The sequence below is a fragment of the Pipra filicauda genome, unplaced genomic scaffold, assembly GCF_003945595.2.
Source record: "Pipra filicauda isolate LSUMZ 115617 unplaced genomic scaffold, ASM394559v2 scaffold216_size1298047_pilon, whole genome shotgun sequence".
Classification (NCBI taxonomy): domain Eukaryota; kingdom Metazoa; phylum Chordata; class Aves; order Passeriformes; family Pipridae; genus Pipra; species Pipra filicauda.
Genome location: NW_024104328.1, coordinates 643,354 through 715,442, shown reverse-complemented (window position 1 = coordinate 715,442; position 72,089 = coordinate 643,354). Strand labels below are relative to the sequence as shown.

Here is a 72,089-nt window from a genome sequence, read left to right as displayed (position 1 = left end):
GAGCACAGTGGAATGTCAGTATTTGGGTGGTCCTTGTAATCTCTGGGTGGTCAACTCAATGCCAGATTTCTCACCCGTGACAAAAACACCGATTTGCTGCAGGGAAACAGGCAGCACAACAAGTCCTATGAAAGGATGCCACTGGGAATAATTTTGCTCAAAATTGAGGTCCTAAAAAAACACTTTTTCTTAATATATAAATCTCCTAAACTTTCTTCCAAGACATGTTCCCCTGTTTTTGTAAGCACCTTCTTCCCACTCACAAACAAAAATCAAATTTCTGCACTAGAGACAAACCCAGTACCATTGCATTTCACTAATAGGGGAGGACTTGAAAAAAACCCCAAGCTCTAGTACTTGGAACAATGTATTGACCAGGTTCCTCTTGTTCACATCAAGAAGTAACATTCTTTTATCCATTACAAACACTACCCCTTATGATGTCAGGAAAGATAGTCACATGCCCTAACAACCCTCCAAATCACACGACCAATGATGTAGCCAAAATGTAGCCCTCTTGATCATGTGCTGGGTGCACACACACACAGAGCCATGCCAGCCACTTTGTCATTAGCTGTGGAGAAGCAGCACGTTCCTGGAGTCACGGTGAGATACATAGATAGCCCTCATACCATGGCCAGTCTAGTACCCCACACAAAATTTTCCTGGGACTGGAACAAGCTGTTTTACTACATTGTGCCAACCTGTCAGGCTGCAGGTTGCAGGGAGACCAGTGGGAAAGTGCAGAGCAAGAAAACAGCCCTCCTAGAGGAGGACCAGGATAGGGAACATTTCAACAACGCAGACATTCACAGGTCTATGGGTACTGCTAGGATGCACCAAGTGGTGCTGAAGGAACTGGCCAATGTCCCTGTGAGACTCTCCCAATCACCTTTGAAAAATCACAGCAATTAGAGGTGAAAAGGGTGTTCTTAAGCACTGAAAGAAAGCTAACATCCCTCCTATCTACAAGAAAAGGAAGAAGGAGGATCTGGGGAACTACGTGCTGATCATCTTTACCGTTACTCTTGGGAAGATGATGGACAGAACTACCCAAACATATAAAGGACAGGAAGGTTATCTGGAGAAGTCAGCGTGGATTTATGAAGGTGAAATCATCCCTGAACAACCTGATAGCCTTCTGTGATGAGGTGAGTGGCCTGGTGTATGATAGGAGAGCAGGTGGAGTTGTTTTATCTTAATATTAGTGAAGTGTTCCACACTGTCTTCCATCACACCTTTGCAGACAAACCGATGAAGTACAGAATAAGCGAACAAGGTGGATTGAAAACTGACGAAACTGCCAGGCTCAAAGAGCTCTGATTGTGTCACAAAGATCAGCTGAAGGCCAGTTGTCAGTACTGTAGTCCAGGCATAGATACTGGGATTAACACTATTTAAAATCCTCATTAATGATGGGACTGACTGCACTCTCAGCAGGTTTGCAGGTGATAGAAGACTGTGAGAAATAGTTAATGTGCCTGATGTGTGCTGCCATCTAGAGGGACTTTACAAGGTGGAGAAATGGGCAAACAGAAACCTCATGGAGTGCAACAAAGGGAAATTCGAAGTCCTGTCCCTCAGCAGGAATAACTGCAGGCAGCAGTATGTGCTGAAGCCTGACCAGATGGAAGGCAGCTTTGCAGAGAAGGACCTCAGGGTTCTAGTGAACAAGTTAAAAATTAGCCAAGCAATGTACCCTGATGGCAAAAGATAGGTAGCATCTTTCTGGGCTGCACTAGGGAAAGGTTTGCCATCAGGTCAAGCGAATGGTTCCTCCTCTTTTCACAGAACTGGTAAGATACATCTGTAGTGCTGGGTCCAGATCTGGGCTCCCCAACAGATGTGGCAATACTGGAGAGAGTCCACAGCAGGACCACAGAGACACTGAAAGACTGCAGTATCTTTCACAGAAGGTGAGGCTGAAAGATCTGGATCTTCTTCAGCATGGAGAAGAGAAAGCTCAGGAAGATCTCGCGCATTTGTAAAAATGCTTCACAGGAGGGTGTAAGCCTGATAAAGCCAAAATCTTCTCAGCAATGCCCTGTGGCGGGATGAGAAGCAATGAGAACAATCTGAAATCCAGGAAATTCCCCATAAATGTAATAAGCCCCCCTTTTTTATTATAAGGGTGATCAAACACTGTCCCATATTGCCCAGAGAGGATGTGGAATCGCCATCCTTGAAGATAATGAATACTGAGCTGGAGACAGCCAGGGCAACCTGCCTCAGTTGACCTTTTCCTTGTGATGGAGGATTGGCATAGACAATTTCTGGAGGTACTTCCAACCTCAACGAGTCTACATTTTATTCTGTTCCATGCTTCTTACATCTACGAAACATCAAGGTTATAGTGCTCCCAAAGTAGGTGTCAGGAAAAAGGGTTGGGAGCTGAGGAGAAAGAAAGTGGCAGGATTACAGTCTAATAATTACCTGCATTACCCGTCTAATAACCTTCTATATGAAAAAAAGTGTCAGGCTGGAGACAAGGAGCAGCAAGGATTCTGCTAGACCAGAACTTCTCAACATTTCTCTAAGTCTAGCTTTAAGGTAACACAGTAAACAAATATGAAAATACACTCATTTTATCCAGTTGAATAGTTCAAAGTTATTTTCACTATGTAAATTAATATTTTCTTTTACACTTCATAATGGATCCTGATCTTCTGCTTCCTTGATCATTATGAAGTCAATTTAACATTCAAAATATGTATGAAAGTGTATCCAAAAGGCTGCCCAATCCAAGCAGCACTTTTTACACATAGTTCTCTCTAAAAGTTAAGCCCTTTCCCTTTCAAAAGCAAGATCCTCTTACAGAAATAATACAGTAATACAGAGACATTAATTAGTCCCAAGACTTCAACAAAATCAGGGGATGCACTTCTGTGTCTGAATTGTTCTGAAAGCGTGAAATGAGAGCTATGGATCCTCTAGAAGAAATACTATGAAGCTCAGAAAATAACTTCTTTACAGTGATAGGTAAAATACAAAAATGTTCCTGGTGTCACGCAAACTTCAGGAATTAAAAGCAGTTCACTCAGATATGAGATAAGTAAAAAAGAACACAGATTTTTCTAGCAGACAACGGCCAGATCTTATGTTATTTTTTCTCTATTTTTCTGTTTCTGAATGATAGCGTATTTTTGAATGACTTTTCATAAATCATAAGTGACACCCATTTCAAGTTATGCTGTAGGTATATTTTCTTAAGTCATCATGGCTTAAGGGGTTCTTCACTATCTTAAGTTTTTCACACACAGAAGCAATCCTATTTTATAAGTGCATAAAATTACTCGATATGTGAACATCACAGGACAGTGCCTAAGCTGGTAGAAGACTTCCTTTGTTATCTTGACTTGGATATCTCTCTTCAGCTCTAGCACATGTTTTGTTACAGAACAAACTACTAAATTTAGAAGTCATACTTCAAGTATTTTTCTGGAACAATCTACATTTTATAAAACAAAAATGAAGCATGGTTTGGTAGTTGACTCATTATCTGAAACATCAGCACTCAATCTGGTTAGGAAAATACCACAGGATTAAGCTTTTCTGCTGTTAAGATTACCTTGAAAATACATACATATACACAATTATTTACTGAAGAAAGCTTATTGAGATGGATCAGATAAAAGAAACGTATTTTGGAAAAATAAAGTATTCAACATTCAACTAACATTCCAGTAGAGCAGAGCTATTCACAATAAAAGAGATATTCACAAAAACTCAGCTCAAGTGCTAAAAGCAATATCCACCTTTGCTTTACCTCTAAGATGCTTGTGTATCCCATCATGAAGTCATAATTCCCTTTTGGTACGAACTGCATATCTCTGCTTAATACACCAGAAGAATGCTCTGCAAAACCTACCTCCCACACCTGACATTTTGGCTACAGCTTAAATGTAAACCTCTTCCCACTTCCTTAGTCTGTGCATAAGCAAGGAACAATTTAAACTCCTTTCACATTCATTGCTTTCCAAAGTCTATCTCACACCAACTATTATGTTGCACACAAAATCTTTTTATACCATATTCATAATACACCAAATAATAAACAGAATTCAAAATATCTTTTCATGCAACAGCTGATCCATACCACAGACTAATACCCATAAATGTCTAGGAGCTTCCCTAGACTTAGAGATAACAACCACAGACCCCAAAGTGCTATCACAGTTTTTATCTGCAGTCCTGAAGGACTCTGTTGCCTTAGATATTCACTTTGCAGATCATGATTCCTGTCTATAGCAGTGTAGGACGAGGTCATGGGCTGTTGTTTTTTTATTCTCTTTTGTGCCTTTGGGGGCAGCTGCTAATTGTGTTGCCTAACAGAAATTTTCATACAGCTCCCAGTGACAGGGAATTATCCAGGGAGAATGAGGATGAGGACCCCTATAGACACATAGGAGCAGCCTGACATTCACAAGCCCCCGTCCTCATGGAGAACTTCAGCTACCCTGGTATCTGCTGGAGGGACAACACAGAAGGGCATAAGCAAACCAGAGGGCTCCTGGAATGCATTGGTGACAACTTCCTTCTCCAAGTGATAGAGAAGCCAACAGGGAGAGGTGCTGTGCTGGACCTTTTTTCACCAACAAGGAGGGATTTGTGGGGAATGTGAATCCCAAGTGCAGCCTTGGCTGCAGTGACCATGAAGCTGTGGAGTTCAAGATCCTTAGGGCAGTGAAGAAAGCGCACAACAAGCTCCCTGCTCTGGAGTTCAGTAGAGCAGATTTCGGTCTCTTCCGGAATCTGCTTGGTAAAGTACTGCGGGATAAAGCCCTGGAGAGAAGGGCCCAAGAAAGCTGGTTGATATTCAAGGACCTCCTCTTCCAAGCTCAAGAGCAATTCATCCCGACGAGAAGTCAGGCAAAAACTCTGGGAGGCCTGGATAGATGAACAAAGAGATCCTGAACAACTTCAAACACAAAAAGGAAGGACAGAGAGGGTGGAAGAAAAGACAGGTAGCTCGGGAGAAGTACAGATAGTTTGTCTGAGCAGCCAGGGATCAGGTTAGGAAAGTTAAAGCCCTGATAGAATTAAACCTGGCTATGGACACCAAAGGCAACAAGAAAAGAATCTGCAAGTACATCAGTGACAAAAGGAAGACTAGGGAAAATGTGAGCCCTCTCCAGAAGAAAACAGAAGACCTGCTTATCCAGGATATGGAGAATGTTGAGGTACTCAAAGACTTTTTTTCCCTCAGTCTTCGCTGGCAAGTGCTCCAGTGTCTCAGTACATCAGTAGGGGGTGTGATGTTCATTAGAAATTCTCATCAGGCTGATCAAAGACACCAGTCCACCTGTTAGGGAACTCTTGTGCTTTTGTCATATAGTTGCCTTAACTCCAGCAATTAGCACATTATTTAGTCTCAAAAGTGTTGGCTAACAAGCCCTTAACTTCTACAACACACTTCCTCAAGCTCCCAGTTCCCACAACAAACTTCTCAAAAGTGCTGATTAACAAGCCCTTAATATTATAACACACCTCAACAATCCCCCCGTCCTCACAACAAACTTCCATATAGAGTAAGGGGTAGAATATGACCCCATCAGACCCACCTCTGTGCCCAGTAAGATCATGGAGCAGATCCTTCTGGAAACTATGCTACAGAAAATAATAAGGTGGTTGATGACAGCCAAGATGACTTCACTAAGGACACATTGTGCCTTGCTAATTTGGTGGCCTTCTTTGATGGGGTTACACTTTGTGGATAAGGGAGAGCAACTGATGTGATCTGCCTGGACCTTTGCAAAGCATTTAACACTGTCTCACACAAAATTCCTGACTCTAAAATGGAATGACATGGATTCGATGCATGGAACCACTTGGTGGATAAGGAATTGGCCTGAATGGTTGCATGCAGAGAGCTGCAGTCAGCAACTTGATGCCTCAAAATCTGGAGGAAAAAACTCACCAGGCAATATTAGTGCAGACAAGACATAGAGCGGGTCTTCCATGAAGGCTTTCTGGGGCAAGGAGTACAAAGGCGCGCGCCCCCGTCCAGGGATTCCAAAATTTTATAGTACCATCCATCCAGTCCGAGAATTGTCCACCCCCAGCTCCTTCCCAGAATTGCCTCCCTGGCATACCTCCCTGGAATTGAGTCGAGGTCTCAAGACATCTTTCTTCCTCATCTTCCTCCTCCTCCTTCTGGCACACATTATCTCTGGAGCTCCTCCAAGGTTCCGGGCCTTCAAGGCTGCTTTGGGTACAAGATATCTTTTTGTTACAGCCTAGGGTGCATATGTTCTTAAACAGGATGTGTTTGCTAGAGATCTTCCTTGAAAAAGCACCTAAACAAGCTTAAATAATTTAGAAAATTCGATATGGAGTGTGAGAATATGGTTTGATAAGTGTCAACTGCTGTTCTAAAGTGTGAGAAACTACACAGCTATACTAAAAATCCACATTTACTACACAGCTGCATTAAAATCTACAAAAACCTGAAAGTCCTGAAGATTCAAAGGTATCAAACTCAATGTCCAACTGGAGACCAGTGATGAGTGGCATTCCCTGGGGGTCAGTACTGAGAGCAGGGCTGTTTGAAGGGAAATGGACAGTGGGATCGAGTGCACCCTCAGCAAGTTTGCCAGTGACACCAAGCTGTGCACTGCAGTTAAAATGCTGGAGGAAAGGGTTGCCACACAGAGGGACCTGGACAGGCCAAGTGCAAGGTCCTGCACCTAGGTCAGGGCAACAAACACAGTGACAGTCTGGGTGGAGAGTGGACTGAGAGCAACCCTGAGAAGAAGGTCTTGGATGTGTCAGTGAATCAAAAGATGTGACCAGTAGGTTGAGGGAGGTGATTCTCACTCTCCAGTCCTTCCTCAAGAGACCCCATCTGGAGTAATATGTCGAGCAATGGGACCCCCAGCATAAGAAGGGCGTGGACCTGTTGGAGTGAGTCCAGAGGAGGCTACAAAGATGATCAGATGGCTGAAGCATCTCTCCTTTGAGGACAGGCTGAGAGAGTTGGGGTTCTTCAGCCTCTGGGATGACCTTACAGCAGCCTTCCAGCACCTGAAGGGGGCCTACAAGAGAGCTGGAGAGGGACTTTTCACAGGGGTTTATAGTGATGGGACAAGCGGGGATAGCTTTAAGCTGACAGAGGGTAGGTTTTAGATTAGATATTATTGAGAAATTATTTACTATGAGGGTAGTAAGACACTGAAACTGGTTGCTGAGAGTTGTGAGTGCCCCATGCCTGGAAGTGTTTGAAGCCAGGCTGGATGGTTCTTTGAGACCATGGCAGGTGTGTTGGAACCAGATGATCTTTAAAGTCCCTTCCAACCCAAACCATTCTATGATTCTATGATTTTACAATATACAGCCAGATTAGCCCTGTTTGTGAATTCCAAAAACATTACAATTCATATTTTTTCATCTGCTGTCATGTAAATACTCATATTAAGAATAGGGTTTTTATAAGTCATAACACTGATTTTATTTACATTCTTATCTATGCCTCACCTAAGTTGTAATCTGAAAGGAATCCTGAAATTTTGCAGGATGTATTAACTAAAAATTAGCACATTTTAGGTATCATGTGTCCTGCCTAAATGGCAAGAAAATGCAAAAACGGACTGTATAAGCTATGCACCAAATAATTTCATTGCCATTTCCTGTAATAGACACAACATCACCAGCAGATGGAAGGAAATATAAATTGGAACAGAGAATGCCTCTAGCTTGAGAGCTCTCAATGTCCTATGCAAGCCTTTAAATCAAAATGACTGAAAGCCTTAGAGGTTCAGGTCCATGCACTTTGCTGTTTCACTTAATGTACAGGGAAAATATCCTGTTCCTTAAATGAAGAGCACTTCACAAAGAATAAGCATTAAGTATTGGAGCATTCTGGTTAAAACTTCTGTGATTTTTTCAAATGGTATTTTCAGTACTTTTCCTGGACTCAGCATAATTTCCTTCTTCTGCCTCCTGCAACTTTATGGGTATATTTCAGCTGAAAAAATGGTGCTGTTAATGCAGTTAAATCATCTTTTCACTGCACAGCAGAATTTGAGCTGGAAAGAAAGTCTTTGTTTCACCTCTTATAGCAAATTACCTATTCAGAAAGCAGGTGAGGTATTGTCTCGTTTCACATTACTTCAAAAGGATGTTAGGACCTAAAGCAATCATGCTGTAAGAGTGTAACTTGTGCCTCAGCATCTTAATGTAGATAAGAATCACAGGAGGAAGCCAAGGGCAAGGTATGAGAAACATCCTTAGAAAATGTTGATGTCTATACCTGGTGTTCCCAAAGGTGCTGATCATACATGCTATTAAGAGCAAAATGAGAAAACAATACGGCACTGTTCTCCATCCATTTTAGATATCCAGACGGGAAATCTGTGCGGGATGGGGGCTCATGTGAACAAGGAGAATGTGAAGCACATGATGTAAGAGCTCTGGATGCACGTTGGGTGGGTGTGCCAGGTCAGCAGCAGCAGCTGGCAGCTCTACCTGCAGGTATTGCCCAAGAGCTCACACCTCAGCCTCTGAGCTTCACAGCCCAGCCCTCCACAGAGCCACAGCAACTGGATCAAAGCCTGTAACATGCTGCACTCCGAGTGCAGCACTTCCAGAGCTGACTCATGGATCATTCATCTGTCTCTCTGCTGGAGGGGGTCAGAGGAGGGTGGGCAGATCTGATGCCGGTAGCCAACCCGCTCCTGGCTGCACTCCTTTATGCAGTGCAACCAAAGGAGTTTATCTGAAACCCTAGCAATTGCTCAGATTGCTGACTCTGGATAGTGCCAAGAGCCACACACACACTCACAAATACATGTAAAGACATTCAGCATCATCAGCATATGCACATTAACATCTTAAAAGGACACATTAACGTTGTTCTGCAAAACAGTGCCTCCATATGAACAAACCTGACTCAAGCACATTATTTAGGAAAGGTCAGAGGATGATCAGAAAATATTCTAAATAATAGCAAATAGCCAGAAAACACTCCATTTAGGTAGAATAGAACCAGTCATATCTAAAAATGCTGAAAGTTAGCAGGACTTGAAATGCATACAGGTGAAAGCATAGCAGGATGCCATGCCTACAGAAGGCCAAAATGGAAAGAAGACTAAACCTAAAACGACAGACCTGTGCCTTTTGCTCTCATTTATGTACTTATACATAGTAAATCAATCACAGTTATACTGACTTTGGTGTTTAAGTAATACAATGTGGCCTTAATGCAACTGTGACTCTCAAACCTTTACATGATCATGTTTAATAGCTCAAGAACTGAATACAAATTTTCTCACTCAGGAAAATGATTTTGAAGGTAGTCTGGATTTCCTAGTTTGGCCACACATGTGCAGCAGGCAATGGTGTGAGTTATAAATCCTTGACAGATTTTCACTGCAAGAATGGTCCCGGTGATGTCTCCTGCTGTTTTCTATCAAATGTTAATTTTTCAATGGGATCTAGAGAGATATGAGGAAGTATTCACACCCTCATATGAACACATATTTTGTCTTTTCCCAGCACCTAATACACCCAGTCTATGAATTAAAAAGAACATTCTGCTATTTTTGGCTGGAGGAGTGGATGTTTTTAAGTCCTTGCTCATTATCCACTAAGTGAATCCACCTTCCATAAGACAGATTACTGAACACTGTCATTTAATATTTATGATACTTCAATCAACATATGCTCAAAACAAGGAATTTGCATGCCCACACCAAAACCTGCTTTTTGCAGTTCTATGCCAACTCTGCCTACATACAGGTGTCTGCTGGAGCTTCTGGCATAACATACAATCCAGCCAATACACCTGCATTATCATCTTACTATGCAGAACATCAACAATTCTACATTAACTTTCAAAAGTCCTAAATGAGCTACTTGACACTGGAGTCAGAAAAAAAACATTACCTTAGTCATTACTAAGAGTGGGCACACTTCAGGGATCTGTAAAAGAGGATGCCAAAAACTTGAAAGAGATTGATTCTGTATTTGCTAAACTGCAGCAGAGCTCCAAAATACCCTTAGGCACAGGGAAATTAAAACTTACTTAAACTACTTCTTTACCTACCTTAGCCAGTTGTATTTTTGTCTTTTCAGGCATAAAAAGACGAGTGCACTGCACTTAACCTCCTTCTCAGCCTGCTGCCTGCACAGCTAAATACAGAGGGCTCGGTTAGAGCTGCTGCTGCTGCCTCTACATTCATGAGAAGGATCAAGGTGGATGAGATCATAGTCTCTCTCAGAAGCAAGAGCTGCCTTTCACATCCTCCCCAGCAGCACCAGAAGCAGTAAGCCCAGTTTCTGAGCTCTCACACGGCCATTTGTCCCAGATACTTGTTTTGAGGCAGCTTTTCTGTTGTTAGGTCTTGGTTCTTGGTTTGCCCAGAATCAGACTTACATTGCTGAGAAGCCCATGATCAGCGGAGAAAGATCAAAGTGGAATGGGAGAGAGAACAGAACAACTATATGGCTGCAGCCCATCAAATGAGCAAGGAAGGGCATATCGATTGCCCTGAGTGCTGCTTGTAGAGGAGATAAAGACAAAAGCAGACAAAAGGCCTTTCCAACCCTCCTCTGCCACTCAAGGCCATTTTAGTTTTTCTAACCAGCTGCTCTTTGGAGCAGGTATTTATGCTGTCCACATTCAGCAAGTAAGTGTTCAGCAGAGAAAACTAAGTACATGGTTACTTGTTTGAGCAGTATTTACAGCCCCAGCAGAACACATTAAGGTATTCAGGCATTTACTGTATTGATGTGACCAGTTGTCATATGAAACCTAAACTGAGACTGGTTTTGATGCAGCAGTGCCTCAGTATGTGTCTGTTATATTCAGAGAAAAATTAAAACAGCAGGAGTCAGTTAAAAACTGCTAAAACCTTCACATTTCCAGAGAGCTTTTAAGTACCTCTTTGCTCACAGCACATGTGCTTAAAATGTACATAGATTCACAGTATCTTTGCAAAGCCTTAAAAGATATTTTCTCTTTATGAAAAACCCTCAATTCTTAAAACAGCAGTTTGTGCTGTTAGTATGAAGTAATCCCATAGCAGAAAAATACCTTGCCAAGGCTAACATGATCACGATCATCTTATTCATAAACCTGAAAGCCTAAGATCAAGATTCAGACCAGTGCCAGGCTACTCCCTCTGCACAGATAATTACAGGCTGTGCAAAATTTGCACACGGTAGCTGTCAGAGGTATTACACCAGCAGGAATGCTCGTGGGCAGGCATTTCTGTCAGGGCTTTCATTCCTTGTGCATTCTTACTACAGGTAAGTTCTTACTGCAATACTTCAGAAATAGCAAAAGAAAAACTGCTAGTTCTTATCCTAATTAATTCTTCTACAACATGATATTATCATTACATTATTCTTTTATGTTCCTGTGATGCCCTTTTCAATTCCAAAATGCTTTAGAAGATTAGCACAAACTCTGCCCAAGGAAAAATCACATATCCCAAAAACATTTCAGGACAAACTCAGAAATAAATACTGCCAAAAGATGGCAAAAATCAAGAAGGAAGAGTACAATTCTCCAATCAAATGACTTGCTGATTTACAACTGTGTAGAGATTAATACAAGTTTTGCAAAAAAAAAAAAAAAAAAAAAATACGGGGATGTTCTGGCCACAGAAAGGTCTGTGAACTCCACCGGGATCAAAAATTTACCCAACAGTGGTAAACTGGCTGTTTTCTTCGTTGGATCACACTAACTGCTGCACTAGTTAAGTGCTGATAGAAACTCATTGCCCTCATCTCCTTTTGCAGCACTAAGCTACTTAAAGTTTGCAAGCTCTGTCATGCATCTGTTTCAACACCCCAGCACCTGAGCTTAGTTTAGTAGATCTGAGTTGATCTCATCATTATCGATCAGGCAGCGGTTCTCAGGCTCCCAACAGCAAATTGCTTGCTCCAACCTGCTCCAAGAGCCACCTGGAGGGGTGTTTAGAAATTGCATGCCTGTTCGTGTGGCAGCACGAACAGTGAATACACGTCTTCGTTCCTTGCCGGATTTCTTTCAAATTGTTCGAAGTGCGCTTATTCGTGTCTTAAATAATAAAACCAGAAGTAAAGTCTCAGTACCTAACAACAGTTTGTGAATATTTTAAGCGACTAGTCCTTCTAACTCTGTTCATGAGACTTTTCATAGGTGCATCAGAGATTTTGCTCTCTGGGACAGAAGGCAGGCTTTCCATTACGGTATCTGAGTTTTGAAGTCATTATTTGTTTAGAGGCTCAGTAAAATTGCATTTTGTAGCTGCAATCTTTTTATATTCTTCAATACAGATCATACAGACTACAACTGCAGTTTACTCATAATTATTGCTGTGTGCAAGGGGAAGGACTGAAATCAGGATGCTCTCTATAGCTCCTCTATTAGAAATCTGGAAGAGGGGGGGAAAGAGTGGTTTTAAAACTTTCTAAATACCAAGTATTGGACTAAAACAAGATCTGCCATAACACCCTGTGTTAGTGAAGAGAAGCAGTTCTTAATGGAGAAATTCCCTGGTGACTGCTTCCCTTCTTTTTCAGAGCTGGACAACCCCTGTACACAGACACCACCCAAACAATTGCAGGTCTTGTATGTAGGAAAGTGGTGCTAGAAGAGTATTTAAGCAGTGTTAACTCCTGTGGGCATTTGGCAGCCAGAAAGTAAAAAAAGAGAATGATCAAATTAGTCCTCCACCGACGACCGACAGAAAATGTCCTACTGGAGACAGCAATGTTGATATCCCCCTTCTAGTTAATAGGGTAGCAGGCTGAAGTTCCATTCATCAAAAACAGGAAACTCTGGGCAGCACGCAAGTGTTTCTCCAGCAACAGCAGTGGGAAGAAGAAACTTTAACTCCTTAAAGGTGCTGCAGAAATATGATCCTATTTCAGTTCTGTAGCAATTCAAAAGGCAGAGTTGTCTTTCTGTAAGTTTAGCTCCATGCTGTACAGGATCTTCTTGAAAGGTGATGTTCCTTCATCCATCATCCAAAAAAGGCAACATCCCTTTTGCAAGAGTATTCTCACAGCTGCCATGTACAGGACCATATTCTCCCTCTGATGTTTGGGACCACTGCTACAACAGCCACTTACTTTCTTTGCCCTTTCTTGAGGTCTTTCCTTCCTGTAGTTGCCTGAGTTTGTTCAATACATAAAATCTGACACTTTCTGGACTTTTGCTAAAATCTCTTTCGAAAAAAAAAAAAAATCTGTTATGGTCAGTTTGAAGCAAGCAGATGCTGATTGAAGCTATTTTCAACAGTAAAGTATTTTATTCTTCCAACATCTTGCATTGAAGAGAGGTCTCTGAGAGAGTTTGTCATTCTAAAACAGTCAAAACCAACACACATTGGCCTGATCAGCTTCAAAACTTCACTACAAAACCATAAAGGCAACTTATTCTCACTTATGTATCATCATGATCACAGCTCACTCTTGTGTCATTACCAGCATAAGCTCAAGAAGCATCAGTTCCAAAGTACCAGCAGCAGTTCTATCCCAGTGGCTACCAAGAGAGTCCTAGAGATGTTTTTCACAACAAATCCTACAAGAAACCTCAGGATTCTACAGTCGTTTTTTAGAAAGTCTCGAGCGCTATTTCCAGAACATTACTGAATTTTCAATCAGTAATGAAAATTTTCAATTTTCATCATTGCTGTATAAATATACAAAGCACGTAACCTTTCCCATTTCAGCATCTCCCCACTGAAAATACAGTTATTTAAAAAGCAAGTCTCTCTGATTGTTTTGGTCGGCTTTTTTAAGAGGAAACTGTACAAACTGAAAAAATAGAACAGATAATAATATTCCTGTGAGTTTTTTAAACTACAGTATTAGATCAACTGTAATATGCAAGTTGGACATGACCATTCATTCTGACCAGGAATTCCATACATATGGGGACTCTCTCAATGTCTTTCACTGCATAAAGTTTATTCTTGGGCACACAGATGAAGGATGGATTGATAAGGCTTCTTTATTTTAAAATAAACTGTCAAAACACTTGAAAACATAGCCTGCCAAAAACAAAGGAAAAAAAATAATACAAGGATAAGATATATTTCTTTTTTCTATCCAATATACTGTGTTGGGTCTGGCAGAGATGGAGTTAATTTTCCCCACAGCAGCCCTCACAGTGCTACACTTTGCACTGGTAGCTGGAAATGCATTAATAACACACAGGTGTTTTGGCTGCTTAATCTCCTAAGAAGGTGAAATGGCAAAAGCTTACTCATGCATTCACAGCTGGATCTTTGTGTTTGCAGTGGAAAAACTGATTGGGCAAAATTTAGCCCCTGCATTTTCTAAGTCACTGCAGTAATCATAAGTACTAAATTCCAAAAATATCACCAATTGGACTGTGAAGGTGAGACACTCCATATAATGTGCCTATTGTCACAGCATGACAAGGAAACCACTGTGAATCGTAATTATCCTTATGTTGCAAATCAGAAGTAATCATAAAAATGCATTATCCACACCAATATGGGGCTTTCCAAGGGGAAAGAATATATTTGTCTCCTTCCCCTCCATTCAGAAATGAGTATTCTTCTGAATAATTTTAATTTTAAAGTTTAGCTTTATAACTGCATATGGAACAGTTGTGTTTGTCAAAATTATGCTTTATGGCTGATATTATCATAGAACACAAAGGGTTAAATTATTTTACAGTGTTCAAGCACCATGCTTTTTTAAGGTTCCAATTAAAGCTATTTAAAAAAAAACAAAAAAGTTTTATTTCGTAGCTATAACTTTAGGAAAGGAAAACATTCAATGCCTTTCAAAGACTGGATTACACATACATTTTTATTGGAAGAAAGTGCTCAACCAGGTACCTCATCAGCAAAGGGAGAAGAGCTGTCAATACTGTCAGTGATGCAATGGAACTTTTCCACTTCAATTGAAAGGGAGGTCAACTAAGCAGTTTTTGGCTGCAGCGGAGAGGTAATATACAATAAATTTGGATTAAACGTGACTTTTTTATGCCACCAATCTCTCTTCAAGACTGTTTTCTTTTTCTAATCAGACCCACATCAGATCATGAGCCTCAGAGTTGACCAAGACAACTCAGATACCACATTTATCTGCTTTCTAGCAATCTCTTTCATTTATTCCCTTTCCAATAATATAACTCTAAATTTTATTTGGATTGCAGGGTTCTTAAACAACCAGTAACAGTCAACAGGCCACTTTTAATGGGATTTATTATCAAGGCTAAAGGAAAAAAGGCAAGTAAGAGTAATGGAACTCCAATCTTTTCCCTTTCTCGGAGACATTTGAGTTTAGGGATTTTCAGGTTTTTTTGTTTCAGAGGAACAAGTATTTTGGGGCAAGTCAGTCCTACTCTGTAGACCACACTAAGTGTTAGCCAAGCATTTATTACTAATCTATAAAGTGTTGGCTGATCACATGATTGTACCTCTTTTCGTTGTTAATAGGTGTAAAACCCAACAGAGGGGCAAGGGGATTTGGTGGAAAAGAAGCAGACAGTAAGATTTATAATTTTCAGAAGAGACTAAAGTAATACATGACTTCAGCATGCCAGTACTAGTCTAACACTGCTGTTTCTGAACAGCTGTCACAGTTACAGAGGCCTGTTGTACAACTGAAAAAAGAAAGATAAATGGTGAACAAAATAATATGATCCACAATTACTAAGGTTTGCTGAGAAGCACCTTGCAGTCCATATGAAGAGATAACTAAAATTAGAAAGAAAAAATTCAAAGTGCCACACTTCTGTCTTCCCATAAGTTTTCATAATTACTTCATGAATGTGATTCTTGTCTTCAGCACATTCCAGTGTAACATGAAAAGAGGCCAAATTTACAAAGGAGATATTTCAACTTTAATTATGAAACAAGACCATATATGGTAAATTAATTCCAACCATGTGAATTCTTCTGTCTCATATAAAGGCTTTGTAAGAAATATAATAAATCATATTTAAATGTTTGTGGGTGAAATTTCAATTTAGGCTTGATACTTGTTAAAACTTTGACGTAAAACCAATGAGGAAGTGCATTCTTTCTTATTCTCATATGCTTTTAAAGATATTGGGAATTTCAAAAACTTGCTTAATGCTTGCAAATTTGCCCTCGAGCTAGTTCTCCCACAATGACACATCTGTATCAAAACTAGCTGTGGTTTGATATTTGCTTATATGATCAATCAATTTTATCCACCCAATTATCCTGCTAAACTTTGTTCTAGAAAATGCAATCTTAGCAAAAACAGCATGTATGCACTTGTTTTACCAACATATATAGAAAAACTATCACGAACAGTAACAAGAGAAAGTCATCTTTCATAATGAAGATTACATTAGAAATCTATTTCATGGAATTAATTTAGTGCAAAGGAACATTTAGAGTATTAAAACAACAAAGTAAGAGTGTGGTATTCATTCTAAAATGTATTTTAAATGCCTTAAGTTATCATTACGCTTTGTATGTCTTGGCTTGCATTCATCTAACCTTTAGAAACAAGCACCTAAAGGCAAAGGTCACGTCTATGCCTCTTGTGGCAGACCTTAAAGAAATTGCTAAAATTAATACTTAAATATAGCCAAATATTAAATACCCCTTGAAGAGTCTGCATGGCCTATTGTTTCACTGCCCAACATTGCATTGATCCAGTAACCTCAGCATTGAAGTAGCATTAAAATGTTAGCCAGTAATAAGATTGCTCCAGGTAAACTTCAGCAAGATTTGTTTCCTATCTGCCAAGACAACATAACAATAAAAAGAGGCCCTAACCTTAAGGCAAAACCACATCATTAGCTACCAGATAGATGTTGATTTACAGTCATTATTGCACTTATCTTTATAAAATTAGCTAAAAAAATGTTTACAAGCATAAGCACAGTTTCACTGATTAAAAAAAATCACACAGGTTTTCTTTGTTGTTGAACCCATTCACAGCTCCTGGGTTTATCACTTTAGCGCCTAGAAAACAAAGCAATCCCTTAACAAACAGGAATTCAAACAACTCTTGGAAGACAGGTGGGTTTTGACCAAAACCCCATACGAAAGCAACCACAAGATCTGCGGGAGTTCTGATGCAGATAAAACACGTTGCTGAGCTCCTGCTGAAGCAGGAGAAATCAGAACTATAAGTAAAATCAGCAGGAAAGGTGATTCTATAACACAGGATGCATACAAATTTCTGACTCTTACTAAGTAAAAGAACTACCAATTATTCTTACATTTACACTTCAATGGCTGAGGTTAATGTACTGGTCCACAGACACCTCTGAACTTCATCCTAGGTTTCATAGACAACAGTAGGTAAGTCACTGCCACTTGAAAGCAAGAAGAGTAAATACAAAATAAAAGTTGAAAATAATTTCATGTTTTACCCAATGTTACTGTTAAAGACATTTTATTATCTCAGTTGGTATTCACCATTGATAACTGGGTTTTGATCCCAACTCAACATAAAAACACTCCGCTAATGAGGTCTTCACAGAGGGACTCCGCTCACTAACATCAAAATCAATGAAAGTTTTGCCATCAAAGCTTTTGGATGTATATGTAATTATATGCTAGTAATACTGTGTTCACCACTACATAAGGGATTCTTTCAGCAGGGAGAACTTCCTGCTTTGCAAATTGTAAGCCTAAAAGTTCAGTACACATAGGCCAGAGGAAAGACAACGCTTAGAGACTAAATGCAACCAAAAGATATATTAGAAGATATTTTGTCTTTGGCTATGAAAAAAACCCAACACCTATGAGATCAAAGACAGCCTAAATAAATGTCCTCCCTCATATGACATTAGGTCTACAGAGTGGTGTCAAAATGTAGAGCCTTCCAACCAAGTACTTTTTTGCCTACCATACGTAGTTCTGTGGCACTCGATCTACGAAAAGACGAGAAGTTTATTTTACAGAGATATTTCAGCACGCTCAAAAGAGTATTGTTCTTTAGCATTTTACCACAGCTCTAGTCCCCACAAATTTACACTCAATCCCAGAGGCAGCCAAGTGTCTCCAAAGCACATGCATGCCGTCAGCTTTCTCCTTCTACCAGCCCAAACAAAGGATAATTAATTTTTGCGTAGAGAGAAAGCCAGATTGCACAGCATTTCCTAAAGGCCTTTAAAGGACTTCTGATCTATGGGAAGGTGTAATCAACACAACAGAGGCTCCACAGTTCATGTCTCAATCACACTTCGTATCTAGCTGAAGCAGCAGACGTTGTCACTGTTTTTTCCAGTAGATGCAGCTTTTCTTGGAAGACAAGGAGAGGGGAAGGACAGCCCTCCTCGGACTAGACAAACATGTGCCTTTTGAGCACAGTAAAGCTTTGGCTAATTGCAGGTTTCCAAAGCATACAGCTGTTTGTTTACCATTATAATATGTTTTAAGATCATCAAAATTCAAGCTCCTTTGTAGCAGAGCAGCATCTTCTCTGTAGTTGCAGAAAGTAAGAAACACATAAAACACAGAAAATGAAACTGATCCATACCCATCTAAAATCAGATTTATTTCTGTGTGTAAAATTGTTTTTTGAGATATTTAGATCTCTCCTTGGAAACAAAAAAATGTTGTTTTTAATACTCAAAGGATGTTGATTTTGGAATGCAAGCACTGGAAAATATCAGCTGAAACCCATGTTGAGTAAGAACATCAACTCTAGATATTAGAAATGTTAATGCTCTTGGGAGCTTTCAGGAATTTTTGCACTAGATTTAGTGCTTTCAGGTGCATAAATCTCCTGGCCCTTTTTTACAGTTTCTTCTTCCAGTAAGAATAAGTATTTCTACATCACTGTGAACGTACATGGGGATTTACAAAACACAGGTGAACACAGGCCCTACTCCAAAGCCCTAACATTTAACAAAACAAAACTGATCACAGGATAATAGCATCTACCTTCTGTATTACAGGTGTTGGATCCTAGCAAATAAATGCATTCACATAGTCTTAAAAAAAAAAAAAAATTAAAAAATTGGAAAAACCAGCGGCTTATCATACCGATTTTGTTTGTTTCCACACCACCCACACAACAACAGGAAGACTGTCCAACACATAGAGCTGACCTAAGGCCAAACTCAGCAGCAACCACAGGACTGGACCACCAAACCTGCAGGAGGGAAGTGCAGTTTAGCAGTTTGCATACACGCTATCCTTTCTTTCTGTGATAGCAGTCTCTAGGTGTAAGGATTTTTAGCAATCTGCAGCAGTAGTTTGCAGCACACTGGATTGTGTTAAACCTTGCAGTGGTTGCATGTAAGCTGGCCTAGCTTCTGCCTGAAGATGATGCATTACAGAGACTCCAGGATCTTGGGTCTCTGGGACACGTTTTACATTTTCTAGCCAGTTCTGGTTATCTTTCAGCTGCAGATTGAGACTCTATAAATTCACAGTTGCAAGGTCTGAAAGCAAATGAGCCAATGGCAAAACTGTGACTCAGCGAAAGCAGTGACGTGAATGGACAAAGCATATAAAGGCCAAACCCAGAAGAAAACTTTGAAGTATAGTTTAGATACTAGTGGCAATGTCTCCAGGGACAAGATCTGAGAATTTTACAAAATCAATCAGCTGAGTATTTAACCTTCTTCATTTACGGGAGGACAAGCTACTCTCAAACAAATGTAAGAGGTTTCGGGACCTTTCCTAGAGCTGCTTCAACAGTTTGGCTACTGCACTTAAATGCTTACAAAGACTTACTTAATTGTTGCTTCAGTCTTTTGCAATTCTTGAATGCAAAAGTCTATGTGATCACAAGTGGTTCCATGGCAATTTATAGCCTATAATTTGTTTCTTAACCTCTCCCAAGTCAAAATACAAAGATACAAGTCTGTCAGGTAGGTGGAAACATACCTCTAACAAACAATTAAAAAACTGTGTTCATCACAGGTTTAAAAACCTTTTAAAACCTGACAGTTTATAGTTTAATTTGATGCCCTTAGGGTTCCTTATTATGAGGAATAGGGAATACTCAACTTTTTTTTTATAGTAACACATGACATTTCCAATAAAGATAGATATATAAGTTCAGGAAAAAATCATCTGTTAGAAAATAGAGGAAAAGAGTACTGGGGAGATAAAAGTGTTGCTTGATACAAGAATAATTATGAAGGTCTACAATATCTCTGAAGAGACCTTAAAACCAGTAAGACAAAATGTCCTAATTCAAATTTATAGGCTAGATTTGCAAGTGGAATTTAGACATTTTAATATCCAGCTCATAGATGGCTGCTGCTCAGTTTCTCTTATGTTCCTTTTATGTCATATATAGGGAGAATTTATAGCCTAAAAAATTTATCTTAATTGAAAACAATACATTGATTCAATCTGCTGCTTAAATGTGCTGGGAGGAAGTGCCAGGAAAGGAATGAGACTCTAATCCCACTTGGAAAGAAACATTAAAGGTTTAAACATAGACTAGAGAGAGGTCTTGTCTCCTGTTTGGGATTCATGGCTGCAAATCCATGTGTCTGTGACAAGTTGCATGGTCTCTTTCCTCTCTCAGGAATTTGCTGCCGCAAAATGTTGTGGATAAGTGAGGTGTATTAAAACCCAAAAAGAAATTGGACAAAGCCACTGGAAAAAAAAAAGAAAAAAAAAAAAGAAAAAAAAAAAGTTTAAATAGAGTCAAAAAGCCCAAATTCATACTTCTACTAGACCAGATGCATATTGAGGAAGTATCACCCCATTCCTCCCTGCCTTTCTTCTTTTCTTGTAAGCACGGGCCATTTTCAGGGACAGAGTACATAAGCAGCTGAATAACAGCCTATTACACAACACCTGAAACTATAAATGTATCTTGAAAAGTTTTAGTGTCTTCTTGGCTGAAGAAAAGGCACTAGAAGAGAAAAATCAAGGAGGATGGAAGAAAGATGACCTTACATGCTGGGTTCTTGGACTTGTTCAGGATATCCAGGCAAACTGTTTAGAAAAGGTTAACTAATGCACTTTCCAACAAAAGTGGGCAAGATTGTTGTATAGAAGACACTGTGCTGGTTTTGGCTGGGGTAGAGTTAATTTTCTTCACAGTAGCAAGTATAGGATTATATTTTGGCTTTGTGAAGAACACAGGGTTGATGACGTAGAGATTTTTTTTTTGCCGTTGTTGGGCAGTGCTTACAGAGAGCTTTTCATACTGCCACCCTGGTAAGGAAGTTGGGGGTACATGGGAGGCTGGGAGGGGACACAGTCAGGAGAGGTGACCCAAACTGGCCAAAGGGATATTCCAGACCATGTGACATCATGTTCAGTGTATAAACTGGGGGGAAGAAGGAGGAATGGAGGGATGTTCAGAGTGATGATGTTTGTCTTCCCCAGTGACCGCCACACATGATGGGGCCCTGCTCTCCTGGCTGTCTTTAATAAACTCTCTTTTATTAAACTGTATTTATCTCAACTCACAGTTTCCTACCTTTTACCCTCCTGATTCTCTCCCCCATCCTGCTCGTGAGGGAGTGAGCAAGTGGTTCGTGGTACTTGGCTGCTGGCTGGGGTTAAACCATGACACACTCTGAAGAGCTGCTGATATATTTAAAGAAAACATTTATGGGAATGAGGAGCAGAAAACTATCAGTGAGATCACAGATTGTCTATTCGAAAATAAAGCAAGGCACATGCAGCCTGGTTTGTATTTAAGTCAGAGGTTTCAGAGCACTTGAGGTCGACTTGGTTTTATTCACATTTTTTTCATAAGAATAATGAGTTTGTACATAAGCAAATCTGTATTTGTGAAGTGTCCTTTCAGAAAAACAGGCACAACACACAGATCAGAACAGTTATTTTTTTTCTGTTACTGTTCTTTTCTGTTTGATGTCTGACAGACATCTGGAATCCACACTTATTTGTTGCAACACCCACAGAAGTTGTCTTATTAGCTGGCCAGGAGCCCTGAACTATTGAGGTTCTTACTTGAAGTGCCCTCCAGTGCAACTTGATGGCTGCAGACTAATTAGTACGCATGCCAGCACATCAGCATCATGGATGAGGAGGGCACACCAACCTAAGCTGCAAGCCAGCATCACCACAAAGACATAGCCAGAAAAACAAAGGTCAGATCACCCACCTCTTGTAAAATCAATACCCTTTGTCTCTGCCCACAAATAGTCCTGCCTGTTCTGTGAGGACAGAGAGAACAGGTAGCAAACATCTTATTCTCCCTCATTATGCATTTCTGTCAGCACACAGGAGTCAGTAACCACACGATTCATCAGTGAGCCAGAACTATCTCAACAAAAAGCAGGTAGATCCACTGCAGTTTTCTTTCCCTGCCAAAACCCCTCTGTGGGAAAGTCAAACCTCTAATATATCCCCCATTATCCTATTGATCTGGTCCCAAAAGAAGTTGCAGAGCATTGGCTTGAATTTATATCTTCCTAGATAAATTATAAGGAATATTATGCAGTGCTAGGAACTGCAGAGCTGCACAAATTACCGTGACTTTTACAGCCTTGTTTTTTATAGTTGGATGTCAAGAATATTAACAACATAGTACATCACTATAAATAAAAAATTATAATTAAAATTTGTAGGTGATTGTTTGTCTATGAATGCAGCTGTGGTGCACATGAAAGCACTATTAGCTCCATCACAAGGCGTATTGCTCCACCTGCATGTAACACAAATACTGTGTTTCCCTCACTGTACAAATTCAGGTAAGATGTGTCCATCACCAGTTCTGAAAATAAAATCCTAAAAAAGGACCTTTGTCTTGTGCCTTTATTGTCATGTTTGAAAGACAACATGAGGTTGTCACTTCAAGTGGCCACGCATTAGTTCTCAATCAGAAAACAGAGAATCACTCACTGTCTCCAATCTTTGCTTTGTTAACCTTGTCCACACAAAAATACTTCTCCAAAGGTCAAGTTTTTCCACAGGTGTGGAGACATCAGTGCAGATCAGACTATCTCTGCACTCTGTACCATGAAATAGGGATGTCCAGAAGAAGAATTAGGGCTTCCTTACACCTGTCCAGTAACTCTCACCTTCAGTGAGAAAGTACAGCAAGCACAGGTATGTCTCCAGCATTGTTCTCTTTGAGAAATATCGTAATTTCATTTCCCTCCTTCCCAGCCCCTAAAATTTTTGGTTTCTGTATTCCTCTCCCTTGTTAACCAACATGGACAACTATGAAAGATGCCCTGATCATTTCGAACACAAAAGCTAAGATTCTTCTGTGTGCCAAATGAAAATTAGAATTATTCTTTTATGTAATACACCTTCAAAAGCTTTGTCCCTGCCCAGAAATTAGCCCCAAGGAGCTACAAAAATATTTAGAATACAGCTTGATTTAACACCTTTCTTTCCTATTGAATATTAACTTTATTACTACAACTGGCAGTTGAGACAATTTTCATTTATTTGTGGTTTCATCCCACCTTAATCAGGCAAACTAGTGATTTAAAACAAATTCTGACAGGCAAGACATAACCCTCAAGATGTATGATATATCACATTATTGTTCTGTGAGGCAAAAAAAGGAAAAAAGGCTAAGTGACACATTCTCTCACACTGCCAAAATGCAAACAAGAAATGTTCACAAGGACAGAGCTAAGTAAAGAAGTCTGCACTACAGATTTACTCATAAATTCCTAGTGACCTTCTTTGGAAAATAAAATTATCTTTTTCATTTAAGCTTAAGGATTTATGAGGTAAAATTACTCTGGTACTTTTTGAAAACTTCAATCCAGAAAAGCATGAGGGTTTTTTTTAAGTGCAGTTCACCTAAAGCCTACCCTTGACTTAGGAAGTGCACACTTGGTTGGATCAGGACCCACCACAGATGACAGTCAGTTGTCTTCAATGGACAGCAGGGTTCACCAGTTTATTCACATCTCTGAAAGACAAAGGTCTGTGAAAGAACTTTCATCTTAAATAAGGGAAGTAAAAGCAGATGGGGCTTGAGAAAAGTTGGATAACCAAAGCTATGTTACTGAAAAAGTCAATTAAATAAGGTAGAGAATTACCCAGATGCACTCCCTATGACTGACCCAAGCGTGGAAATATTTTACAAGGGATTAAGGCTTCAGTCTAACCAGAACACTAGCACTACTTTACCAGTCATCTCCTAGTCAAATAGTGACTGAGTTTCCAGGAAACAATCAGGTATTAATCATGGAAATGTGTACAGACAGATAGACACCATTGCCTTCCTGTGCTGCACACTGTAAAAGTGTATGAGAGACAGGCCCTGCTAACATGGAGCTAAGAACCTCAATGTGGTCTACAAAAGAGATGGTGCAAATAATTCAAAATCCCACAGAAAACCAAAGGAGAATATCAGATTAATTCTAGTTTACCCAGCCATGTGCCCTGATCCATCACACAACAGTGCCTCTGTCCCGACTATTTTCAGATTAAAATTTTCAGTTTCTTGAGAAAAAAGTAAGGAGCCAGGAAGTTGATGTAATTTTCCCCCTTCCTTTCTGCCATCACCCAAAAGATAACTCATTCAGTGACAGACAAAGTGACAATGAGTATACAAAATAAAAAACAAGCCTGCAAGGAATCCAAAGTTTATGATTAGCCTGACTATCCACAGTGAATCTGGCATTATGAAAACATTATAGGCTCAAAACAGCCTTACAAAGGGGCAATAGTTCGGAGCCAACAAAACAACAGTCGGGGCAGCAAATCTACTTAGCACAATAAACACAATTCTTATGATTCTACATCGCAAGCCAGATGGACTGCTTCAACAGCTTAACCAACAGAAGGAAACAATAATAAAAAAAAAAAATTTGGAGAATTCCAATATATATTGCTCAATCGGAAAAAGAAGGCAGCTCATTACGGTGGGCTGAGTACAAATAGACACCATGGTCCACGGAGCACTTACACTAGGAACTATCCAAGGCCCACTGCACACCCCAGTCAAAATACCATGTCAGAGGGATGAGACCAGCTTTTTTTAACAGTGAATTTCAGTCACAGGATGAAATATAGCTGAAAAACCAGTAACATATGTTAGTCTCATTCCCATAACACTGAAGCTTGCCTAATTATTTTATTTCCACCTTGCTGATTGCACTATGTATGAGCAACCAGGAATCAGCTGTTCTTCCTGTGTATTCATTAATTTTCAGGAAATACTACGAACAAATTTTCATACCAGAACCATACAATAAGCCTTAGCTCTAATGTTTTATTCATCACCCTTGTCTAGCACTTTCACTTGTGTCTGTAGAAAAGCACCAGTCGTGCTCTATCATACAGATTGCAAGAAGGAATGTTTTCTTTCAATTAAGGAATTCTTTAATTTCTGCCAGCATAACAAGGGAATAAATTCATACCCAAATTAGAAAATGCAGTTGTCATTAGTCTTACTTGAATATCTCAGTCACACTTTCTTTCCTCACTATCACTGGACTTCATTTACAGTAATGTGCTATCAGAAAGTTGTCAAAACAAGTTGTGATAACACAGGAAGATACAGTGTGGCCTTAGAAAGAGAGCAAGATGCAGTACAGCTCCTCTATTAAGCATGATGCAGAATCTGGCCAAAAGTAACAAAACACACTGGGAGAGGATGTTAAAATTACTTGAGAGCACTTTGCAACCTTCTGATTCTCTGCCGTTCACCGAGGACTAATAAGGACTTTACATACATTACACAGCCCTTGTTCTCAAATTCAGAGCAGTACCACCAAGCTGCTCTAACAGGAGCAGAGCCTGCCTGAGGCATGCCTTCCCAAATCCCAGCCCTACCTCTGGTTCATCTCAAATATTGCTAGGTGGGGTGCTGCATAAACTACCTTACAAGGACATTTGACAGTCTGACACAGGCTTCTTTATGCCGCCCTGAGCCTTCCAATCAGGACATTCAAGGTCAGAGGAATTTACTCTTTCTCTCCATACTTTTTTAGCCACTACATCCCTCAACAGATGGACAAAAGTAATTCAGTCAAAGCGAGGTGACAGGTCAAGAACTGAAGCATTCATTAACTAATCACTCTAATGCTCAGGTAAATCGAGAAATAGTGTAGGGAAGCCTATACTAATATACTTTTCTCATGTAGCTAACCAAAGCCTTCCTGTTAAGTTCAGCATTCTGGCTAGCATCTTTGAAATACACTCAAATAATTCCAATTACATAAACCGAAAATGAGCAGATACTAGAAATTATGCACCTAGTATTAGGTCACCCACCTAGCTTTCCTAGTAATACCTGATACTTTGGTGGATTGGATACATTAATGCTCACCATAAAAGCAGCGTGTATGTGTCAGAGTCCTATTTACAAGAGCTATCTGCTGTGTTCTGGAAAAAGCAGCAACAGCTGTAATAGGCAAAGTACTCTTAACCCTGCTAAAAATCTTGTTATTGCAAGTCTGTAACTTCCACCTAGAAGCAAGACAAAGCTATTATTAAGGTAATTCTGTCTCCTTTCTGATTGTATTTTCGTGTCAGGAAAATGGTGCTATTAAGGTGTTGGTTATTTTTTATTAGCAGAGCTACATTCTGAATATCTTACAAAGAATTTTTCTTAGCTCAAATCGCTTCTTATCCATAAGTGCCCATTTCTTGTAACACTCCTGCAAATGCAACCTCATGAAAGCTGGCAACAGGATATGAAGGAAGAATGAATCCTGTTTCCCCACAGAGGCACTCTGCTGTATCCAAATAGAAAATTTATGAATCATCCAACAGCTTGGTGTCAAAATTACCTCAAACGAGGATAGGAAAAAGTATTTTATATTTTCAAAGACATATCGAGTCCAAAGACTATCCAAAGGCTGCCTAATGAAAAACTGATTCTGGAAATTCTCAGCCAGTGATAAAAGTTTACCAAAAACACTTCCATTTGAAAATAATTCTAATCAGCTGGGCTACTCCGAAAACAGTTTCCTTTAAGAGAGTAAGGCTTAGTACAGTCCAAGCTCCTGTTTGATCCAGAGCCTACCTAAAAGAACAGCAAGCAGTGGCAGCAGCCTGGCTCAGGTCCACATCAGTGGGGGAAGAAAAGGAAGTCCAGTGTCCTTAAGTTTTAGCGATGAACACTCAAAACCACTATAGCACAGACGAGGTCAGTGCTTTTGAGAAGTGGGACAGAAATGAGCAACAATGTGGAAACTCACACATTCCAGAAAGATAGAAAATAGATCTGTGGCTTTCTGACTGATTTTTTTTTTAATGGGAGAGAAACCAGACCCTTGAGCAATCCTTCTTCAGGTCAGCATAAGAGGCACTGCTTCTCATGGTTCTTCTCTTTCCTGGATTGTCAGGCATCTAAAGGCTGCATTGTATTTCCTGAGGGATTCAGTGCCTTCATAATGCTTTTAGAGATTCTAGACAAATAAAAAGTGACTGTTATCAAATTAATTTTCCACTTTCCATCTCTCATCCCTATCTGTTCTCTGTGAAAACATAAAAATAGCCTGAGCTACAGATAAACAACCATGTCTCTATTACACTGGTCAGAAGTGTCAAAGCTAAACCAGTGGATCACTTTAGGGGTTTTTTTCCTGAAGCTTGCATTTAACCAATCTAAAGCAGAAATTTAAAGAAGAAAATACCAACATTTTATATTTCCAGTTCATCAAGCAGCTTATTACAAAATATGTTCCCTAGTCACAGTCAGAGACAGAACTTAAAACACATTGACTTTCTGTTAGTGCTATTACAAAGCTGAGAAAACCTAAGAGTTTACACTGTTCCAGCTAAGGCAATCACAGCCCAGATGTACTGAGCAAAATGGTGGGAATGTGACTGTTAACATTTCTGCTAATTCTGACTCATAGTCTATTCTGTCATGTTGACTTTCCACATACATTATTAATTCAAGGATTAAACTCTGCTCCTGTAAATACTCATAGAAAGCCAATCTTTGGTGTATGGGTGACATAAAATCAGTCAGGCATCTAACTTAACCTGTGAAAAAAGACTCAATTATCTACTGAAGCCCAGTCACCAGCTTGCATGTTGGTATCAGAAAAAGCAAGTGAAATACTGTATCTTTTCAGATACAGTGATTACAAAGTACGGGTAGAAAACTGGAGTTGCTCCCAGCAAATACTACAGAATTCTAGTCTGGGTATTATTAGAAGGGACATTAATATATAGTTTAGTCCAAACCCCCTGCCCTAGGCAAGGACTTCTTTCACCAGATTGGGTTGCTTGAAGTCCCATCCAACCTGATCTTAAAGACTTCTAGGGATGGGGCATCTACTTCTCTGGGCAACCTGTTTCAGTGTCTTACCACCCTCATAGTAATAACTGTGTTCCTTATATCCAATCTAAATTTACCCCCTTGCAATTTCAGAAAGCCTTTGTCTCCTTTATATATTGAGAAACCGCTGTAAGGTCTCCCTGGAGCCTCCTCTTTTGCAGGCTTGAATAATCCCAATTCTGTCAGCCTTTCCTCACTGGAGAGGTGTTCCAGCCCCTCTGATCATTTCTGTGGCCCTCAACTGGACCCACTCCAACAGGTCCATGTCCTCCTTGTATGGGGACCCCATAGCTGGACACAGTATTCCAGGTGGAGTCACATGAGAGCAGAGGGCAAGAATCACCTCCCTGGACCCGCTGGCCATGCTCATTTTGATGCAGGCCAGGATATGATTAACTTTCTATGATACAGGTGCAAACTGCTAGTTCATATCTAATTTTTCATCTACCAGTATCCCCAGGTCTTTCTCTTCAGGGCTGCTGTCAATCCATTCACCTCACAGGTGACTGCCCTGACCCAGGTACAGGACCTTGCAGTTGTCTCATTTATAAGGGGTGTGCAGAGGTGCCAAGTACACAGTTTATTTTGTCTTTCTTTTCTGACTACGTACCCTTGGATGTCCCCACTGTTTCTCACATCCCTTGCAAAATTTAGCTCCAGCAGTGCCTTAGCTGTCCTGATCCCATCCGTCCTTACGCTCTCTGCAATATCCCTCTATCCTTCCCAAGGTGTGAGTCCCTGCTTCCACTGCCTCTGCATTTCCCTCCTTTCAGTCTAACCAGAAGGTCTTTCCTCAGACATGCTGGTCTTCCACTTTCCTTGCCTGATTTCTTGCATGTGAGAATCAAGAGTTCCTGGGCTCTACGGAAAATGGTAATAATTGGTGCCGGTTCTCTTTTGCTCCTTTATCCATGATGGCAGTTTCTCAGGGTGTCCCAGACAATAGTTTCTTAAATAACCAAAAGTTCACTTTCCTAAGGTTTAGGTTTAGTCCTTTTCCTAAGGGTCTTGACTATACTTTTCACCAGGCACATATACCTTGAGATCACAGATTCCACCACAGCATGATCACTGCAGCTCAGGCTACCGCCAGCCTAGACCCCTCCAATAAGTTCCTCTGCACTGGTGAACAACAGGTTCAGTAATGTATCTCCTCTGGTTGAGCTTCCTATCATCTGGATTAAGCTGTTAATGCAAGAAATCATACAGTAGAACACACTTGCACAAACACTTCTACAGCTTTTACGCCAAATATGAAGAGAGCTTCTGAGAACAAAAGCTGGTCTGTTTTCCCTCATATCAGCTGCTCTAATTATATACTAAAATCTCCCTACAACTCTTCTCATTTTATTAACTACACTACTTTGTAAAGAGACACAGGCTATTTTTCGAGGAGCTGGTTAAAATTAAAAATATAAGATCTTACTTTGAGGTCCATATATAAAATTTCACCTTTACTTTCTACTGCACCAATCATGTACAAGTAGGAAATACAAGTATTTTCAGATGTAAGCTTCACCAGCTGCAACCTGTAATGGTTTACAAGGATTACAAAAGCTAAGTGGAAAATATTTTTCCCAAGTAGTTTTCACTTTCACCTATTTCCTAAGTCTTCCCTGCCTGTCACCTACCATTTGTGACATTCTGAAAGCACCGGCACTACAGAGAATGGGAGATCTTGTTCAGTGAATTAATTAGAGTGTTTAAAGGCAATGCATTTTCTTTCAAACTGTTAAGAGCTTTGTTGAGTGCAGGACACAAATACAAAGCAAACAGCAAGCCCTGCAAAACAGGTATCTGAAAAAATTGCAATGAGTCAATAGGTCCAAACAGTGAGGGAAAGAGAAGTCATCCCTGATTTTATGGGGCCAAACTATACCTATCAGTTTTCACTACTTTTTTTTCCCCTTTTTTTTAATAACAAACCCCTTAAAACATTGTACTACTAGAAAGAAGTATTCCTGAAAGATTTGGAATTGTGTGTTAAAATAATCTACATCTTGAAAGTAGCATTCCCAAGGTATTTTGAATTGGATATTAAGATTTAGAAAATATATCCTTCTCTACTTCATCTTTACCTTTTCAAATCATTGGCAGCCTAAAGCCAGACATGAGATACATATTGTGTTAAAAGTCTCAACTGGTTAATGATTCCATGAATAAGTCCTTGTTGTTGGTTTTGCTGTTTTAACAACAGCAATGTACAGACACACACACATATGCAGCAACTAGAAAAATAAGAAAATGCACAAAGGAAACTGAGTATGTTTTTCTCATAGGCTGAGAAGAATATTTATAGGTGGTGAAGCAGTGTACCTTGAAATAAAAACCTCTCATTAGTTTTCATTACTTATTGTTACTACTTTCTATTTCAGAATTAGAACACACTTTTTACTGTACTTTCTAATCCAACACAGGTCTGCAGCTAATCTAAAGATAGCACCCCTGTATTTTTTTTTCCCCCTAATGTGGAATAATTTATTCAGCACCACATATACTTATCATGCTCTTGCTAACAAACAGGCCCCTCTGACTAGAAGAATACTCAAGGACTTCATCTTGTGACCTGTCCCATGAGCTTCAAATCTCAGTGCAAATATAAAACTGAGGGAGAAGAGCAGACTGACAGTTCCAAAACTTCACTGTCCAGCGACAGGCAGGGAAGTAGCAAGTAATAATCACTTACAGTCACAAAAAAGCTCCTATGCCACTGGGTCAGATACAACCTGACAGTGTTTAGGCAGATGTTTTTCTCATTCATAGAAGTTAAGGTCCAGGCCACACCCCACAGAGTTCAGCAAACAATTTATTTTATTGTTTACATCCTAGATAGTTAGTTGTAGTGTAACTTTAGAAGCCATAGTCCCTGAAGACAGTGGGACTTCTTAGGGGATAAAACAGTCACTGCCTATTTGAGCATTACTAAACTCTAATAATATGGCAAAATAACAGAAATTCCAGTCAAACCTGGCTCTCATCCCATTTTACATTCATATTGCTAATCCCGCTTTAGACTACAATATTTGTTTTCACTTTCTCAGTCAAAATTAAAACTACTTTCATAAAGTAGCTTTCTAAAGATTGCTTTTTTTCTTTTTCAGTCCTTGAAGCCCAAGATCTTTGCATACAATCACCAATGCTTAGGAGATATCAGAAGTAAAACTATTTTTTCTCTGGGTCAGTTGCAGTGTTTGTCCATGAAATACGCAGGATTTGTTCCTGTTTCAGTAAGTTTCTCAGGCATGCATGGCACCACCTGTAGTATAAATCAAAACATATGGAAGGAGCTACTGAATCAGACATAAGAAGCCCACTTACAGAGGAAAAATATCGCAAAAAGAACCCAAAAAACCAACACCAAAATAAAAGAGCCAGTGAGATTCAGAATACCCTCGACAACACGTGGCATTCCGTAGCTCATTTTGTACCTTAATGCTCTTAACTGAAATGCAACTCTCCACCTGAAGAGTGATTTGAAAACACTGTTTTTTTCAGTCAGTGTTGACTGCCAGCATTATTCAGTGGAGGCTTTTATATTATCGTGCATAAAACCAAAGCATTTTTGAAAGAAAGATCGCATTGTTATATAATTAGAGTTAAGTGGTTGTTAAGCTATTTCTGGCTGTTACTCAGAGATTTTTGAGGACCCTTTCCCGCTAAAGGTTCTGAAACAGCTCTAGAAATGTAATGATACACTGCAACAATCCAGTGCTTGTCTGAATAATGAGACATCAAAAGGAGGTCTGCTATTGCAAAGAGTTATGTAACCACCTACGTCTTGTGCGTCTGCAGTGACAATATGTTAGATGGGCAGGTAAGGTTTTACACATGCCACCTTCAAAACATGGAAATAAGTGTCATCTTCGTAGCACTTGCACTGATAATTCTTGGAAAGGACCCTCCAGAAGACACCAAGTTCATACAAATGTGAGTGTATGCGACAGATTCTCAAGGGCAATCAATGCATGACGCACGAGAGCACCAGCAAGACTTTGTTTCCCTAAACCAACACACTGCAGCTCTTAAGGCTGCAACAAGCTAATTAAAAGCTAAAACTCTGAAAAAAGGCTACCTAGCCGTACTAACCACGCTGAACCAATGAATGCTGTTCTCCAAACGAGAAATCCTGCACATCAGAGAAGAAGCCATTTAAAAAAACCTGTGTCGCTTTTTTTTTTATTTTTTTTTTTTTTTTTTTTACAACTTTTCATATTAACATTCACACACTGTCACACCCGAGACCGCCGCCGAACCACCAGAGGCTGAATTTAACAAGTCTCACGCTGCTCCCACGTGGCCGTGCCTGGGAAGTACATGTAGGGAAATTCGCCGGGAAATTTTATCCGCCGTTTTTAAGGGGTGAAAAGACGACACGCCGACTCGCAAGAAAGAGGCAAGAACACTTCACTCGGATACCTGGGTGTGGCATTTTTCATTGTACCCGCTTACGAAGTACATACTATTTCAATTACAGAATACACACCAGAATTAGGATGTCTTTAATTGGACAACGTTTTTCACTGCCACAATAATAGCATATTTTAGTATTTTAATGTGCCCTGGTGTAGCCAGACAGGACATAAAGAATTTTTAGAAGAAGCTCCAGGAGAGCTGAATGTGGTTCCCACTGAAACCAGGGTAAATTACAAAGGCAAAAGTTTGTTAAGAGCATTTGAAAAAGACTGCAGTAGAATATACATAAAAATTATACTTACTGCACTACTTGGTATCTGGAATGGAAGTCAAGTTCAGTAAGCCATATTTTATTCTCTTATCTCTCAGTATCCCATTATCCTGTTATCTGTCTTGAGATTCACCTTCTTCCTTTCTCTACCACTACATAATTATTAAATTTGTGATTGCCCTAGTGTTTCTTACTTTATTTTGTTATCCATTGTTCCATTTACAGCGTACTGAATTTTTTAAAATGTATTCAGTTTTTTAACCTCGTTTAACCTGACTTTGAAACACATCAGATGTGGAGCATTTCATATGCTTTAACAGTCTAAGATAATTAATCAATAAAATATTTCCTTGTGGAAGACTAATTTAGAGTTATTTTGTTTAAATCTGTCCCAGTGTTTTTCAAATGGGAACTGCAAGAAAGTTCAGACTGACCACAATGAGTCAGAAAAATGTAGTGCTAGCCATCAATAACTTATTTAATAAAAGAGGAAGAATTTTAATGGCTTGCCATAAGTGCCTAGATTAGCCAGGGCACTGCTGCAGGACAGTTCTTTCAGAGCAGTGAAGAAGGTTTTAAACATTTGTGCCCACCAAATACTCTCATTTTTTAATTCCTTAATACTCCTGAATTATAATTTCAAAAGACAGAAAAATCTAGTTGACAGATATACTACTTTTTCCTGTTTGATTATATCACACTACTAACTAACTAAATTAACTTCATAAATCTTTGCAGCACGATTCGCAATATTGGCAAGTATGTCACATGCACACCTTTGTTTTCACTTTTTACAAAACTGGAGGTAGCTTTTCTAAATATTTTACACGTAAGAAGACACGAGAGGACTATGATGCAACCAGAAGTTTGGTAATTGGAGTTTCAGACTCCAATACCTATAGAACAGGTTTTTGTTTGGCTGTAACCACTCTCAGACAGCTTACTAATACAACATCAAATTAATCTGCTTTTTTTTTTTTACAGTCAAGTTAGGCATTTGCACTGACACTTATTCATGCATGTTTTGTAGAAATTTATTATGAAAGTATTGTGAAACAAAAGTACATAAGAATCTACCCCTTTAACCACACGTAGCCATTCACTCATAATTTTTTCCAGCAAAAAATTTATGATTTTGGTAAGTCATAATATTGAAATCTATGCAGCTATATAAAACAACACAGGTTGAAAAAAAAAAAAAAAACAAAAACCACAGACAAACAACAACAGCAGGCAAAACACAATAAAACTCAAACACATAAATCTGACCAAAAGCTTTTCTTCCAATATCTGCTTCTCTTGTCAGCCAGAAAATATAACCTGACTTGGCAGCAGAAAGGCTGAGGTTCTCTTCAACATGGGCAATCTGTCAGGCAGTGCAGATCTGTGCTCTTCCTATCTGACCAGCAGCCAGCTGGGATTGCTATGCAGAAGTCAAAAGTCCAGACGCGATCTTATAAAGGCAAAGATGAAGTCAAATACGTTACATTCTCCTCACCTTTTTCATGCCAAGTAACTTGCATTACATACACATACATTTTTAACCAAGCAAGCATCCGAGATGGGCACCAGCTCACACAGCTGTAGATGACATGTTGCGCCATTTTGGTCTGTTTTTTGGGTTTTTTTCCAGTCATCATCACTAATTACCTGAGCCCAACAACATTTCAGTGTCAGCATAGTTTCACATATCGAGGTCTATCAGCTAAGAAAATGAGAGAGAGATAATTTCCACATAACAAGGCTGAAAACTGCACTATTGTCTGGGTTCGCATGGGAATTAACAGTGGCTGACTCGCATCCCAAGACAGTTGCAATCCATCAGGGAATGCAAAGGGGGTAGGGGACATTATCTACACTTCTCTTACAATTTTTATGTCCTGTAAAACAAGAAACAGTCACACATTTTTCAGTACAAAAAAAATCAGTCTGTTCATAACAGCATAACAGCTCTAATTCTCCTTTGTTTCATGTCTTGGGGTTTTTTCTTTTTTTTGTGTTTGAAAGAAATGTGTTCTGCATTCTGATAAGTTTCCAGACATTGATTTCTGATTAACTGTGGCTAACAATGAGCAGCTTAATATGGTATTTCTCCCAGTCTCAAGACAGAAGGAGTAAGAAAGATACATCATAAATTGTGTACAAACATATACAGTCTCACAGATGCAAATTTATATTTGCATTTAAATTTTAAAATTACAGGATTTCAGATACATCCCTTCTCCCTCACATGCTTTTTATTTCAATTCTGCAACTTTGACTTTTTGAGGGCTTTGCCTTGTGGCTTTCCTGTTGTTTCACTAGTTTCCTCAGCACCACTGGATGCATCCCACTCAGTCCCATGAACTTCTTGCAAGTCTAGATTGTTTATGAAGTCTTCACCGTCCTTTACCATGGCCCAAACTTGGCCTTTGGGTACACAGAATTAGGAGACATGACAGTAGAGTTTGCCAGTAAAGAAAAAGAAAAAAAACTGTTGCCTTTTCTATTTCCTGTGTGACTAGGCCCACCACCTCATTTTTTCAGCAGGTCTGCATATTCTTTAGACCGCTCTTGCTGCTTAGGCAACTATAGCAGCCCTTCTTGCTGCCCTTCTCATACACAAATTTCACTTCCATCTGAGTTTGACTCTTCTACTCCATTTGAGAAATGTTTCTTTCTTTCATGTAGCCCATGCCCACTTCCACTGATGCACAAGTTCAGAGTTCAGTCAGAGCTGCCCATTCAGCCACGTGAACCTCCTGCCACATCTCCTCAGCCTGTGAACTTCAAAACATGCTGTTCCTCTTCCTGCAGGAGGCTATTCTTGATAATCAAAAAAGCTGTTTTAGACCTCTACGCAGCTGCCTCCCGTGAGATCTAATCCACAAGTGCACTCAAGAACTCCATAGTTCTGAAGACAAAAGATCATTGTTCTGCTACACTTTCTCTTTTCCCAAGTAACATATGAAATAAACTCAGGAAAGCACTTTCTTAACATACTGATCAAGAAGTGCTACCACTAATCATAAATAAAATCTAAACTAAAAACTATTACAAAGGCAAATGTTAAGGTCTGAAAGAATTTCATAAACATTTTTTATTTCTCTGCAACAGAAAGGACATTCTGCTACTTATGCTGGTTTCTGTAATGCACATGGCCTCTCATTCAAGTCTGAAGATAATGCTGCTAAAGATGACAGAGATGTGTAGCTCACCCATGTTCAAAAACCCCAGAGAAAACACCACCCTTGCCCCACAAGGGTTTAAATGTGCGAGGAACCCATTTGTTTTACCTGGTTATCTTCAGAAATCTCTGTGTTTACCCATTTTTTTTCAAAGAGGGCAAGTGTGGCAAGCCCGATTACAGCACAGCGTACGCAAATACAGTCGGACATCACACACTGCTGCCCCAGCAAGATCGGGACACACATCACAAAGCCAGAACTTTTTTTTCTTCTTTTAATTGAGAAGCTGTCTGAAGAAAAATACTAGTTATTGCAAAATGTCTACCCCAGCATCCTATGTGTTGAATCTAAAGGAATCAGCATATTCTATCCCATATGCCTTTACTACGGGACAGAGGACTTTAGTTTAAAATACGGGAGTATAATTCTACCCTCGTGTTGTTCCCAATTGCCTCTGCAAAACAGTCACATTATTCTGGTCTTCACATTAGTGTTCAACACATCTTCTGGGACCAGAGTGATAGTGTTTTCCACATTTCTCTAAGCTAAGCTTCACTGAATATAAATAAGCATTCTAAGCACTGGACTACAGTCATGATGCATCTTGTTTGGCCGTGAAGCTGACATTCCATTCTGTTTGTGCAGAAATAACAGAGGAAGGCCCTAGGCTAGCTTATGATTTGATGATAACTGGAGTCTCCAGGGAGATCGAGATGAAATCCAGAGAGGTGCCTCAGAGTGGAAAGTGAACTGTACCATGACTACCACTTATTTCACATCTTCTGATTCAAAACCCAAACGCTTTCATGTCACAGCTGGAAAAGCAAATGCATGTTTGCTCCACTATGAATAAAAATAGAAGCAATTTTGTGGATGCTGCTGTGCTGCTAAATGGTAAAACCCCCACAATATTAAGAATTAAATTAGATTTTTCTAACTGCAAAAAAGGCAGTGACGAGTGATTAATTCCGTCAAGCATCAACCCAAGTGTTCTAATTAAACTAAGATCCAAACACAATTTGTGGGACAAAGCCTTTGGACTAAAAATTAAATCAAGTTAAATCCCTTTCCAGAAATTATCATCATGAAGAATTAATATTATTAATAAGCAGCAGCGCAACTTGCAACCTAACCACTGAATGCATTCCAAACAACCGACTACAGAAAGGAAGACCTATGTAAGTACTGTGATGTTATCTTTGTCACCACAGATCATTGGAACCTCATTTCTGTGCAAGAGTACAGAAATTTTATGGACAGGTAGATAAGCTCTGATGCAAATCAAGGCACTGAGCCTCCCTTGGCTCGCAATGGGTTACTTCACAGAGGCAGAGTCCTAACAGAGAGCTGAACTGTAGAGGAGCAACCACTCTTGGGAGCTAAACAACTTCACCTCCAGAGTTCTACACCCAAGCACTCAGAAAAAGACCCAGATAGAACAACACTGGAAATATACAATTGTAAGAAAGCAATTTTACTCACCTCTCCTTTTCCTTTTCCACATAGACATTTCCTTCCTCAAATTAAGCCTCTGGAATTGTTACTCCACTCATGCCACACACTGGAGTTTAGATCTTACTACGGTGATAAAACTTTAGTCTCTTACAAGGTCATTTACCATTGCTAAGTGGGAAAACTGTTTTTTATCCCTGTGCAGCACTGCAGAAAGAGCCCTGGGAGTCCTGGTCGATGGCAAGTTGAATCTGAGCCAGCAGTGCCCTGGCAGCCAGGAGGGTCAACCCTGTCCTGGGGGCATCAGGCAAAGCATCATGAGGGAGGGGATTGTCCTGCTCTGCTCTGACCTGGGGCAGCCTCACCTCCAATATTGTGTGCAGTTTGGGGCACTGCAATATAGGAAAGATATTAAGCTGTTAGAAAGTGCCCAAAGGAGGACAACTAAGAGGGTGAAGAGTCTGGAGGGGAAGCTGTGTGAGGAGCAGCTTGTTCAGCCTGGAGGAGACTGAGGGGAGACCTCACTGCAGTTACAACTTCCTTGGGAGGGGAAGTAGAGGGGCAGGCACTGATCTCTTCACTCTTGTGACCAGTGACAGGACTTGAGGAAACAGAATGAAGTTGAGTCAGGGAAGGTTTAGGTTTTTCACCCAGAGGATGGTTGGGCACTGAACAGGCTCCCGAGGGCAGTGGTCACAGCACCAAGCCTGACAGAGTTCAAGTGTCTGAACAACACTGTCAAGGACATGGTGTGATTCTTGGAGTATTCTGTGCAGGGCCAGGAGTTGGACTCAATGATCTTGATGGGATCCTTCCAGCTCAGCATATTCTACGATTCTGCAATTACATTCCATGAAAACTTGACTGAAGCACAGCTACCACAACAAAATAAAACTACCTGATCAGAGTATAGTTAGTTATTCTCAACTGTGAGTCTTCTCTGCTACTAAAGTCTCAGTTATAAAAGGTTGACTGGTCCTTGACCTTCAGCCAAGCCAACATTACAAATCCTTCCTGAAAAAGGGGTCAGAAACTACAGTTCCAGCCTCAGTTTTTGTCCCCTTACCCTTCACATCCTCAAAGTGCTGTCTCCAGTAAGGCTGTGTTTTGAGCAAGTTTAGCAACACCAAGTTAACCACACTCACATCTACTCAGTCACATCTCAGAATCATAATCATTAAGGTTGGAAAAGACCTCCAAGACCATTCAGTCCAACTGTCTTTATAGGTATTTCTGGCTTTCCAACATCCTATCAGCTAATACTTACATTTTTTACCATTTGCATGCAGGATTGCTGGTTCTCTTTTACCATGAGTTGAGAAGAGGTCGTATCTTTCTTCTGGAATCTCTAGATGCTGTTTCTCTCAAGACCCTTACGTTTCTCAGAAAATGTTGCTCTCTTGAAGCTCAAGGGGCTGGATCCCCAGACATTTCCCAAGTTTCCCATTGCCAAAGAGTCATGATCCTAACCCAAAGCAGTGGCCCCTCCTTAAATCACCTCTCTCTCTTCAACTTCTACACAAAAGACTCCACATTTTACACTTTTTTCCCTCACCTGGCAGCCTTGTAACTACTCCAGGTATGGTGTGTAAGCACATCATAGTCCAATAAAACCCACATTTCCTTTTCAAATCCTTTATGATAGGCACAGGGCACACATACCTAGTGGCCAAAACCAGCAAACAGCTCTGCCCAACAGCAAAAGCCCAGGTTTTGACTTTCCACTAGTTCTTTCAAGCTCAGCTATGAATTGGTTAGAGTATACTATTACAGTTTGTCAAAAGAAAAGAAATTTGTAACTGGGAATAACAATAAAAAAAGATTAAATTCTGCCTAGCTCATCACAGAAGTTTCCTGTCTGTTAAGGAGTAAAAGGAATTGTTGCAATGGTTGTTTTTCCCCCCAATAACAGGAGAAGAAAAAGGATGAAAACAGAACTTTTTATTTAAATCCACAGCAAATACAGGTATAGTCAGATAAAACATTAACACAGTGATCTTGAGAGAAATCCAATGTGGTCCACAAAAATGAGTTCTAACACACAAGAAAACACCAAACAAAAAGGATAAAATAAGACAACTGTAGCCTCAGTCAGGATGATTTGTCCAAACCTGCAACAGTTACCATCATGGGATTTTCAAGAATGGTATTGGGTACACGTGGTCAGCTTGGCTCAACAAGACTGGGCAGCTCAATAACTAAAGTAATGCAAAATTTCACACCTAGGAAGTGTTCAAACTCAGTATCTGACATTTTAGAAACTGACTTAAATGTCACAGTGCAGTTTAGCTCTCTCTCTCGGACACTCATGCTGTCTCTAATCTGGAGCAATGTAACAGTGCATTACACCTCAGCAATTCAATTTCAGATTATACATTAGCTTGTATTCAGGTCATGTAAATTGTTTCCACCTTCTGCGCATGACAATTAAATAGAGGTGAAGTCCTTGGGTTGCTCACAGGCTTTTGTCATCTAAGTACATTTGATTACCTGCAGAACAGCAGAGATCAAGACATCTTCCAGTGGGTGTTTCAGATCCATCAGTAATGCAGAGTCAAAGGATGTGTAGGATAAACCTGCTTTCCCATATCCACCTCCTCAGTGCTTACTATGATGAAGTTTGCTGCCTCCCTGTGATGCAGTTAACGCATCTTCCTTAGTTAAGTGGCCTTAGAAATCACAGGACAGAGCAGCTGTACTGGAGTAGTCACCCAGCCACGGAATCAACACTCGTTCTCGGGATGCACACTCAGCTATTTGCCCAGGGATGTTGTACCTCTGGGGATTGGGTGGTTTTCTTCTTCTCTTCTGTGCAGGTGACACAGGAGTTAACGTCATCAGGCTACCAGTACAGAACCACCTTTTTATTCTTAATTCGAGTATAGACCAGCCACCTTCAGAAGCATTACCTGATTTTCCAGTTTAAGTCACATCTTGGGGCAAAAATTCTCAAAGGCCAGGACATCCAGAGGTACTTACAGAATACTTACAAGTTGAATGAATTCAAATGGCTTTGCAGAACTTGCAAGTTAGTTATCTGAGCAGAAAACGCAAGTCACACCCCTTACCTGTCCACCCTCTACACTACACTCCCACATTTCTTTAACACCTCTGGTGCTCACAAATAACCCAGTTTTTCTCAAGGCATCTGCCTAGAGGCTTTCAAGTATCTTTTGTCATAAAAACTGGTTACTGGTGACTCAATTTTATCAGAAAGAACAGCTGTTTTATAGTTACACTGGCAGACACAGCTGTAACCCTAACTTCAAGAAAATTTATTGCCTTGGAGATCTGATTACATTGTTGCATGAAAAACTAACTGTATGCAGCAACACAGAAAGTACTGTTCACTGAAGGAAAAAATCTGCTAAAATCTAGAATTCAAAATGTATATAAATACATCACGCTGCTTACATGCCAAGATGAAATGCCTTGAGCATCTTAGAAGAGTTCAGTATTTTCAATCCCTCGATTTGATCCAAATCATGATGTTAGGTACCCAGGCACTATGGATCTATGACAGCTGCCATTAAGACTACTGGTTTGCCCCTTCTCACTGGAAAAATGGAGCCTTATAATGCCACTGAGAGCGAGCTCCAACAGGAGTTGTATGTTCCCAACACACTGCACTGTACTGACACAAGCCTTGCACGGGATGTTCAAATTTCACTTTTTAAAAAAATTTCAGGGGCAGCCTACACCGGCTTTATGAATATTTATATACCACACTCAAAAAGCTTTCAAGTTTTCTTCCCAAGAGACATGAAAGCCTGCTAAGCAGTTCAGCTGCACCTCCAGGTTTCAAATGCCATAGCAAATCACTGTCTACAGAAGGTTTGTTAGCAGATCAAAACCTTAAATGCCAGAGAACATCCTTTCACCTTGCAGAACTCTTCCCATAAGTAAGGCACACCAGACAGAGACGATTCCCACATGCTTAAATTTTATTGTGCGAATGTTGTTCAGAGCATTTAATACCCTCTGTAGACACACATTAAAAAAAAAAACAATACACTAACAGTGGCTAGACTGATGGATAACACATTAAATCTGTTTGGTGGTAACTTGTATGCATGCACAGTTAGCTCTTGTGGTGTAAAAATCTTAGCCAGGAGGCCAGCCCAACTGACGGCCGCCCAGAACATGGAGGTGTACGTGATAGACAGACTGCCCACCCTCAGGCCCTTCATTCACAACCATCCGGAATCCATTGGTCAGGCCCAGGTTAGCAGCACACTTCTTGCCAACAATCATTAAATGCCCAAGAAGCTGGAAGAGAAAGAAAGAGGAAAAAAAAAAAAAAAAAAAAAAAAAAAAAAAAAAAAACAACAACCAGAAAACACATAAAAAGGGGAAAAGGGCAGGGAGGGAAGGAAGAAGAGCAGAGAATCAATAATTCTCAGAAATTCAGCCACTGCTCTTCAAACTGTTGTCTGACTGCAACTGACATTTTCCAAGAAAAACTATAAAGACTTACTATGCAAAATATAGGGGGGAAATAAAGCTACAAATTTTTTTTCAAGCCAGGCTGTAACAGACTACAAAAGTGTCACAGAAGCCAAATTATGGCTAAAGCCCCCATTACTGTTTCAGACAACATATATAATTCTGGTGGAAAAGAAACTTTATCTTACCATGTAAAGCTTTGCAAAATCTTTAAGCTTGATGTTTATAGTTACAAATGAAATATTCAGCACCTCTCAGCTAACTTTCCTTTTCTTCACCTCTGACCTGCTAAAAACCCCAAAGTACTACTGCCTGTAAACCATGAAAACAGACATCAAGAGTATAACATAATAAATACCAATTCATTTTGCATGGCAAATACACACAGAGAAATCTTTTTTCTTTCTATGACTAATTTTACTGGAAAACTTTAACTCCATTATCATTCTAAGTTAGAGAACAAGGATTATTGTATCAGAAAACTACTCTGTTTGATATGTCAAGAGGAAAAGGGGGAGAGCCTACTACATTGTGAAGTAATTAGAGGCACGGCTTGGTGTAGAGAAAGCTTCTAGAGTACTTACAGATTCATCAGAGTCTTCTGCTTCAGACAATCTGACAATTGGCTTCTTAGGAATCACTAGGAAATGTGTTGGAGCTTGAGGTGAAATATCATGGAATGCGAGGCACTGGAGGAACAGCAAACAATTAAAATATGATTTGTCTCAGAGAAAGGTTAAGAGTTTCAGTAAACCAATATGCCCTCCTAAATACACACATATGCACATTATCAGATAACCCAAACATAAACAGAGATGTTGATTTTTCTTGAGTGTTTTATTATTCTACATAGTCTAATTTCTAAACACAAAACACTACTTACTAAGACATGCTGGCACAAAAAAAAAATTGCTATTCCATTTAAAAGCTACAGTCTTCTCAGCAAGGTGAAATGCAATCAGGTACCTGATTTATTATATCAACATATGCATGACATCTAATAGAGCTATTGGCATGCCTACAGAAAGTACATTTACGCTTATTTCAAATTTTTATTAACACCATATTTAATAAAATGAATGGCAAACAGTTGTTAATCATCTTCCAGTTATGTCTGAATATTGCCTTGGTCAAAAGATAGCAAGGCAATTCCAAAGAACCTGAAGTTACGTGATTTGAGGCCATATTACACTTCTGTTCTCAACAGCACCAAATATTTCAGAAAAAGATTTCGGAGTAATGCATTAAGAATGGCTCTATTTCAGACATTCCCACACTGAGGGACAGGCATCACTTTCGAAATATTAACAACGATCAGCAGTGAATAGCTGACTCTCAACTAAAGTTATGCAAATACCAAAATTACTACCAATCAGAAACTGAAAGCAGCACCTAACAATATCAAACAAATCCCAAATTAGGAATTTGCCAATAGGTAATAGAAATAAAAGAGAAAGCAAAGAAAGATAAAAGGAAGCTATGTCTCTGCACAAATGGCCAACCACAGAACTGGGTCTTGCTACTGCAACCAGGACAATCTGCAGAGGCGTGGCATGTGCTCTGCCATCATCTGTCCAATGACACCTCTTACTTACCCTGGACATGTAACATTGGTTATGTCACAATAACCAACACACAGACTCTTCAAAATATTTATTTCCTGGATACTTTCATTTCTATTTAAGAAGATACTACCCAGTTTTGAATCTCTGAGGAACCACTCGTGTCTCCCAAACAGAGAAGGACAGGAAGCAAATAATCGATCAACAAAACTAATTTGCACACAATTAAGCAAATCTTACTTCGAGTTGATCACTTTGTAAGCAGTTTTTCTATTATACGTGGCACATGCACAGGCAGAATGCAAATGGTCAAACTGTGTCAAAGAATTTAAAGAGCAGAAGATCAGTAGTAAACACTTTTCTTTGGGACAAAAAGCAGAAGTAGTATTGAGCAAAAAGCACAATCACAGGAAGTCCAGGAGGTCATGGTAAACCAATCTTCAGTTCAGCAAGTTTAGATTCGACTGGAACAACAGTGATAAAGCATAATTTCACAGAGACTTTGTACTTTTTGGTATGCCCTTTTCTCTGCATGTCGATTAATGATTAAAAGACTTCTTTACCCTTCTCCTTTTAACATTTCCAACCATTGATGGAGTCAAGACAATTAATTAAAAGATCCCCCATTAGCCAACTGAACTCTAAAAGAAATTCTACATTTCTGTTCAGGTTAAGGTAAAAATCAACCAAGGCGATGAAGGTAAAATATCTCTTCCAGAAAATATTGTGGACTAATGGCTGTCAAGAGTGGGTTATATGCTCTAAGTTACTCAAAGAGTGCTCTGGTTACTCTGCGGTAGCCACTGCAGCTGAAGAAAAACCTCTTTGACCCAGGTAAAGAAAGAATGCACACCCTCACACAAACACAGAGCAGTAACATAAGCGTGATTTTCAGAAGGCAGTGAAGATTTCCAATATTCTTGAGAGAAGAGGGCAACTGCAACGTTTCTGTATCGACTCTCCCAAGCATATGGATCTGACATCCTTAGCGAGCCTGCATTCCACACTGACAACAACCCTTCACTTCAAAAGCAAAAGCAAAAGCCCCTGTTAATGATGCCTCCTGCATTTCAATGCGAAGGGGGAGGAAAGGGGGCAGGGGTGCTTATACTGAATACTAGTTAGCTTACAGCTTGGAGACAGCCGCTGCATTGATTGTTTCATTTAGTCTCTAACACGCTGTGATGCACCAGCATCGCTGAATGCTACCAGTCCCACCTCACCGCCGGAACCGACTTTTGCTGCCTGCAGGATGACCAGCGCTATTTAATAAGAGCTTGAAAAGCTCCAATTCTCTTTAAATTTTCCCTTTAACAACCCCTCCCGGAGGTTCGCAGCCAAGGCCTGGCGGGCGGAGCTGCATAACCTCTGTGAGGCTACGAGGGACAAGTAAAAGCACCCAGTTACGGCGCACTGCTCGGAGCGCGCACGGAGACTGCCTGCGGGTGGTTCAGGTTTCGCGGCTACTGTCCCACGCCAGCCGTGAGAACCCTGGTCCCTTGGCCGGGAGCCCGACGCAGCTGCAGGGACGGTGCGGGAGCGCCCCGCCCGCCCCGCCGCGCTCCCGAGCGCCTCCAGGGCACCCCCGGGCCCCCGCGAGAAGGGGAGGGGGCCGGGAGGGGTGGCGGCCGCGCACCTGCTCGTCCTCGTAGATGATGTTGGCGGGGATCTCCTTGCGGATGATCTTCCCGAAGATGGTGTCCCCGCCGGGCCGCGCCGCCTGCGCTTTGCTGATCTCGTCCGCCATGGCGGCCGCTCGCGCGCGGCTCCCGCCGGCCCTCACCGCGCCCGCCTCCGCGGCCACGCCCCCGCCGCGCTTATTGGGCCGGCGGAGCACCGCCGGCCGCGCCCACCCCGCCGATTGGTCGCTTTGCCTGTCTTTCTTCCCGCCCGTCACCGCCCACCGCGCTGGCGCGCCCCCCCACCCCCGCTGACCCGTGGGGGGCGGAGGGATCCGCGGGTGCGGTTGTCGGCGGCTGCCGCGGAGGGATCAGAGCTGTGAAGCTCTGAGGCGCGTATGCCGAGTTAGTGCGCTGGCAGGAGAGGCTGGTGTAGTGAGAAATACTGCTTGTCAAATCCAACCCGAGTGTCTGTGCCACTCCTTGGGACTTCCCCTTGCAGACTGCCTCGGGCAGGGCTGCCGCTAGGCTTTTCCGTACAAGTTGGCGGGTTTCGGGTGCTGCTGGGATGGCTCCCGCAGAGGAGCAGTTTAATGTGCCAGCTCTTCTGTATATGAGTAATTTCCTAACCATGAAACAGGCTAATCAATATGACTAGTAAGTTACAGAGGACGACGCAATGTTGCACAGCTATACATCTAGTCGTAAATGCTTTTTTTTATAGACATGACAGCAGTCATGAAATAGGAGAAATGAAAGAGCAGTAGGTAAAAAAAAAGAGTAAAAACAAAGTTTCCTTTTCATGTGGTTTAACGAGACCAAGTTCACGGTGCTGCTTCATGGCCTCAAACTGCAAGATTACAGGTTTAAACTGGATATTAGGAAGAAATTCTTTACTGTGAGAGTGGTGAGGCATCAGAACAGGTTACCCAGAGAAGCTGTGGTTGCCCCATGCCTCTAAGTGTTCAAGGCCAGGTTGGAGAGGGCTCTGAGCAAACTGTTTTAGTGAAAAGTGTCTCTCCTCATGGCAGGGGGGTTGGAACTAGATGATCTTTAAGATCCCTTCCAATCCAGACCATTCCATGGTTCTGTGATATTCTGAACTTCACAGATAAAATAGATTGATTTCCCTCAACCTTTGTCTGGGAAGGTTTTAATATAGACATTTACATATAGTTGCCTCTTGACACAAATCTCCCAGGAAAGCATTCTGAAGGGAGGCAGGGGATAAATACTGCTAAGTGGATTAAACATAATATGGTTCCACATTTGATTACCTGACCTTGTTACAAAAAGAGCAGAATTTGTTGAATATTTCTGGTAATAACTCTGAAATAGTCTGAGATACCCTAAACAAAGCTCTAGTTAAGCACATTAAACACTGGGATGATACTCTGTTCCTCAGAGTTTTGGATTAGGATATTTTGACATGCGTCCATCCTACAGATGGTATTGGAGCTTTATGACAACTAAGACAAGGATGGAATTGGTGCTTCCAGGACAAATTGCTTTGATTTATATTGTTGCCTAACCGTGGTTATTCAGTAAATATATGATTAATTTTTTTCCTTTATTTTCTCGGGAATTAAACGCATTCTGTGAAAGAACAGAAGATCTGATAGTACTAGCTAGACAGTTTAAAGAGTTTAACATATAAATACTTGTTCAGGATCCACTTGCACATGCTAGTGTACTTTAAGTAGTTCCAAGGGCTGTGGTGGAATCAGTCTAGAAAGCATATTTCTGTGCTATGAGAAAACAAAGAGACAATTTTAGAAGTTTGAAAAAGCAAAAAGCATTTATTTCATATAGTTGACTTCAACATATATTTTTGTCTCACCGTGTAAGTGGCAAATTTTATACCATTTGGAATAAAACAAGGTCTTTTCAAAGAGTTTCATTCATTCATTCACAATAATTATTCCTGAAAATAAATCTATGAATAAACATTCTCCTGCTAACAGAATGAGTTTCTTTATGGGGCACATAGTCCAAGATAAGTATTTAATAAATGCTTATGATTAATAATTCATAAATAACTAATAAATATATGAAAATTATTGAGTAATAGTTTAGTGTTCCGCTTTTTCAATTATCTGCCAATGTAATTGCAATTAAACAATTAAATAGACTAGGTATTGAAGCCAGAGATCTAGTGAGCAGTAAAGCTGATTACACAGAAAATCTCTATGCTGCCTTTAGCTAATGCTGGGTGATGTGTTATTGAAGTATAAGCTTGTTTGTTTTTCTAAAGAATGGCAATTGAGTTTTACACAAGTACTGGACCTGGCCATGGTATGACTGGGCCAAGCCTGGGTTGGTCCCTGAGGCAGGGCAAGGCTGTGGGGAGCTTGATGTGAGCAGCAGAGAAACTGACCTGACAAGAAAGGGAAAAAGACTGAACAAAAGAAAATGCCTGTTGGAAAACACCAGCAGAGGAAAAAGCCTGCCAGCTGTGATCCTGGGAACCAAAAGTGTCCTTGGAAAGTGTGGCTGGCCCCTTCTAAGTACAGCTGGGTACCTAGGAACCAGAAACATCCTGAGATACCACTGATAAGCGCAGCAACACGGAGCTGCAGCCACAATTTTCCTTCTGTAAAAGGTGAAAAAAATAGTCTGGGAAAGGAGAAGGCATCCCACAAGGATGATTGATTTGATTGATTCCAACCCTTAGCCCTGCACAGGAGCTTCCCCGAGAGTCACATAAGGTGGTGTCCCGGGGTGCATCAGGAAGGGCTTTGCCAGCAGGCCACGGGAGGTGACCCTGCCCTTCTACTCAGCCCCGGTGGGGCCACATCTGGAGTGCTGTGTCCAATTCTGGGCTCCTCAGGACAAGAGGGACATGGAGCTCCTGGGGCAGGTCCAGCGGAGGGCAACGAGGGAGGCTGGGGGGACTGGAGCATCCCTCTTAGGAGGAAAGGCTGAGGGAGTTGGGCCTGTTCAGCCTTGAGAAGAGACAACTGAGAGGGGACCTCCTCAATGTGCATAAACACCTAAACCAGGGGTGCCAAGAGGATGGAGCCAGGCTCTTCTTGGTGGTGCCACGGAACAGGACAAGTGGCAACGGGCAAAAACTGATGCGCGGCGAGCTCGACCTGAAGATGAGGAAGAACATCTTCACTGCGCGTGTGACCGAGCACTGGAACAGACGGCCCACAGAGGGCTGCGGAGTCTCCCTCACCGGAGAGATCCAACAACCGCACGGGCGGCGGCACCGGCGGCACCAGGAGCCGGCACGGCACGTCCGGGATCGCCCTTCCCGGATCGTCCCTCCCGGATCGTCTCTCCTGGATCGTCCCTCCCGGATCGTCACTTCCCAGCTCGTCACTTCCCAGCTCGTCACTTCCCGGTCCCTGCCCGGGCCGGGTCCGGCCCGTCCCCCCGGACGGCGGCCGCCATGGGGAGCCGCGGGCAGGCGAGTCACACACACGTTCTGTACTCACGGGAGTTCTCCGGGCGGGTTGGAGCTCTGTGGCGTTTGTAGGAGTCGAAAGACATGAGGCTGTCAGGACGAGGAGGACTAGGGGAAAGGAAGGGAGGGGTTTTCACGCAAAGGCCGCTGTGGGAAATGGAATCGAGGCAGAATAAGCGGAGGTTAAAATGCGTGGAAAGCACGACTCGCGAGGGTAAGGTGAAGAAAAGCGAAGAGTGAAGAAATATTTAAACTTTCCGTATGTGCGGTGCAGAGCAGTGTCAGGCTCGAGAGCACCTTTTTCAGCAGCGTTCCGAAGCCTGGTTTGGGAGCGCTGATGCACTGAGGTGTTGGGGAGTTCTGTGTTTCGGTGGGGGGCCGGTGGGGTCGGAGGAGTCTGCATTAATGTGTCTCGATCACGGTCATCCAGTGCAACTGCTCTGTGCCTGGGGTGGTGAAAACTGCCCAGGAGGGATGTGCAGAAACAGAGTAAGAATATGCCCAGTTGGAAGGGATCCACAGGGATCATCGAGTCCAACCCTTAGCCCTGCACGGGAGCCTCCCCGAGTCCCATAATGTGCCTGAGAGCATCATCCAAACGCTTCTTGAACTCTGTCAGGCTTGGTGCTGTGCCCACTGCCCTGGGGAGCCTGTTCAGTGCCCAACCACCCTATGGGGGAAGGACCTTTTTCTAATATCCAACCTAAACCTCCCCTGACACAGTTTCAGGCCATTCTCTGGGTACCTGTCACTGGTCACCACAGAGAAGAGATCAGTGCCTGCCCCTCCTCTTCCCCTTGTGAGGAAGCTGTAAACTGCTAAGAGGGTGGGAAGGTGCCTGAAAATTGCTCATCAGAGAGTTTGAAATAACCATAAAAGACTTCCAAGTTTCACCGTACCTGTCTTCGACACAAAACGACTGGTAATATTTATTCAGCATTTACAAAGATGGTGAAAAGATTAGGGGGTAGAAATATTTCAGAATGTCCTGAAGGAATTTAGTTGAATCTGTTAAAATACATCTACAAAGCAAAAAAAAATTATTTGCTGCATTCTAATTCTGTGAGTTTACTTTCCACAGATTAACCCATCTAGGGAACGTTGCTATTAAAGGCAACATGGTTCTGTTCAGCTGCTAATTATTAAGCACCCAGAAGCTGAAAAGGAGTTAGCAGGCTCCCTGTTCTTTTTTATGTGTTTCTGCTGAGATTGATTTAACTGATTGTGAAGTTTCATACTAATTCTTGTGAAAGTGACAGAAGGTTTTTTTACTTGAACATTCATGAGACTCTTGTGCAATTGACAATGCACTAATTTGCCCTCTTTCCAGAGAGATCTGTTATGCAGTTGCATGTACTTCTCAGCATGCTGAATCACCTTACAGTAAAAGTTATGATGTGGTCTAATCCACGTGGTGAGGTGAGATTTGAAGGTGTCCCTTGATAGCGCTAAAGTTGAGTAGGTTGAAGAAGCAGCACTAAACTGGAAAGTTGTGTGTACTTACCGGTTTATGTCTTTTTCCTCTTCCTAAAACCTGTGCACACTTCTGAATGAATTCTCTCAAGGTGTGGCCAAGTGACAAGCTGAGTGAAGGCGGAGAATTTAGCTTGAAAATCTAAAAATGCATTGACATCAGTTGAAAACAGTAGCTTTCAGAGAAGATCACCATTTCTGTCATTGGCAGACTTAAAGCAGAGACAACACTTTTGTCAGGGCCCTGCCAGCATGTTTTTATTTGCTTTTTACTTTTAGGGGACAGTCTTGTTTGCATCTCCAGCTCAGATACAGAACATGCCAATAAAGAAGGTGGTCGTTTCACAGTTACAGCCCTGTGTTTCCTCCATATCCTTCTGAGAAATGTTTTGAATACTAATTGTGAGAAAACAATTTAATATTATTATGAAGTACCTGGATTGTGCCTTCTAGAGATGCCAAAACATGCTAGGAAGTACTAGAAAGAGCCTCAAAAGGTATCTTGTTATCAAGATTAGTGGGTTTTTTTGGTGCTTGTCAGAGATTCTTTCCAGTCTCTGACAAACACCAAAAAAGTCTCAAAAGGACTTGAGGATTTCTGTAATTCCTTGTAGCCTGTATGAGTGAACAGCCAAAACCACGTGCCTGTGAGCTGTGATTCTCAGGGGTTTTGCTTTTCATACATATTGAGGTGTGTCTTCTCTACGTTTAAGTCCTAATTTTTGAGTGTTTGCTTTTAGTGAAGTTTCTGTTTGCTGACCTGGCAGTTGTATTTAAGGGAAGGACTTTGCTTTGTGTTGGTTCTGCCACACCACCTGTAGAAAATTATGCCCAGGTATCGCACAGAGTCATGGAAAATAATTGTTGAATTAGTTAATACACAGTTTCAGATCCTTTTGAAAGTCACTTTTCTCAAAAATTGGTTTGTAAGTGTAAGAATACTATAGTTATCTCTGTTTCTGCCTTTTTCAATAATTGGAGAATATCCACTGAGGTACCCTTGATAGTACCTTCAAGTAACTTGACATTTAGCGTTATTCCAATTCTGTTGGCTTTATTTGACATCAGCACAATAAATATGTTTGTGTCCGTGTATATTCAGGATTATATACCCATCGTGCCAAATAATTACTTAGGAATGTAATTATCTTAGATTAATTTGAAATGTCCAGAACTTGAAATGTCTGGGACTTTGATTTTGTCACATCTGGTTTGGCTGCAAGTTTTTTTTTTTTATGAGGAATTGAAGTAAAATATCTTAGATATTGATTTGATTCTGTTGAATTGTCTATTAAATGGAAATAACATTAATTTTCAACCGAAACATTTTTAGTTGTAACATGTTAATTTTACCTGAGAATCCTGCTCAGCCAATAAGTTAATTCTATTGTTGTTGTATTGGCAGGTTTTGAAGCTTTTTAAGTTGTTACACCGAACACGGCAAGAAGTTTTTAAAAATGATACCAGAGCCCTTGAAGGTGAGATGCTTGCTTGGTGTGTGCTTACCCATACTTCTGTGGACCTTTCTTCTCCAAATACACAGAGAATTCCTAACATAATTTTTCCTTACATCATTCCCTTCCATATTTTTTAAGTAATCGTTGGGAGAACTTGTAATAAGTAACCAGAGATCCTTTAATTTGCAACAAAAAAATGGTTATTAGATTCAAGCGCTCAAGCCATATTTTGTAAGGGAAATATCTCTTTTTTTGAACTGTGCTAATCTTCCTGGGAGATTTTTTTTTTCTTTTATTTTTAATCTTCCTCTCTTCGGTCCAGCCAAAGCATGTTTAACTGTACTAAACATTTGAATTAGTCGTCTGTGTATGGTTTCTCCTCAAGGGATAAGTCCTGTTTTTTTTTAGTAAACAAGCTTCTGTACATAGTTCAGAATGCTAGATAGGGAATCTTATTTTATTCCTATACCAATCGACTTAAAATATGACGTCACATGAATTGCAAGGAGATCGTACATTGAAATACTTCAAGCAGAGTGTCACAGGAAGGCGGAATAAATGAATTAAAATTGTGAACTTTGAGGCAACGAAAAGCACAGGATACGATTTTTGTTCACTCTTTGGGTTTTTTTGTTTACTTTATTTAGCTGCAAGACAAAAGATAAATGAAGAATTCAGAAATAACAAAGACGAGACATCTGAGGAGAAGATAAATGAGGTGCTTGTTTTCTTTTTTTTTTTTTTTTCCAATTTGTGGAAGAATACTTATAAATGACCTTTTTATTTAAAGAATCTTTAAGTCAGTGGAGGTACACTGAGACATCATGAGAGCCAGCTTAGTTCGAAAAAGCTGCTACATGGATCTCTGAATCGAATGATATACAGGACTTGGGAGAGTTTGGGCCCTTGCTTGCATAAACGTGGTGCTGTTAGCATTCTGCTTTGGGCAGCAGCTAAAAAATTCAATATTGAAGATCCAAATGTGCATTACTCTGCTGGAATAGGAAGCTGCAGTGTATTATGACATCAAGTGCCTACTTATACATACCAAGTGTGCAGTGATCTTAAGGAGATCAAAGTAACTGTGTGCAGTATGAGAATGTGAGACGTGGTAGCTGAATCCAGTGCAGTGGTTTTAGTTCAGATCTGGACTGCACTTCTGAAGTTACCTTGGTTATCTCCACTTCCTGTGATGTGTCTTGCTTTGTAAAGCAATGCCAGAGCAAATGGCAAAAATTCCTTTGAGATCAATCTGAAGGGGAAGGTGTGCTTCAGGAGCATGCAGCCTGGCTGCTACTGGCCTTTCAGTAGGGAGAACTGAAGGATACCTGCTCCAAACCCTTAAAAGGGAAAGGCACGAGGAGAAGTGCAGTGTACATGTCAAGTCTTGAGCTCTAACCTTTGCAGGGATCCTCTTCTGTTGGTTCACACTACTTTCTAGTATAAGCATGTCTCCTAAAGTGTCTCACTTGTGCAATTTCATTTGTTTCTGACACAAGTATCATACAAACAAGCGTTGGGTTCTCTTAATGGTGCAGCAAAACAACTAGCAAGGGTGCTTCAGCTTATCGTCCTAATGAGGGAAGGAATTCCAGGCCTTTTGCCAAATACTAATGCCTCTGCTAATCTTAGGTAGTGCCTTGTTCTTGTACTGCTTTTCTGTGAAACCTCAGTATTCTTAATTCTTGTCATGTTTTGCCCTTGTTTTTTTCTCCTTATTTGAAGAGCAGTAGTGTTAAAAGAATGAGATTGCTCTTTCACTAGGGCAAATGTTATTCAGGCATTCAGGCAAAATGTCTTTGATCACTGGAAGCTAGTTAATTGTTTCTGTGGTTGCATTTTACCTTATTTGTTTGCAGTTTTATTATATATTCTGCTGCATGTTACTGAGCTGAAGTTTCCTTCTCTTATCTGTATATCAGAGTAGTTTATATATCAATCTGTAAATTATTCCAGGATCCCCAAGGCAAAAGCTGCATATAGATAGCTAACTGAATAATAGAACTGACTGGCTTTATTACTTGAATAGTTGTCTGGTATGGAAAATATCTTCAGGAATAATCACATATAATTTAAATTGCTCTGTTCTGTTTTCTGTGCCTTTTTTGTTCCTTTTGCTAGCTTCTGAAAATAGCTTCAGATGTTGAAGTGATTCTCAGAACTTCCGTTATTCAGGCAGTTCATACAGATTCTGACAAAATAGGTAAGTCAGTCTGCACGCTAAAAAGATGTTTAAAAATGTTGTAGTTGTGTAAGTAAGTACAGAATGTGAAAATAAGTAAAGGGATAGTGAGACAAATTGTCTGTTATTCTTTGCCCAAAAGCTTAATGTAAGCTGATGATTAATGTCACCACCTAGGACAGGTGGAGGCTTCAAAGGTACAAAGTTTCTTACACAAATAGTTTGACATATGGAGGCTGGTGGAAAAGAGGCGGTGACTACTTTTAATGCCCCTAATGAGAGGAAGAAGTTATGACTATTTAACTAGCTATAACTCTTAGGAGGGACAGCAATTGGGTAGCAGGTCAGCATGCAAGTATAGGGTAGTCAGTGTGTGTGTAAATGTAGTAGCCACAGTATCTGTGTGTGGGTGCTTGCTCTGCCAAGTGGGTGGAAGCTGCCTGAGGAGAATTAGCAAGTGCAGTATGTACACTGTTCATAGAATAGCTTTTTGAGGATTTGAGTGTTTGAATGTTTTTGAGGATTGAGTGTTCTTTCCCAAAACCTTTTTCCAGCAATTTCAGGTTCAGATTGTGCTGTGGAAGACCTGTGACACAACGATGGCCTTGATGCAAAGTCTATCCAATTCTGAAATTTTGATTCCTAGTTTAGAAGTTCTTTTATTTTACAGTCGAACACTAGAGAAAGAACACAACTGTGTGGTAGAGAACAGGGAAAATCTTCACCTGAGTACATTGTTTCCTTTCACTTCTGTTTAGTTTTGTCTGTAAAGTTTTGATAGAGTTGTGAGATCTAGGTTTGGTAGAGCATTTAACGTTAAAATGACAATCACGATGAAGCCCGAAGATATGACTAGACCAGTGTCAAGTCTTCCACAGAAGAAAAAAAGCTGAAGACTTGTCTTCGTGAGAACAAAAAAAACCAAGGGGGAACATCTTCCCTAGTGCAATTAAATTATTGTGCTGTCACAGAATCAGTTCACAGGGCACTGTTATTGTCTAAAAAGAATTTGAGGCACAGTGGTGTACAGTCGTGTTGAGATTCATTAGTAAATCTTGGAGAAAACAATAGGCGGAGGTTTTCTTACTAAAGGGAAAGCAATTTCAATTAAGAGCTTGTTAGTTATATTAGACAATTTTTCTGTTTTTTTTTAATGTTTAGTTACGTTACTCGATAGTATACAAATGTCTCAGTCTTTTCATTTTGCTTTAATTTCTGATTAAGCTGAGACAAGCGGAGCTTACTTTTTTAGTGTTATATCAGGCATGCAATATGTGCTGATTTTGATTTGGTATGTTGGCAATGTGTGTTCAAAACTTAGCTCTGAAAAGGAAGGTTAAAAATTCTGCTTTCAATTTTTATTTGTTTGTACTTTTGCTTTTCAATACTTTATATCCAGTTCTGGGTTTTTTTAGTATTTGTTCTAGGCATGTAGATCAACATGTTTTCTCGTACCTGTACTCCCATTGATTTTATCTAAGAGAAATGCAATGGGAATTTTACTTAAAGATCTTAGAAACTTATTAAATGCATCAGTATCAGTACATAGATGCAAAAAGAGCATACCCTCAAGAAAATCAGGTTTTTTTCTCGTAAGGTAAGGGATATCAGTGCACTTTGGACAGCATGTTACTCATTGCACACACAAACACACAGTTTTGCAGGTTTACTGCATCTCTTGCAGCCGCCTGGCATAGTCAAAGTACAGTGTTATGATTTCAGGTGTTTGTGATTTAGTTTTTGCTGCTGGAGCAAATCTGACATGACACAGCACCTTCACTTCATGAAAAAAAGACAAGCTGATTCTGACAAGTTAGACAGCAAGAACTAAGGTGTCAGGAAGGGGTTAAAATGGTGTATATTTAGGCAAACCCTAACACAGTGCACTTCTGTGACAGTATAGTCAGTTCTGTGACAATACAGTGGCAATAACTTTCCTTTCCTCTTGACCTTTAAAACAGGTGTGACAGGATAAATAGTACAGATCAAATTCCAGGACTTGGGGGAGCAGGCTAAGTCAAATTCAGTATTAATTTTTGAAACTATTGAAGTAAACATGGCTCAGGCTTGATAAAATTGCCATTCACTTTCCTGCTAAGAGTTACTGCAAGGCTTTGACATTTTTTTTTTATGGCTTCTTAGTGCTATTAAAGTTTTCAATGCTCTTAAAAGGAAAAATGGGAAGGCATTATTGTGACCAAGGGAAGGTAAAAAGCATAATTTTTCTTAGGTAGAAGTCATGATGATGCTTGTACACTTACTAGAAGTTCAAATCCTCATTCAGATCCTCACCATAAACCCAAAGTTCAGATCCTCGTGATCCTTATGAGATCCTAATTTTTTGTTTGTTAGTGTAAAAACAACTTCAGAATAATATTTTCCGTAAGATTATAGTCTTACTGGGTTTTTTTTCTATTACAGTGCTCATACCCAGGAAAGATCTTCTACAAGACAACACTCCTTACTTAGATAAACCAACAAAAAAGCAAGAATCCTGAGGAAAATATGTCCCTCTCCCCAGAAAGTTAATATCCTGTAATGACATCTCTGAAAACCATCCAACAGTGTATCCTTGTTTTAAAGCTAAATTTTGGAAACAGTTAAGTATTGTTACCAGGAAAACAGAGACTGAAGTCAACTCATCGTTTTTATTGAGTGCTGTGATATCATCATTCACTTCTTCTGTGGGATATACTAATATTTCTACAGGACTTAAAAGTACACTGCTGAATTGTGTTACTTCAGCCAGGAAGGTTTCTGATTATGACAGCTGTCAGACAGAGATTGTTTCCCAGCAATCCAGAGTTTGTCAAAGCTAAATAAAAATTAAATACTGTTCTTAGTCCTGATAGTATTTATTTGTAAGTTTCTTGTTAATCATAGGCTGCTATGAAGTAATGAAAAAACATCTTGTGGCACTTGCCGTAAAATTTATGCTTTGCACCAAAAGCATGATTTCTGAAGTGGTCATTAATTGTACACTAATATACTGAGATTCTTGAGAGAGTTCTTAAGGGTTATCTGAATAAATTATTTTTATTTTACAGATGGGAGAGCATGCGTAGTGTTTTTCTTCTCCCATGCACCTTGGCATGAGCAGGAATGTTAGGGTTTGAGTTCTCAGATGACAGCACAACAAGAGAAGCGAGCCACAGCCTGGTTGTTGGCTTAGATCATATGGTTTATGTATTTATGGTTTGTATTTTAACTTGTGATTACTGAGTGACTTACTGAGGCATTTTCTAAAAAAGGAGCCTTGCTGGTTACTTGCAAGTGATCTAACTTACCTAGAGTGAATGTATGAGGAGTTTAATTAGTAAGCCCTAATCAATTCCATTTTTCCTAGAGACTTACTTGCTTCTTTTGGAATTCATCACAATGAGCTGTTTACTTCCATTTTAATCGGCACCAGGTAAAACTGCATAGAATCTTGTCTGTGTGAAGCCAGTAACAGGCACCATACTAGGATCTAAATACCTCACACAGGAGAGAGTAATCAGGCATTGGAATGGGCTGCCCAGAGAGGTGGTGGATTCACCATCCCTGGAGATTTTTAAACGCAGATTGGACGTGGCACTGAGTGCCATGATCTAGTAAATGGACTGGATTTGGACCAAGGGTTGGACTTGATGATCTCGGAGGTCTTTTCCAACCCAATCGATTCTATGATTCTATGATTCTACCTCCCAACTCTCTTCCGAGTCCCAGTGATCCTGTTTATTTTTAATAAGCCTCAAAGATGTCAAAATCGTATATCTGTGTGGGTTCTGACATGACTTCACTGACTGAGTAAACCAGGAAACTGGTGCCTTCATCCGGTCCCTTTTCCTCACACAGCATGCCAGTGTTGTAAGTACTCCTTTCTTTGAAACTGTTGCCTCTGGCTGCCGTGGGCAGGGCAGCCAGCAGCGAACACAGCCGCCAGTAACCCTCTTGCAATTGCACTGATGCTCACTGCGCTGTAGCTAGGAGGCAGTAGGCAAATGATGGGGGATAGAGTGAAATGACTGCAGTTCCTGCTACTTCTTGTGTTCTAGCGGCTCCACTACAGTGTCTCAGCCTGTAGGGCATGTCCTGTTCAAGGCCCCTGGTGTTTTTTACTTCCCTAAGGACAAGGCATTTTCGGTGTCAGGTCTCCCATCCCTCTGCAGCCTGACTGCCTTGACTCTCTTTGTCCCCACAGGGAGCATAAGAGAGGGGCATGCAAGAGAGAGAAAACAGAAGGTAGTTGCAACTGTAAAGAGAAAACAGAGCATTGCCTCAAGCAAGAGTGACTAACTTTTAAGCAGAAATAATTAAACAGGAGTCTGGCAAGACTGGCAAATTATATAACCATTGAGGTGTACATCCCATGGCATGTTGGAATTGGGAGGAATTCACCTCCTGTAAGACCCGCTGCTTTAGGCTGTGGGCATAGCCTCAGTGATTTTCTCCTTCAGATAGGTTTCATAGAACTGAGGCCTGGTAAGTCTTCGCTCTTTCAGTGCTGATGAAAAACAATGTTGCCCATTACCATTAAAAATACCCACTAAAAGACTTCAGTGATGTTACCCTAGGTGGTGGTCTTTTATATGCTGTTTGAGGAAACCACAAGTGGAGAAACTTTTCACATGTGGTATTGTGCTGTCGTGTGTTTCAGGGTTTTATTTTTACTCAGAACACATTAGTAGAAGTGTTGCACGGTGCAGCAAAAATCCCTCACTCAGCACCCTTTGCAGTGAGTGAATCCACGGGAGACAGACTTTGTCCAGGCAGAACTCTGCTGCAGCTTTATTAATCCATTTATATACACAATAAAAGTCTGAGCCATCAAGCCAGGCCAGGTGTTGCTTATCTGCAGACATACCACACAGACACTCCCGTGGCCGCCTTCAGCCACGGAGAACAATCATACTTCAAGCAGCTTTCCAGCTTGACCTCGTGATTCTTTTTACACACACACTAATCTTAGCTCTTGCTAGCTCAGGACCACAATATTTTTGCTTTAATATTTTCTTCTTCTTCTATCATCCAGATGGCTGGTATTGTCTTGTTTAGCTGCTCCTACAGTGCAGAAGTGTCAACTTACAGGATCAGGCTTGGGATTCAACAGGCTCTTGTGTGCTTCATCTCACCATAAAAACACAGAATAAGTCACCTAAACAGTATACACAACTGGTGAAAATATAGTACATGGTAACAAAAATAGTTGGTAGAATTTAATGGCCTTCAGAACAATTCTTGCACTCTGTGCAGTATGTTTGGGGTCTGTACGTTAACATTCCATGTTCCTACTGTCTTTGTGCATTCCTGGGCAGCAAAGACAAACTGAATGTTGCAGTTTTGAGATGAAGAAAACCAACGTGATAAGAAAAAGGCTACTGATGTAAGAGGCTGATAGGCCTGTTCATTGCTCTTATTCGATATGGTCTTAAATAGGAACCCAAGGGATATCTAGACCAGGATAGATAGGAATCCAAATATGTAACTGAGCCTAAAAGTATTTCAGAGTTGGCTGCTGTCTGGGCCCAGCAGGTGTTTGCTTTCTACAAATTTAACTTCGCAGTCTTGAAAGACTCACAGGCCTGCTTAATGAGCAGCTGCTAATTAAAGGCTTCTTTGTGCTAGTTAGTTGGTGGTAGTGACTATTCCTCTTCCCCTTATTTCATGCTTACCTGTTGGTTCATATTCCAGAACCCAGCCATTTTCCCAGTTTCCATTTCCGTTTCCATTTTCATTTCACTCTGGGTGTGAATCTGTTCTTGATACCACTGGCTTTGTGCTTATACACATCTATTTTCTTTCATTAATATCAATAATAAATAAGACAGGAGCTATTGTTGCAATCCCTCTGGAAAGTTTGAAGTTTTAACGGGGAAAACATTTTAACTAAATGGCTTGGGAGGGAAAAGGCTGATTCTTTACAACAGACAGTGTAATTTAGTAGGCTTACAATCACATAATTCAGTCTTATTAAACTTTTTTCGGGTTTACTGGAACTGCAGAATTTTTAAAGCAAATATATGTACCTTTCCTTCTATAGTATGCATTATTAGTCTTGAAAGATAAGCCTTGCAGGTAATTATTCTTTGAACTGTACAAGGTTTCTTCAGTTGTTTTGGTTTTTTTCTGCAAGCGGTAGATCAGGGTAGGGACCAAGCATGATATTAGTACATTTGCTATAGACTGATACTCATAAAACACAGGTCATAGATTTAATCTATGAATTGATTTTATTTGCGCGGGTAGGATTTGAGTTGAACTTTTTATAGTCTTCAGGTGAAACATGGTGGCTTTTCTGATTTAACAAGGCCAAATTATTCCCCTTCTCTGTTCCTGTGCAACTTGGTAAAGGAGACATTTAGTTGCTATTTTTAAAGGGAGTGCCTTTGAACCACAGAGTGACTCCACAAAAAGTTGATCTGGAAGTAGCATTAAAAATGTAATTTGTAATTCTTGGCTTGTACATTCCCTAAGGATCCAAGTTCTCAAGCAGTTTTTCAGGTAATATGAGATCAGCAAACCTGTGACAACTTCAGTGACTAAATTAGCATTAGCATTTTTTCTTTTTCTTAGAAGTCCTGCTGGCTGAAGGAGCTGAAGTAGTCTGAATGCTGCATAACATTATGAGTCCTGTTTGTATCACAATTGACCTGTAAATACAGCTTCAAGTACTGGCAGTTTGTTAAACTTCTTTTACAGAAGGGGAAAAAAATATTGACAATTGAAAACTAAAAATAAAGGCTGACCAACTTATAGGAAGAACTGAGTCCTTGTACTTCCCAGCCTTAAATAACTCTTTCCAAACTACTTGCAAAATTTAATGCTAAACTCTGAAGTTTGGTGGTCTATCAAATCTTTGATCTTTAGCTTTAAGGGAAAGATGGTGAGGGTCAGCCTGTTCTGCCACACCTGCAGTGTGAGGACTGAAACTGAGACAGAGGAGATTCATATTAGATATTAGAAAAAAAAAAATCACTGTTAGGGTGGCATTGGAATAGGTTTCCCAGTGAGGTGATGGACTCACCATCTCTGGAGGTGCTTAAGCGACGTCTGGATCTGGCGCTGGGTGATATGTTTTACTGGCTAAGGGGTTACAGTGGTAGTTCTGGGTTGATGGTTGGACTGGGTGATCTTAGAGGTCTCTTCCAACTTTGATGACTCTATGATTCTGCAGTTACAAAGGTTTGATGTTTTGATAACTCTAGTAGAAATCTAGTCATCTTTGAGGGTAAAATGTATGTAGCTTTTATAGGGTAATTTAGTGTTTTAGATATCCAAACATCTGATTCTGTTGAGAGACTTCACCAGTGAAGCTTTTGTGATAGATTTATTACCCATTTTAGAATTCTGCTTTTCTATGTCTTTTGTTTTTCCTACCAGCAGGAGTAAATCTGGGGAGAGAACAAGAGAGGAAGGTCGCACCTTTATACTTTGAAAAACAGCAATAGGTATAAATAATTTGCTCTTTTTATAAGCAAATATTTCCCTTTAGTTGGAACTTCAGTAATCTGGTTTGCATCAGGCAGAGGAGGAGGAGTGAAAGCATCTACTTTTCAAATCATGCTTTCATTTTTCTTGCAGTATGTGCTTCAGCTTTCCATCTCATCCAAAAGGCTGTAGATTGAATCCAGGACTGGTCGGGATTAAATAAGCAACTGGTGGAACTTCAGCCTCTAGAAGCAGGGTGAGAGTTGGGCCACGAAAGTGGGAACAGTTCCGCTGTTACACCTGCTGCTGCAGCAGTAGCAGCCCTGTTCTCTGAGGTTGGTGAGTGAAGGGTTGACTCAGCTGCCCCCAACCACCCCTTCCAGCTGAAAGACATCTCCATAGCTGGCGTGGGGCTTCTGTCACTCCTCTCACTGTGCACTGGAACTGTAGAAATGAAAACAAGCAGGCAGCGACCCACACAGCACTCTGCACTTTTTCCAGTCAGTTTGTAAAGCAAAAGGCCCAAAAAAGGCTCATTGCCATGTTTTTCCTTCCCTTCCTGAGTGTGTGTTTATTATGCCTGCAGAGGAGGCAGCGCTGATGTTGCTGTGCGGATCTTTTTTTCAGTCTATTCATGCATTTTCTGTTTGGGAGGGTTGCTGTCCTTTGCTTCAGGTTTTCTCCTGATGCCGAGAGGTACAGTCTGAAGTCAGTTTCTTGGAAGAGTTTTGGAGAGTCAGCACAAACTGCCCATAAAAAACCAAGCGCTTTTAAGGGGAAGGGACAAGGCAAGATATGTGCTTTTTTCACGTCTTGCTGTGTCATAATTCATAGAATGTGGCTTCCGGGCTTGTAATGCTTTTGGATGTGATTCCAAAGGCTACGTAATATATAGTAAATTCTTGTAGCAGTTTGGCCTGTTATACTATAGTGTTATACTGTATCAGCATGGAAGAGATCGCTACGACACCACAGTACTGAGAAAGGGCAAAGAAGGAATCCCTACCTAACTAGAAATAGTCCCTAAAGGAATCTCCCTTTAATGTTAAGAATATCACAGATTTTAACTTTTTTTTTTTCACTGTTACGTATTTATGCATGTGGTTTCCTCAGCAATTTTCATCTGAAAATGCTTTGTGGAAATACAAGCAGACAAGTGGTCTCACTGGGCCCTGCAGTGTTGCCCAATAGTAGCTGAGGTGAGTCTGGCTCCTGTCAAACCAATAAATGAAATCCAAAATGAATGAGCATGTGAATGAGGGTGAGAGCATTAAAATGCGTAGAAGGGAGAATAAATGGAATAAAGGGGTATTAAGTACCACTTTTGCACTAGTGAAACAAAAATTTCCATGTACTAACTGGTTCTTTAAACAATTTTCCTCTATAGATAAATGTCGGATTGTCATTGTTTAATTATAGTCTGTAGTGCAGACTGGAGGTGAAAGGAAGACTGATTGTATTTGGACTGAAGAGGAACAGAGGATTGAACAGAGAAATAATAAAGGCAAAGAGTTTATTTAATCTGTGCTTGATCTAGCTTCATTGCAGTCATAATTAAGTCTGCAGTCTGTTCAGAAAATAACTTACCTGAACAGAAAGGTTTAGGGTCAATTATCTGTTTTGCAGACATTTTTCTGTCTCTGCTTTATTTCTGTTGCATTCAGTGGGACTTAGGTAAATAAATTCTCGGCTGTGATGACTTGTGGAGATTTCTGGCTGTATTTTTATTCCTTATGGAGAATGAAGGAAGAGAATTTCTCCTGTAAGAGGACTGTAAAACTCTTAAATGTTAATGAGGAAGAGCACATAAAAACTTCAAATGTACCTGTATTGCTTTCTGGTGACATTGTAGATGTGCACACATTAGGTACTAAGCTCTCAGCTTCTCACAATTTCATCAAAATATGGAATCAAATACATTAGAAACATGGTAGGTATGAGAAAAAGAAAGGTGGCAACTTAGTGTCAGACTAACAATACAAACTCCAAAAAAAAAAAAGAAGAAAAAAAGGGCTCCAGAAATTGTGAGGTTCATTTTACAACTTGGCACACAGTTGTAAAGGTGCATTACCTGCCTTTGTCAGGTGGGAAGCATCAGTTATGATGCACCAGCTACATCAAATGATGAATCATACTTAAAGCATGTTGTTTGATGTATTTCCCATTCCCCTAACACAGATTTATTTGAAATTCTGTTTTAAGATGCATGTTGGGATGTCTTTCACTATTTTTTAAACCACATTTCAATGAATGTTTGAAACTATAAACACTTAAAATGGAGAAAAACCATGCAAATGCTGACACGTGTTTTTTCCCCATGGCAAGGCAGAAGACCTCAAATATACAAGAGAAAAAGAGTGCAAAAGAAGCCTCCCAAACCAGGGAACAAAGTACACAACACTGTTTCCAAGATCAAGATATCCAGTAAAGCTTGCTGCAGATTTTATCACCTTGTTCTTGTACAGTTCCGTTTATTTAAAACTTAATTTTCTAAGAGATGAAGTAGTTACCTAAGCAATTTGTTAAATATACAGTAACTCAAACCACAGAAGTTAAGTCAGATGATCTCTCAGGGATTTCTCTTAAGTACCATTTCCTCTGCTGCATGTCAAAGAAAGAAAATAAACAGGGAAAGCTAAAATTTTAAAGAAACAAAAAAAGCACAAAAGCATTTGAACTGAACTGCCTGTAACATCTGTAATGGTTTTGAAACTAAAATCCCATTTAATCCTATAAAACCCACCTCTGTGGAAGTAATGGGACTTGGTAAGTTTTAGCAAGAAGAAAAAAAAATATGAAGAATCTTGCTTTTTATTTTACTTAGAGGACTGTTTCATAAGTGGAAATTGCTGAGGTCAGGCTGGAACAGTCTGACAGCCTACATCTGGGGCTAAGAGGAAGTGGGGAAAATGTTGGCTGAATATCAAGAAAAGCATGAAGTGCCATTCTGATGTCAGTTAGGCTGTGATCAATGACTTGCCATAGCAAAGTATTGCCTCCTGGAAAATGGACACCCTTTTGGTTAGGATGTTTGAAGTCTCAACTCCCACGGTACCAAAGCACGCTCAGTAGAAACATTAGAATGAGTAGGAATAAGGATTCAGCTGGGAAAATAATGAGTTGTACCGGTTATATATATGTTAAAGTAATGTAGCAGCAACGTGCTCAAAGACACTGAAGGCAGCAGAAGCTGAAAGGGAAGGAGATTCTTACATCTCCACCACAGCTTACAAGAAAATTAGGAGACAAGGAGAGAGTCCAAAAATGATGCTGTGCTGCACTTGGCTCTGTGGGAGTGTATCTGTCTGTAACACCCCTCTGCAGTTCATGGTCTCTACGGTAGAAAGTCGTCCTGCCAAGTGACATAAAATGAAAATTGTGTGAGGTGCTAGTCTTCTTTTTTTTTTGTCTTAATAGTTTATGTATGAACATTGCACATTTGACTTCTGCCTGTGGGGGGCCAGGGGGTTGACATTGGCAAGATGCCAGGTACCCATGGAAACCACTCTATCCCATTCTCATCTGGACAGGGGAGAGAAAATTTAACTAAAGGCTTGTGTGCTGAAATAAGGGCAGGGAGGGATCACTCACCTGTTACCAGGACAGGCAAAATAGGCTCGATTTGGGGAAACAAGTTGAATTTATTACAAATAAAATCTAGAGTAGGATAATGAAAAAATAAAAATCTTGAAACACCTTCCCCCCACCCTTCTCTTCCTTCTCGACTTAACTTTACCCTTGATTTTCTCTCCCTTCTCCCTCTGAGTGGTGCAGGGTAGCAGGGAATGGGTTCTGTTCATCACACATGGTTTCTGCCCCTCCTTCTTCCTCACAGTCTTCCCTTGCACCAGGGTGGGGTCCTTCCCATGGGAGACAATCCTCACTTCTCCAACATGAGTCCTTCCCATAGGCTGCAGTTCTTCACAAATTGCTCCAGCATGGGTGCCTTCCAGGGGGTACTGTCCTTCAGGAACAGACTGCTCTAACGTGGGTCCCCTGTGGGGTCACAAGTCCTGCCAGGAAACCTGTTCCAACATGGGTTTCCTCTCTTAATGGGACCACAGGTCCTGCCAGGAGCCTGCTGCAGCGTGGGCTTCCCACAGAGTCACAGCCTCCTTCAGGTGCATCCACCTTCTCCAGCATGGAGTCCTCCATGGGCTGCAGGGGCACAGCTGCCTCACCACGGGCTGCACCGTGGGCTGCAGGAGAATCTCTGCTCCACGACCTTCCTTGCCCTTCCTTCTTCACTAACCCTGATGTCTGCAGGGCTGTTGCTCTCCTGCGTCCTCACTCCTCTCCTCTCTGGCTGTGATTGCTGCTGCACGGAGTTCTTCTCCCTTTCTTAAGTACATTATCCCAGAGGCAGTGCCAACATCACTGATGGGCTTGACCGTGGCCAGTGACGGGTCTGTCTTGGAGCTGGCTGGCACTGGCTCTGTTGGACACAGCTGAAGCTTCTGCTATCTTATCACAGAGGCCACCCCTGCAGCCCCTCCTCTACCAAAACCATGCCATGCAAAACCAATACACTGTGCCCCTCAGGAGCTCTGTACAGAGCCAGTTTCCACAGATGTTGTCAAGTACTGGCTGCGCACACCATATTAGCACAGGCTATTTAATCCCAGATGGATTCTGAATGTACTGCCCCTGGAAGAATAACAGCGAAGAATCATTTGCAGGGGCTCTGCTGATGCTTCCACCAAGTTAAATGTGAGGAAACTGAATCCCACTTCCATCAGTGGGATTCCATTTTTTTCACTCCATATGTTTCAGGTTCATTCAACAGCTATTCCAGGAATGGGAAAGGGTTTCTTGCAAGTATGAAGTTCCAGTTCTGCTTTCCTATGTAATTTTGGTCCCCAGCAAACTCTGACTTGGGTACAATAGTCAGAACAGACTTAGACTGTGTACGGAAAAATGTCTTTTTTCTCTATCTTTTCTGTCCCTTGGCCACTATCTGTCTTGATCTTCCTCCCTCAAGACTTGTTATTTTCTTGCTGTCTGAGAACCAAAATTCTCCTTTTTGTCAATATACAGGGACCGATGCTAACCATGTACCAAATATCTCAGATTATTCTTTTTCAGTGATTGATGTTTTTTTCCACTCCTACTGAACTCTGAGAAGAGTTAACAGCAGCCTATGCCATGCCAGATAGCTATATGTGGAACTTGCAGATCACTGTGGATATCCTGAGTCCATTAAAACCAGAAAGGCCAGTGCTTCTTGTTGCCTTATCTTTACCCATCAATCTCATAACAAGGAAGCAGAAAGGTGCTGTATGGAAACACCATTTTAAAACCCCTGTTTGTGTAGCCCTCACCCACACCATTAGTTCTGCAACAGCAGGAGAGGACTTTCAGTAAGGAGTGTCTTACTTAGAGCATGACTTTATGTGAGAATTCCAGCAGTGGCATAGAATTTGAACTGGGCAGCATTTGAGCAAATACATGCTCTCACTTATATAAACAACCCGACTGAATCCACTGCTTAAAAGCTTGCAGAGCTGGCAGTGTGCTTTATAAGAACAGTTTGCCAAGGAAATAAGGAACTTGGGAGCAAATCTTTCCTGCCTTGTGTACAGAAGCAATATCATGGAATTCATCTCCGCTCATAGAGCAAGAAGAATTTGGCATAATCTTCAAAGTGTGCCAAGCTCCTGTTTGCACTGGGTGCCTTTGGGTATGTAGTTACCTAAAAGCAATACAGAAATCAATAGAAAGAATGTGTAACCACTCATTTAATTTCTGGAGCCATTTGAAATCTTTACCCTGGAAAATATCTGTATAGATCTTCGCCATGGTGACTGATTTCTTTTCAAAGAAAATAGCTCTGTGGCTCATGTCTTGTGTGTTTTGTCTCTGCTGACAATGAGGCTGTTATCTAAGAAGTGTACCTAGTGCAGTTAAATATATACATGTGTGTGTGTGTGTGTGTGTGTGATGGTAACAGTCCAAAAAGATTTAGTCATAGAACCAGCTGTAGAGAGCATCAAACCTTCAGACCTTCAAACCTGCACTTGCACATGACATTTTGGTAAGGAGTAACAAAATTGCCAAAGAAACTTCTTAAAGCTTCACATTACTGAATGCTTGCACAGCTGTGCAGTTGTGGACATGCTGCTGCAAAAAGCCAAATTAGATGGTGCATCAAGTGTTTTCACTTCATTTTTTATGCTCATCTTCATGCCTTTACATATGGTATATTAATGCTTTAACAGGTCCTAAGGGGTAATTGGAACAATATGTTTGATTTTTTGAACTGCACATTTGACACAATAAAGTGTTCTAGTTTTCTGTCCATCTGTGTACCTGAACATCCTCAGATAACCTTAGGTGAACAGAAGCACATCAAACACAAACACCAACACACAGCTGCTTTATGGCTTTCATCTGTGCTCTTGGCTCCTTTCAGGAAAGAGAGGAAGCTAGACACATGAATGGAGAATTGATCCTTGGCATTCTAGTCAAAAACCTGACTCCGTATTTTAGAATTGCCTTCTCAGAGCTCCAAATGGCAGACAGTGTTCTGGCCTATTTCCAGCTGACCCTAAGGAGCCTAATGAATGAAATCAGGTGAGGGGCAAGCAAGTCAGTCTCTGGGGCCCTGCTTGGAGAGGTGCATGGAATGGGATCAAGGAGGGCTAGTTGTACTCACACTCACCCACAGCTGCTGTTACTGGCACTTAGGAGTATGTTGTGCAGGACTTGGTAGTGCTGCACTTTTTAGTGTCCTAACCTTCTTGCACAGCAATCCCCAGCCCCCAGACCAGTCACAATTTCAACATCCCAAACAGTGATACTGCCTTGATAGCCTCTCCCATAATCTAGCAGGCAGGACTGGATCCTCCCAGCATCATCGAGCACCCTGGTCGGTAGCTGACCCCTGGCCCTGTTAGAGAGGGGTGTTGGCAGTGACCAGCCCCAGGCATGGCCATTCTCAGTGTCTGAGCACTGACAGAGGGAGGAGGTACTGGGAAAGGCATGGCAGGTGACAGGGGGTTTGTGGGAGGCAGACATCGACCCGACATGCAGAGCTGGGTAAGACAAAAATTGCAGAGGATTTCTGGAAAGATCAAAACGCTTCTCAACAGCTGCCTCTGAAGACCTGGAAATCCACAGAAATTTTGTAATTCCCTTCAGCTTCCTGCTTGGAGTTTCCTTTACCAGTTAAGCCAGGTGAGCGGCAGCAAGCTGAGGAACAGCTAGGAAAAGCTGATGTTACTGACCACAGAAACTCTTCCTTATTTTCTCTCCTTTAGCCGAAGAATTTAAAATGATCCGTCAGCTGTACACCCATACAGCCTTCTCTCACTGAAAATCTGTCAGCAACAGGTATTGCCCATAGCTGGACCATTTGCAAGCCACAGTTCAGATTTGTCCCTTTTGTTGCATTAGGTGTAGATAAGTATTAGTTTTACTGTTTTAAGTTGCAAATGCTGTGTAACTGTGCAGATTATGTTTGCATTTTGATTCCAGTATAAAGGCTGAGGACTCAGTGCAATCCTAGAATCCTGAAGATTTCTTCATTATTCCTTCTTGATAGGACCAGTAGTCCAGAGTATAAACTTCTTTTTTTTTTTTTTTTTTTTTTTTTTTTTTTAATTTTCAGGATTTGGAGGCAAACTGTCAAAGGGGTTGAATGTGTGATATTTGAATGTCAATACCAATAAATTAAGCAAAAGAAAGAAAGTCTGTGTCTGTTACTCTTCATGTTTGTCACAGTAGCAAAACTAGTTAGATTAGGTACTTCAAAGGAGGATTTTTTTATCCAAGTCTCAGCTTGATAGGCCAGGTGTTGAGGGTAGAGCTATAGTTATTAAATGGACAAAGAAAATACCTTGAGAGTAAGGTACCACAAATGATAGCCTGTTGAATTTCATTACTCAGTGATATTTGGCTGGTTTTTTATAGTCTCCAAAACGATTAGTTTGGTGTTCCAGGCCAAACCTTGCAAAGCCAAGAGCTGCTGTATAAATGAATAGTAATTACAGCTATTTAGAATTTTAAACAGTAGTAAAAACAAATGGGGGGGAATGCCCTAAAACACAAGGAAGAGATTATAAACTTGTTTAAGACGTAGTGCAGCAAAGGTAGAAATGGTGCTGGATACAACAAAAACTTGACCTATCTGCTCAGCCTAACACCACAAAGTTTTATTTTACGGCATGTATGTATCTATCATATCATAACAGAGACAAATAAACTGAGATAGAGGTATGGCATAGGAATGGGAACTAAGGAGACGTTTTCACAAAGAAAAAAGCTGTAGACAGTCAGAAAGTGACCAAGGGCACCTTCAAGAGGAGAAAACCATGACGTGGTGGTAACAGCCTAGCAGTGTGGAGGGTGAGATGAAGCAGAGGCTGAATTCCTGGGAGGGAGCTGGCTCCCACTTGACTAGGAGGTCAGAACACCAGCCCTGAGCTACACATAATGAAGAGGATTGACAGGGTCAGGTTTACAGCCAAGTTGCACATTTTTAACATCTGCTTTATGCAATAGCAGTGGGGAGCCAAAGGGAAAGAAGTTTTAGTAATCATGGAAGTAGATTGTGGGAATTTATACTGACAGTTTGGTCACCAGAACAGCGGAAAGAGAGCAGGTCTTAAAATTTTCTGTAGGAAAAAAATATTTTGTGTGTCGTTGTTTTCCTTGTATTCTGATTATAGCAATGGGTAGTGTTTAGGATAAAATATCCCTGGCCTAGCTAGGATAGAAATACGGCACTGGTTGTGATATAGGACTGTTTTTAATAGAAAACAGGAAATTAATATCTGATTGAGATCTGTTTCTTATCACCCTTGTCCTACTTTGAAGTTCCTATGTACAAAGCATTATCCCCGCAAGCACAAAATTGTTGTCATAGTAATAACTTCCCACCCTTCCTCCCTTCATGAAATTAGCTGTTGATTCCTTTACATAAACCGTCTGCAAAAAACATCTGAGGTCGAGGCAGGAGTGAGGTACCCGTGTCAGGGTCTGGAGGGTCCATCTGTGTGGTAACACAGAGGCACCAGGGAGCGTAATGAAAGCTGCCCACGCTGCCTGGTTCAGAGCAAAGGAGAGGTCAGATGCCACTGAGCTGCCAGATGTCTGGCTAAGTGAGGGGATGAATGTTGGCTGTGTGTCCGCAGCGCATTAATGGCCCGTGCACAAGTGGCAGCTGAGGGTAAAAAATAGATGCTGTCAGCAGAAAGGACTAGAGGAGGTTACAGTTCCCAAAGGCAGAGAAAGCTAGCCAGAGAGCCACGCAGTGTGACTCCACAGTTGCATTTCAGAATAACTGCATCTCTCTCTCTTTTGTCTTCTGCATTTAGCTGTAGGAACAGGAGCACGGTAAAACTGAGCAGCGTCGGGAGCACGTTTGCATCCACAGCACACAAGCAGCAGAGTGTGCACTTAGTACAGTGGCTGTACAGAGTAACCAGAGATTGCACTGCTATTCACCTGAGTACCCTGCATAAGGTCAGGATAAAGGGGTGGGGTGAAAGCTGGTCCGTGGGACAAGTGAGTAAGAGTCATCAGCAGCTATGGACTTGACCACATGAAAGAGGACACTGGAACAGAATGTACAACACGAATAGCCAAAGAAGCAGAACAGCACCTGCTCACAGCTGGCCACAAGCAGACCTGTGAAAGGGAACTAGGAGAAAGGTGGTACAGTGGCACTGCAGAGTTTCCTTAGGGGGAAATTTCTCATCCTTAGTGGAATCAAGAGCTTGGCCCTCTGGGGTACAGGGTAAGTCTATCTGTTTAAAACCCTTCCCTTCAGCATGCCCTAAAGGACCTGCTCATGCACCTGGACAGCCTTCTCTGTGTGGAGACATATCTGCAGAGGCAGTTCTCATTTCTCACCTCTAAACTAATTTGTACCTGAAGAGGAAGCTGTATAAAATGACATGGGGTTTTTTTTGCTAGTTTGGTGAGAAGAAAACACCTCCCTTTTCCTCTTGACCTGGCCTTCCCATGACATGTCCACAGATCTAAGACCAGGACAAAAGGCCTGGAGGAAAGGCAAGGGTCTGGGAATTGGGGTAATGTTGTGGAGGTCAAGTCCTTTTTTCACATTGTGTATCTGATGTGGATGTAACAATACTGTCAGGGGAGAAAGGTCCTGCTCATACTTCTCATGGGTCTTCAGTCCTTAAGGTCACATCCTTGTTATTCTTGTACAAATAACTATACCTTGTCTTATTCATCTTGTAATGCCCAGTTTTAGAACCCTGCCCCCTTACATAAGGAGGCTGGTACCTTTGTATGTGATTTGCATGTTTGTGTATACACTCACCAACATATCTCACGCATAAAATATCTTGGTAACAGCAGTATTGTCATCTTGTCATACATTAGGCTTGATAAGGTTACTTCCAAGTGGCTTTTTGCAGTGAAACAGTAGTATTTTTAGGGCTTTGTATCCGGAATAGGGAATCTGGGAGCTGAAGAATACATCTGCAGGCACCAAAAACTGTTCCAATTTTTCTGCTTCCTACGGCAGTATTTTTTGTTAGAAATCGCTCATTAAAGTTGATCCAGTGAGATATGGTGCAATGCTGCAATTCCCTGATGAATTACATACAGCATCACTGTGGTACTACAAAATAAATATTTCACATTGAAAACACTTTCTGAGCAATAATCATCTGGCAGACATGCACTATCCATGACAGAGCTGGGGAGAATTTGCTGGTGCCCACAACAGGATAGCAAAGACTATACAAAAAAATTGCTATAAGTTAATACATCAACTTAATAGTTATTGTGTGTGCTGTTTGATGCTGTATGCTTCTGCAACATAGATAAAAGGAAAAAACACAGCCTGTTTGCCTTCAACTTGTCCTAAAATAAGCTCTGAAAATTATGATTATGTTATTAATAAAATGCTTAGATTATGGTACATGCTCTGTGTGTTCTTGCATATTTATGTATATGTAATTCTTGGATGCCTTGAGCCATCAGGTGAGACTTAGATCAGAGGCTCTGACACTCTGTAGCTGCCCCCTGTGAGTGTGGAGCTCAGCTCAGGGTCTGAACTGTGTCTCTGTGGGTTTCTTGCTCCACAGCACAAGCTAGACCTTACTGAGCTGTGTAGGACCAGTGCCCTTGTAGGGGTGCAAGGATAGA

The 72,089-nt window shown here is 40.8% G+C and overlaps 2 protein-coding genes and 1 long non-coding RNA gene across 4 annotated transcripts; 2 read left to right on the top strand and 1 right to left on the bottom strand.

The window, feature by feature from the left end:
• Positions 1-39,333: 39,333 nt before the first annotated feature.
• Positions 39,334-45,220, bottom strand: HINT1 (histidine triad nucleotide binding protein 1). The gene is made up of 3 exons (XM_027714431.2): positions 45,052-45,220; positions 42,438-42,542; positions 39,334-41,676 (listed from the first exon to the last, which is right to left on the bottom strand). The coding sequence occupies exons 1-3, from the start codon at positions 45,160-45,162 to the stop codon at positions 41,512-41,514; spliced, it is 381 nt and encodes a 126-aa protein (XP_027570232.1). The 5' UTR covers positions 45,163-45,220; the 3' UTR covers positions 39,334-41,511.
• Positions 45,221-48,353: 3,133 nt separating this feature from the next.
• Positions 48,354-56,611, top strand: LYRM7 (LYR motif containing 7). Of its 2 annotated transcripts, XM_027714439.2 has the most exons (6): positions 48,389-48,660; positions 50,660-50,754; positions 51,325-51,397; positions 52,024-52,094; positions 53,498-53,579; positions 55,980-56,611. In XM_027714439.2, exons 1-6 carry the CDS (start codon positions 48,531-48,533, stop codon positions 56,054-56,056), a joined length of 528 nt encoding a protein of 175 aa, XP_027570240.1. In that variant the 5' UTR covers positions 48,389-48,530; the 3' UTR covers positions 56,057-56,611. The 2 variants fall into 2 exon arrangements, with proteins under 2 accessions (XP_027570242.1, XP_027570240.1); XM_027714441.2 differs by lacking the exon at positions 50,660-50,754 and having other exon boundaries at positions 48,354-48,449.
• Positions 56,612-57,170: 559 nt separating this feature from the next.
• Positions 57,171-71,862, top strand: LOC120323230. Its single transcript, XR_005563521.1, has 2 exons — positions 57,171-68,300; positions 70,286-71,862. It is a non-coding gene; the product is annotated as an uncharacterized LOC120323230 (long non-coding RNA).
• Positions 71,863-72,089: the final 227 nt, after the last annotated feature.

Coding starts and splice junctions, on each gene's coding strand:
- HINT1 (XM_027714431.2), bottom strand. CDS start 45,162: ATGGCGGACGAGATCAGCAAAGCGCAGGCGGCGCGGCCCGGCGGGGAC. Junction 42,543..45,051: donor TCATCTACGAGGACGAGCAG/GTGCGCGGCCGC, acceptor CTGTTCCTCCAG/TGCCTCGCATTCCATGATAT. Junction 41,677..42,437: donor CAGAAGACTCTGATGAATCT/GTAAGTACTCTA, acceptor TTTCTCTTCCAG/CTTCTTGGGCATTTAATGAT.
- LYRM7 (XM_027714439.2), top strand. CDS start 48,531: ATGAGGCTGTCAGGACGAGGAGGACTAGGGGAAAGGAAGGGAGGGGTT. Junction 48,661..50,659: donor GGAAAGCACGACTCGCGAGG/GTAAGGTGAAGA, acceptor GTTTGCTTTTAG/TGAAGTTTCTGTTTGCTGAC. Junction 53,580..55,979: donor TACAGATTCTGACAAAATAG/GTAAGTCAGTCT, acceptor TTTCTATTACAG/TGCTCATACCCAGGAAAGAT.